Here is a 57,057-nt window from a genome sequence, read left to right on the forward strand (position 1 = left end):
TAAGGAAGTGGACTAGAGTTTAGCCAGGTAACTTACTTTATTTCACCAAACCAACAATGAAAATAATCCAGATGTTGGAATTGTGATGATAGGGAGACAACGTCTGGCAGGTAGGTTTTGATCATATATAATCCAACTGCTCAATTAAATAGCTAGTAGTCAACTGAAGTTATTTAACTTTGGATTAATTACAATTTTAAAAATTAAATATTTAGCAGCTCGAGCATACTCGGTGCTCAACACGTGAGCAGTGGCCATACATGCCTGGGTCGATCAGATTAGCACTAACACGGACTGCTTCTGCTCTCTGGACAGTCAGCTCCACTCCAGAGAAAAGCAAAAGCACTCTTGAGAGTGTCGCAAAATCTTGTATTTAAAATGGTAAAAAAGAAATAAGCGTTCTCCTCAGCTCCTTGGCTGCTTCCATTTCTGTATCTTTCTTTACTCTCTCCTCAGAACGTATTACTAAATTTCGACTTCCTCAGCTCCTCACATTCTTCCCCAACCTGTTACTCATACCCAACTTCTCCTCTCAGTACCCCTTCCAGCAACAAACACATAGGTCACCTGCACAGACACGATGTACTTACTAAAGGGTTATTATTATTATTATTATTTCAGTAATAAAATTGACGTTGGTAGATTGTTTGCCCGGTATGCATGAAGCCACAGCCTTGAGTTTGCCCTCCAGAATGTGGTGGTGGCATCTAGGACTGTAATTCCAGCAACCCAGGAGGATGAGAAACTCAGGGACATCTTGAGTTTGAGGGTCAGCCTGGGCTACATGAAACTATGACTCAAAAAAAAAAAAAGGGAAAGAAATGAAATTCATGGCGTTGAATAAGCATTGCTTTTATTGTGCCTTTAAAAAAATACCATAAATTACAGTGGCGATACTTTAAATTTTTCTTCTAGATGTTATGCCTGCATGCATCTGTGCACTGTGGGTGTGTGATGCCTACTGAGGCCAGAAGATGGCACAGCCAAAGGATCCCCTGGAACTGGAGTTACGGCCGGTTGTAAGACACACTCGGGGAGCTGGGAAGTGAACCCCAGTCCTCTGAAAGAACAAATGTCCTTAGCAGCTGAGCCATCTCTCCAGCCCCTATCATGGTACTTTGTTTTTGTATTAAGGATCACCATCTCACTCTGTAGCCCAGGCTGACCTAAATAAAACTCGTCATCCTGCTTGAGTCTCGAGAGTAACGAGCATGATCCGGCACTCGGTTTCCCGGCATGTTTAAAGGATGTGACTTCCGAAGTGTTTTTCTTTCTTACATCATGGCCCTTCCACAGAAAGTGCCTCTTCTTACCTTGGGAAACTGGATCAAAAGAGCCTTGTAATTCCAGTGCCTGCCTCTGGGTCTTCTTTTCAGAGGTAACTACACTCGACTCCTCCAGGTCCGCATAGGGCACCGACATGACACCAGCCGCCACCTAGCGGCGGGAAGGGGCAAGGGCGCCTGCGCCGGGATGGTGTCCAGCGGTTGCCAGGTGACGGGAGCCACGCGCCGCTAAGGAGGCGGGCACAGCACTAGGATACGCAGGGTCTCAACAACACGGCCTTCCATTGGCTGAAGGGCACTCAACAACCGACTGAGCCAATGTGCAGATAGAAGCTGATGGCGTCATGGGACTCCTCCTCCCTGTGCTCCTAGGACGCATCTGGCGATCTAGGGTCCTGTCGCACCCCTCTGCAGCCCGGCTGCCCTATGTGTACTCCGCAGCTGCTCCTGCTGACGGTGGTGGTCCTGATGCTTCCTGATGCAGCCAGACCTCAGCCCTCCTCCCCAGCCCAGGCTCTGCCCACCTCCTCGGCCCTGGGGCCAGTGACGCCCGAAGTGGCGACTGCAGCTACTCCGGACTGGTCTGAGGACCCTACTCCTGGGACCCCATCGGTGCCCGAGAACGCAACTTCAGACTCCTTCCCAGGTGATGCGGCGGGATATGGGATGGAAATACTGCTCCCAGAACTAAATTCTGTAGAGGCTGTTCGCGCGGGAAAACTTTGGGGAACTTAATCTCACTTTGTTTTAACTTGCACTTATAGCCTTGCCGATCTGTATTTGTGACTTGACTCCTGATACTTGCGATTTAAACTGCTGCTGTGACAAGGACTGCGATCTTCTCCATCCCAGGACAGTCTTTTCCTTCTGCCTTCCTGGTAGTGTAAGGTGAGCGGCCGTGCTCTTGGGGTCTAGACGTAAGAGTGAGCCTCCTACCCCTATTTCCTCCCCTAGGATGTTCCCTTGGGTTTTCCTGGGAGTGATCTTCCCGTTTCTATAGAGCTGAGCCTTTAGACATCCGAGGGGCTCCTCTCCAAAGCCTCCCCTTGCCACTCCTCAGTATCTTCATCTTTGCTTACAGATCCTCCAGCTGGGTATGTGTCGACCACTCTCTTATCTTCAGGAGCAACTCCCCATTTCCTTCCAGAGTTCTCACGGATTCCAGTGGAATTGCACAGTTTTGTGTCCGTGTGAACAACTGTGAGTAGAAATAAGTTTGGCTGTTCTTGTCATTTAAGACGTGGCTTTGTCTTTGGACTTGCCCTGTCTGTTTCATGCTTTGAATCCCCATCTCTTACCGTCTCCGCCCCTTACCACTACCCCCCTTCCTTTCAGTTGGTAGGGGACATTAATAATTTCAGAAACCTCCGGTGATTCTCCTTTACCTTGAGAACACTGCCCAGCTCCATTAGTCTGGCGGTCTGAGCTATCTCTTTTTTCTGTCCAAGCTTTTCTTTGATGATTGTACACTGATCTTTTATTTTGGCCAGCCTACTGTTCGTTGTCCTCAAGGTATGCCTTGACTTTTACTTTTCTCCGTGACTCATGTGGTCCTATTTTTCCTTGCATTTTGAAAACCTTAGCTCTCCTAAGACTCTTCTGTCACTTGTCCAAGTTGGAAAAAATCCATATCTTTATTTATTCATAAGAGATAATACCTCCTGGTAATGATCAGTGAAGGCTAGTCTCACCAGGGTCTCTACTTCATGTGGGTTTGGAAAACTGCAGACCAGGAACTGGGAGATTGGTGTTCTACTCCTGGTTTGGCTCTTGCAATTCATTTGTCTCTGAGGATCCAAATTTTCTAGTGGGATTTGATGAGATGGTCTCCAGGCTTCTTTTTGAATTCACAGTTATATCAGAGTCTACCTTTAAACTGTTGGGTGTTGGTATCGTGTGCAAGGTGGACATATATATGTAATATAGCCTTAGCTTGTATGTATCGTGTGCAAGGTGGACATATACATGTAATATAGCCTTAGCTTCTATGTATCGTGTGCAAGGTGGACATATACATGTAATATAGCCTTAGCTTGTATGTATCGTGTGCAAGGTGGACACATACATGTAATATAGCCTTAGCTTGTATGTATCGTGTGCAAGGTGGACACATACATGTAATATAGCCTTAGCTTCTATGTATCGTGTGCAAGGTGGACACATACATGTAATATAGCCTTAGCTTCTATGTATCGTGTGCAAGGTGGACACATACATGTAATATAGCCTTAGCTTGTATGTCTTACCTGTGTCATCTCCTTATCACCACTTCCACCGATACACCTGTACTGAAGTGAGGGGCAAGCGGTAACTTGCTCTTACTGATAAAAGCAACAGGAAGAATTGATGGATATTGGCTGTCTGACCTAATCTTCTCTCCCCACTTCACTTTAACTTTTTCTTACAAAGGCAGCAATAGCTGGACTTGCTATGAAGTAAACAGCCTTTCTGTGCAGTTTCTGGAGGAAATGTTAACCTGTTCCTGGAAGCTGCAGAGCTGGCAGCCTCAGCTCCTAGAGACGCAGGGCATGCATGAAGGTGGTGCACAGACCAGGTGTCAGCACACCTGTACTAGGAGTTGGTGCACAGACCAGGTGTCAGCACATCTGTGCTAGGAGGTGGCGCACAGACCAGGTGTCAGCACATCTGTGCTAGAAGGTGGTGCACAGACCAGGTGTCAGTGCACCTGTGTCTGAGAAGCACTTTGTTTTGTTAAAATTACATTAATTTACTTTGTGTTGTGGATAGGGTGGGCACACACATGCTTGTAGACCTTTCTTAAACTCTTGATGTTCATTTGCATGTGATGTGTGTTTGTTGTGCTTCAAATGTTGTTTATTATGTCAGATACTTAAAAAGAAATGCTTTTATCTAAGTATCCGTTCTTTTTAAAAATTATTTTAGCAAAATTAAACTATTTCCAGAAGCTCCAAACAGTCAATGCAACCAACTTTGAGGCCCTCGCTGCAGAGTTCGGAGGCCAGTCCCTTGCTTCGACATCGGAAACCCAGCCACCGTCACCGTTTTACAGGGTGAGCCTAGGTAAAGGGGCAGAACAGTCTGGTTCTCCTGACAGAGTACAGTTGGCAGTGTAACTTTGTAATTTCCTTCTACAATGAGATTAGCCATTGTCAGCTCCATCAAGCTAACTTGTTTCCTTACTGTGACTGAGTCTGTCCTATGTTTATTTATTCAGGCTGGGGATCCCATCCTGATTTACTACCCCAGCTGGTCTGTAGTGAGTTCGCTGAGGCAGCCTGCAGCAGTGGGAGCTGGCGGACTTTGTACTGAGAGCAGTCCTGCAGGTGGGTCTGGGACAGGAGTCCACCAGTCTTTTGCTTTTTTGGAAACAGGCTTTCTCACGTGCCACTTACCCCTGTCTTTATTGTTTTTGTTGCAAGGCTTCCTAGAGAGTAAAAGCACAACATGCACCCGTTTCTTCAGGGACCTGGCCAGTAGCTGCACCTCGGAGCCAGCCCTGGATGCTGCCACTTACTATAACTTCATGGTCTTGAAGGTAGGTGTTCCTTTGTCCCCACTCCACAGACCCTCCTCCCTCAAATCACTCAGCTTCATCGTGACGTTCACATGTTACCCACAACATGGGTTAGAAAATCCCTAAGCTGGAAGTCATAACTCCTAAGATCTACATATATGATAGAGGGTATGGAAACTATTGTCTAAAGAAAGATGGAAGAATCAGAGGCAGTAGATCCAAGGTCACCTTGTCACCTTCCTGGCTAATGGGTTTACTTGAGAGAGTGAAGGAGTGGGTGACAGTTCCCGGTTTTCACCAAAGTTGTTCTTGCTTTTGGAACTCTGCCTGGGTAGGTAGGCATTGCAGCCCAGCCTGGCCTCCAGCCCCCACTCTCTGGAGAGCCAGATGGCAGAGGAGAGGCCACTCCAGTGTTTTGATCTTCTTCCCCTCCCCCACCAAAGTCTGGGTGGGGTCAGGTGAAGTGGAAACTCCTGGTGGTTTTATGAAAGGCGTAAGCTTATGTCTCCGTTCTTCACGTTTCCTAGGTCCCAAGAGGAATGACTGACCTTCAGAATGCACAGGTATGATGTCATTTATCAGGAAAAAAGAACATCTGGCCTCTGTGTATCCGAGGCCAATTCATTCCAGATTATAATAATGAAAGAGAATGTAGGCACTTTGAACCGCAGTCAAGCCTAGCTCTAGACATAACTTCATGGGATAAAGATCAATGAGATGTTGATAAGTCTAGAGAACGCCTGAGTTAAATCTAACTAAAATGCTACATTTGGAGTGGGCGTTTCAGTCTTCTCATGTACTGTCAGGCACTGTCAGTGTCTGGAGGTGGAGTACAGAATTCTTTACATCTGATTGGCTGTGGGCCCTTGTTTCATGTGTACTAGGACTGGTGTCCCAGGAAGCTTGTGTTGGGATGTGCTGATTGAGAATGACTCGGATTTAAGTCGTCCAGCACTGGAAGGAGAGAAAATCTGAATGGTCGAGGGGAGAGAATGTATTCATTTTAGCATGATATAGAGCCAGAGGAGAAAAGGCCACTTTCAGTTTCTCTTGTCAGCTCCAGGTTCCGGTAACACTTGCCTCAGAAATCAGTCCTCCTCTGCTGGCTGGAAACACGTGTCAGAATATAGTTTCCCAGGTATGGATTCTAAATGGTGCCTGTTGGTCAGTGTCACCAGAGGGACCTCATCTTCCCACAAGAGGGTGGGGACCGACTCACTGAACCCCATCACCTCCTTCCCGCCATGTTTCCGTCATGGCCGTCGCTACTGTCGTCCAGTGTTGTAGGTTCATCCTCTTACATCGCACACACAGTCTTGTGCCGGCTCTTACTGACTTTTAATATTTCCGTCCACCACCACAGTATCATCCCCGAGTCTGAGAGGAGTCAGCTTTAGTGGTCTCTTATAGTCAGTGAAACGGGTAAAGGAGTAAAACTTATCTGAAAGTAGCATTTTTAAGGACTGTGTTCCCTTCTGTCCCCAGCTGCTATTCTTATTTCCCTTCTGACACTGCGAGGCTCTAATAACCCACGTTTCCATTCCGTGCTTACCTTTGCCCAGTACCTTACCTGTCCGTCTTCGCCCACTCTAAACGCTTGTCTTAATCACACCTCTCCCGTGAACTTTTCCTAACATGCAAATGCAATATCAAGTCATCTTTATCTTTTCATGCTATTATTGTTGGTGTGTTTCTGATTACTCTCTAAGTCTCTCGCATGTAGTTGAAGTACAGACAGAAGAGGCTTCTGTGCTCGACACGGTATTTATTTTTGTTTATTAATTGACTCTTCTGCTTTTCAGGTCCTCTATGACATAGAGACCAATGGGACCTTCGGGATCCAGAAAGTCTCTGTCAGCTTTCGACAGACCAACCTGACTGTCAGGCCAGGCGTTTCCTTACAACAAGACTTCACCATTCACTTTAGGGTCAGTGACCTTCTCTCACAGGGGGTTTAGGGGCTGAGTCTTAGAAATAGCACTTTGAAGATCCAGGATTCATAATGAGTCTGTCTGTCTGCCTTTCTGAGCACCTTTCTTTCTCCTACTAAAATGTTGTTAATAAAATCTCCCACTCTACTTCATAGAAAGAAATAATAGCACTCTTTCTGTAATACTTGCAAAGTAGAAGCAGAATATTAAGGCCTGCTTTGGTCTTATGTGAGGTCTCAACATTTACTGTTCCTTAATTTGGCTAGAGTGGCAGGTATTCAATACGTGTGTGTGGGTAACATTTTCTCTGCTGCTCTGTTTGGGCCCAACCAAAGTGGTATTCAAACAGACTCGCTAAAGATGCTCACCGTGAGTCTTAAGTTCAGCAGCACACAGAAATTCCTTTCCTTTTTTTTTCTCTTTTTCAGACATTCATAATTTTATTCCTCACTGAATCTCTGGTTTGCAGCCTTCACTGCTCTCACCCGTCTGCCTTTCTCCCACCTCTTTCCTCCTTTTGAGCCGAGCAGAGTTCTTTCCAAGTCTGTGATCAGCCAAGCCCTGTGTCCTCACAGCCCTGTTTCTGGTTCAAATTAAATATGCATTTAAATTCCCCTGGATTCAGCCAGGCCAGACATTGCATGAAATCATTATCAACGTGTGAGAAGTAGTGTCAAGGGATCCTGACTAGGTCCCTGGCTTAATCCTTGGCAGAATTAGTAAGTAGTGAATTTCAGTTCAAATTGCCTAGCACATAGAGGACCCTCAGTTCAGTCCTCAGTATTCTCCAAAACGAAACAGCGAACAGATCAGTCCAGATTTACTTTAGAGGGGGCGGAAAGGGAAGAGTGGGGATAAGGCTGTAGTGTGGCTGAGAGAAGACTGCTCAATGCAGTTCCTAGATTGCCTGCGGGGAGGGAAGGTGTGAAGACAGGAGGCCGGCAGGGAAGAATGTTTGCACAGTAATTGTCATCTTCCTTCTGCAGGCATTAGGACAACACATGGCTGCTCTTCCTGCTGGTCCCAGAAGTGGGAATCCTGGCTACCTCATCGGGAAGCCACTTTTGGCGCTGACTGGTGACTTGGGTCACTCGGTATCTTTTTTGGAGCTGGGTGGACTGTCACAGCTGACAAAAAATGCTGCTGAAGTTTCGACTTGTTCAGTTCTCAAGGTTCCCTGGGACTTTGGTATTCAGCACGTTCTTTACCAAAGTGTTTTATGTTCTCAGATGGTGATGCCACCAAAGGCTTTATAGACTAACTGCAAGGGAGGTTGTACTGACTTTTGCTTATTTTAATGAGATACTCATATGCTAATATATATACATACACATATTTTATGTAATATATATATGGCTAATCATTTTTAGAAAAACTTAATTGCAGATAGCACTTAGGGAAACATCAATTTCTCAGCCCTGCCCACTTCCTATTTCTGTTACAATCACCTTGACCGTCACTTTTGCACCTCAGATGACCCTGTTGCAGAGCGAGGGTAGTGGAATTTGCTCTGTTAAGAGACAAGAAGTACAGTTTGGGGTGAACACAGTATCTGGATGCAAGTTCAGGTAATTATTTGCTTCAGAGCCCTTCCCACAATTTTGTTTGTTTTATAGGGACAACGTTGATATAGTAACTATTAACACTCTAAATACCACTTTAAAAATGATAGTCTTTGTATCTATTGCTGTATGTCAAGTGTTTTCTGATGGTATGAAGTACCTATTAAGTTATTTCCTCCAGTCTGTCCTAATATTAATTTTAATGTTTGAATGCTAAGATGGCCGCTACCATGGTAGTATTGTACTCCAGCTTCTATGGTGTTTACTTCCAGACCCAATGAGGTGAACTGCAGCCATTTGCAGGAGGAGATTTATCAGGCTCTTCATGGAAGGCCCAGACCAGAGCACGTTGCCATCTTTGGTAACGCTGACCCAGCCCAGAAAGGAGGGTGGACCAGGATCCTCAGCAGGAACTGCAGTGTTACAGTAAGGAAGCCACTGCTGGCTGGCAGCTCATGTCCCACCTTTGACCTTATGGGCAGCAAGGCAAAAACCAGCCCTCCTGTTTGTATTTATCATATAACGGGGAATGAAAGGAATCAGGACTGCTTGAGGGCACTATTGCAGGTTGCACATGCATCTAATCTATTTTCCTGACTTTAAAGAAACTTGCTAATCTAGAGTAGTAGTTCTTGACATGTGGGTTGCATCCCCTTTGGGGTTTGAACAACCCTTTCCCAGGGTAAAACCATCCAGCATATCAGGTATTTGAATTGCGATTCATAACCATAGCAAATTACAGTTATGAAGTAGCCACGAACGTAATGTGGTGGTTGGGGGTCAGCACGACATGAGGAAGGTTGAGAACCACTGAAGGTTGCTTATGGTTTAAAGCCATGCCATATATTTCAAATATTCCCTTATATTCATTTTCCCACTATATTTATCCTGTGTGTGCATATGTGTGGAAGTCAGAGGACAGCTTGGAGAGGTGGTCCTCACCTACCATGTGTGTCCTGGGGGTGGTCAAACTCAAGCTACCGGGCTTGGCAGCAAGCAAGCTTTACCTGCTGAGCCATGTTTTCAGCTACCCTTATAGACAGTCTTAAATTCTTGGTCAATATAGGTTTGTTTATGAGGCTGACAGCAGGCACATTCTCTTGTAATTGCCACAGGTTAGATTTTTAGGACAGGTATGTGACTCAGTGTAGAACTCCTGCCAGCTCACTCAATTGGGTTCGGTTTTCAGCGCCACCAATTAAAGATCACACTTTTCACATTTGCCTAAAGTGTATTAATGGCTTAAAAGATGAAGTCAAAGAAGATGTATCTTCCTACATCTTAAAATTATTTCTCCTGTGAGTTCGAGACCAGCCTGGTCTACAGAGCTAGTTCCAGGACAGGCTCCAAAACCACAGAGAAACCCTGTTTCGAAAAAACCAAAAACCAAAAAAAAAAAAAAAAAATTATTTCTCTTAGGGTACTGCTCTAAATATGTCATGTTTCTGTTCTGAAAATGTAAGTGGCTCCCTGATGCCTTCAAAACCGACTGTTTGGATGGCTTCCGAATCTAACCCTGATGTGTCTTATCTAACTTGTCACTGCTTTCCAAGTTGTCTGCTCGAGGCTACGACCTTTCATATCCTTGGTCCCTAGGAGACACTTTGTAGCTCTCACTTAGTGAGTGTTTCTCCTTGGCAACATGTGCTCTTCTTAGTTGTATGCCTTTTTGGAAGTTTTATTTTTAATTAACATAATCTGTATATATTTATGAGCTGTGGGTAAACCTTCAGTATATTCATGCAATATTTACTGATCATTTTCTCCTCTTTATTGTTACCTTCAGAGTCTGTTAGTTCCTCTTTTTCAAGTTCCTTTTTCCTTTAGTGCTGGGAATTAAACCTTCAAATTCAGCATAAAATGCACAGCCAGTGATTTGAAGCTGCCGTTGCCCCGCTGTTCTGTGGTACTGATCATCCCACCTTCCTCTCTGTGCACCCCACCCCCAACTTTAACTAGTGTCCCGTAATCACTGTAGAAGTCTGCTCTTCTGTGTTAAGGTCAACATTGTCAGTTCCCACTCATGTGACAGTGTACCCATGTGTGACTTCACAGAGGGTAGTGTTCTCCATGTCCACCCATTTTACTGCTAATGACAAGGTTTCGTTCTTTCTTTTACGGATGAATGAATCTTACTCCAATATATGAATACTACATTTTCTTCATCCTTTCGCCCATTGATGGGAACCTCAGTTGAGATCCTGTCTTGGTTGCTGTGAACAGTGCTGCAGCAAACTATCTCCTTAACATGATGGTTTTCTTTTCATTGAGTGTGTACACCCGAGAGTAGAGTAGCCAGACCATCTGATAGATTCGTCTTTAGCTTTCAGAAGAATCTTCAACCTGTTGATTACTTTTAGATGCAACTTTTTGTAAGATTAAGAACATTACTACGGTCTAGTTTTGTGCTTCCTCTAAGCCAGGTGGGCCTTCTGTATTACTACATAAAGTTTTAAAAACAGTAGCTGCTCAAGAGATACTGAGAGGTGGCTCGGCAGCTAAGAGCACCCAATGGTAGCTCACAACTGCCTATAATTCCATCCGCAGGGAACCTGACACCCTCTCTCGCCTCCATGCACATCTGTACACATGTGCAAAAGCACAGAGAGACACATACACATAAATAAAAATCTTTAAGAAAACAAAAGTGATGGCAACTGAGTGCCTGCGTCTTTACCTTCTGCAGGCTGCTAACGGCTCTTCCTGCTGTCTCATACCAGTTTCCCTGGAGATCCAGGTGTTGTGGGCACATATAGGACTTCAGTCCAACCCACAAGCGCATGTGGCAGGAGCCCGGTTCCTGTACCAATGCAAGTCTGTACAGGTAAGTCAAGTTCCTAGCAGCCCTTTGCTGACCACAGCATGGTTAAGCTTCTGAGAGGCAGGATATATTACCACTCAGTGTTTCTTTAGAGCGAGTCCCCAAAATGCTTTTCAAGTCTATCTTTCCAAGGTGGTTACAAAAATTCATATTTTGTCACAGTGGATGCAACTATATTATCTACCCCCAATTTTAGCAGTATAGGTGAATTTCTTTTCAATAACCCTGCTGTTACTACTCATCTGACCACGGAAAGCATTTTCCGTGTTTGTGTGTTCACTGTGACAGTCAGTCAGTTAATGGTGTTTGGGAAATGTTAATTGTGACTAAAGTTATTGGTGTAGTTATCAGTTCTTCTATACGCTCCATTAAATAAATTCTTTCATCTCTAGTAAACATACATCTGCTGTTTGTAATGTACTATAGGATACACTTACCATCTGCCTTGGTTTTAGAGTGTAATCTTTAGCGTTACAGGTTCAAAACTACGTAAACTTTTAAATCTAGAAATACTGAAGTGAAATGATTTGTGTATGAACTGGCATGATATTATTTTTTAGTGAAAATTACAACATTGGAATTTCTGTTTGTTGCAATATATTTACTTTCCCGAGAAGAAACTGGGAGCTGCATTTAGGTCTGGCTTCACGTACTTTTAGTCTTTCAAGCAGCAGAGTTGGGGAGCTTGGTTGTCTGCCTATCAGTGGTGTTAACACTCAGGTTATCGGAACGTTTCCCCGAGAGCTTCCTGTTCTTTGTCTAGATGGACCTGCTTCTGCCACAGAGCCTGCACTGAATCTTCTGATAAATCCTTCTCACCTGTAACCTGCGTTCTGTTGTCGCAGGACTGGTTCCGTGCATGTTTTTTTCCAAAGTCTCCGACTCTCTAGGGCATCACAGCCACCCAGTGCCTCTTTCCTTACCTATGTATCTTACCCCATGTCTTTTTCTGGTAGTTTGCAGTTAGCTTTTCAAGTTCGTTTACATTGCCTGCAGTGCTATTGAGTTCACCCGACGGAATCGGATAATAGTTAGAATTTCAGCTGTGTTTTGATCCTGAGCCATTAACTGGGCCAGTGATAAGACTGAAACGGGATCACTTATCTCAGACACACCTTCTGGCTCTTGTTTTGGCTTTGGCTGGATTACACACAGTTATCAGTCAGAACTCTGACCTAAACACTAATGCACATCAATTTTATTGTTTATAAATTAGTCATCAGATAAAACATTAAAACCAAACAGAATGACATTTAAGAAAAAAAAATGAAAGAAAAACCAGGCCAAAGGGAAAGACTCGCAATATATTACCCAATGGTGTTCTTTGGTGTAGGATAAAGAACTTGTGTATCTCAGTCATGAGTTACATTCTGGCCAAAGATGTCTGTTCTTGTTCATAGACATTAAGTGTAGCTGCAAAACAGAATGTCAGAGAGGAATCCCCAGCCTTTTAATAAGAGTTTTCATTTGTAATGATTGGGTGGAGAACATGGTGGTTTAAGAATTGACTAAGATGCAATATAATACTTAAGGTGGACATCCTGTTAGAAAAGCCAAACAAACCTAACCCAAACCTTTCACCTTGTTGGCTACTAAAACTTATATTGAAGAAAGGATTTTGCTGTATTTAGATTGAAGTGAAGCAAGCCTTAAACTTCAGGAAGTATTGGCAATGATTTCTAAAGCAGACATCATAAAATATTCCCAATTAAAGTGGAAATACGTGAAATCAACCACCCAGAGCAGAGCTGGAGCCGCAGTGAAGAGAAATGTGCTGCCACGGCCCTGTCATTGTTCGTCCCAACAAAAGAAACAGCGAGCAGAGTTGGAGGGGATTGTTTGAGTGGCTCACACACCCGACGCTTTTTGCCTGGACATAACTTTAGACTTCAAAGTCCCAACTTAATGCGTTGAACATACCTGAAAATCCTTGTTCTCTGGTGGTAATAAACTGCACTCTCCAGTGGGTCAGCCACATGTGGTGGTACTCAGTGCCTGACGAGTACAGTTCCATCCCTCTAACTGGGGAGTCTGCTGGACTGCATTTCCTCTAACCTCATACAACCGCAGAGACTTTCTTGCTTTTAATTGGAGTATAATAAACATATGTGTTTCTGGGATACGGGATGGGCTTTTGATCACGGTGTAATGATCCAATGAGAATAATGAGCATTTCTGTCTCCTCATAAGTGGCCATCATTTCCTTTGTAAACCCTGCCTCCACCCACGTTTTCCTTAGGTGACCATCTTCCCAAATCGGGGAAAGGGCCATTTCTGTACCCGTTTCATGGATGCGTTGTTTTGAAGACATCGTGAAAGTCTAGTCAAGAAGGAGCTCTGAGTGCGTGTCCTGTGTGAGCTCAGAGGACATTGTTCAGACAGCTTCTTGTATGCAGCTTCTTAGTCATCAAAATGCCACTCGAAACTATACTTTTGAGTAGACACAGGTGTCACAGTTACCTTCGTGGGCTCATGGGCGTCTGGGAAATCAGATGTAGATGTATGATGACCTTAAGTCCCTAGGTTGAAGTATTTTCTCTGCCTTGGAAACCAATGAGAAGGAGCCAGACTTTCTCCTGGGATCGTCCCTTCTACTTGACTTGAACTGGTGGGTGGTAGGGAGTTCCTTTACACCCAAGAATCTGTGAATCTGATCATTTGAGGTCAGGTTTTGTTTGTTTTGTTTTGTTTTTCCCTGAAATTTCAGCCGTCTTCACTGCCTCCACTGTGTGTTGCTTCAGGGCTGCAGTTCACGGGCCCACAAAGGAGAGCTGCTAAGAGTATAATGGCAGTGGTTTGGCCGTCTGGCCTTTCTGCCATCAGTCAGCCTCGCTAGTTAGAGACAGTGAAAGTCTCTTTTGAGATAGGGTCTTCTATAGCCCAGACTGACCTCCAATTTGCTGTAGTTAAGGATGCCCTTAACCTGATCCTCCTGTCTCTACCCTCCAAGGACGTGTGTGCCAGGCTCTGAGACTGAATCCTTAGGTGTACCTGTTCACAGTTCTGGGGCCATGGGCTGTTAGAAATGTGTTTACTTATATCTCACACAGAGAACTACACGGGACTATTCCAGGAGAAGATGTATATGCTTAGAGCATGTTTATTTTCAGTCCAAAGAAAATAATTCTGGTGGAGATTCTGTGTAATATACTAAGAATTGACTTATCCTTGCCTCTCTTCCTGTAGGAGCACCAGAGAGGAATAGAAGTACCTTTGACAACTCTTGTGAACTTTGTGGACATTACTCAGAAGCCAGAACCACCAAGGGATCAACCTCAAACAGACTGGAAGCTGCCGTTTGATTTCTTCTTTCCTTTCAAAGTGGCATTCAGCAGAGGGGTCAGGGCTCAGGACTCAGCCTCCCCTGTGCTCGTCCTGTGCATCTTTCTACTCGGGGTTCTCAGCTCACAGACTAGGTGAAGAGAGAGCGATCAGGTTTCATTTTTCCCTATGGGAAATTCTAAGGCAGCCTGCTTGTCTTGGCTAAAGAGGTCCTTGCTTTCTCATGATTACAGGAGGGCATTTAGGGAAGCAGAACCTAACTAAAGGAAAAATTTCCCTCATTTTCTCACTGTGTAACCTTGACTGGCCTGGAACTCCCAATGTGGACCAAGGCTGGACTCAAACTCATAGAGATCCCCTGCCTCTGCCTCCCAAGTGCTGGGATTAAAGGCACACGCCACCACCATGCCCAGCCAGGAATCTTTATAAGTTGAAGATGTATTCTAAAAATTCAATTAAAAATACTCCATCATCGTAACACTCTGCTTAGGGCTCCATAGGCCTCCAGGTAGACACTGGGTTCTCTGATTCTCAAGCCTGGCAGTCCCCAGTCTCCGTCTCTTCACGCCGTGTTCTGTCTGAATGTGTGCAGCATCTCCGCTGCTCTCAGACCCATGTTCCTGCTGTTACCCAGAGTCACCTCAGCAGGGCTGACCGTTCAAGCCAGGAAACTGCTGGCTCTATATCTTGTCTGGCTCTTTTGCCAAAGTGCGGCCACACCCCTTGCCCAGACCTGAGGTAGGAAAATCCTTCTTTCTATTCATTTTCCAAAATGGATGGAATCCCATCTTCTCACTAGCAAATGGCCGCACCGTTCCGTTCTGTCTTGGTGGTGTGGAGAAATACAAGCGGCTGAGACTCTGTTCTGCTAAGTGGCATCGTGGCAGAAGTTGACATTCTGTGATACACCGTGTATGAGGTTTAAAGGGGAGTTAGGACTCTAAACTGTACAGTAGTATTCAAATCAGGGGTCTTGTGTTTTTCCTAGGGAGATACTCCCCTTCACTCCAAGTTTATGCCCATGGCATCTATTACAAATATGTTTAAGGGTAAGTCTTTGGTGGTTTGCACAGAGTCCTCACTGCCTGGCCAGTTCACAGATAGTAACATGCAGAGAGCTTTCTTGAAGACATAGTTTCTTATTCTTCTTGAGTGAAGACAAATTGGTTGAGAATTAATAGTAAAATATTTGAAACTTAAAGACTCATACTGTCCTTTTAATTAAGAAAAGTTTTGAGGGAATAAATGCCATTATATATAATTATCTTAAACATCAAGCATTTGACATTAAACATTAACATGAAGAGTAACTCCAGTGAAACATGCAGTCCTCACCATCTGCCTCTGCGTGGTGTGTGCCCCTGGATACACGTTTGTCTGGAGAGAGACAGTCAACATGGCTTTCGCCTCATAATGAGGTTGGCAGAAACATCAAAATCTACGGGCCTGGGAAAGTGAATGGGAGCGGGGAAGTGACCCGGGAGGCCCAGGTGTTTCCAGGGACTAAACTTACCGGAGGAAAATTACAGAACGGATGAAACAGATGGAGGCTCCCCTGTGGGAATCTGAAAGCCAGGCAGAGAGGATTCAAAGTTTTCTGTTCTACCATGTATTAGTGCTTTGAAACCCAAATTGTCTTTTAATAAAACTGTTTCGTCCCTGCTTCAGGAGAGAAAATCAGGTTATTATACCCCATCTCAACTGTCATAGTAAATAACCAGTTTCTCTGAAGGAGGCCAAAGTCTCACAGCAGTTACTGCTAAGGGCAGGCAGGAACTTGGGGCGCTGGCAGCACAGTCCCCCACAGAGTCTGGTACATAGGGGTTATCTACCTAAGCAGCCTTGGCTCCCAGACATGGTCACTCTGACCACTATGTATTAGAGAACTTAAAAGTTAATAATCCTAAATTGTGGGCTAGCCGATACTTGGAGCTAGCTACTGATTCTTTCCGGAATCAGTCCCCCATTCTGTTCTCCTTTCTGCAGGTGTTTATTCCTATGCCCAAGTGTCACTGGAAGTTTCTTTTCTTCAGGCTCATTACTAACTAGCTCTTACAACTTAACCCATTTCTATTATTCTACATTTTACCACAAGGTTTGTGGCTTGTTACCTCACATCTTGCTTCTCTGGTGGCTGCTGATATCTCCCTCACTCTGCCGTCTTTCTCCCTATCTCTCTGCTTGGATTTCCTGCCTGGCTCTATTCTGCCTGGCATTGGCCAAATCAGCTTATTTATTAACCAGTGATAATAAAACATATTCACAGCTTATAGAGAGACATCCCACATCACCCAAGACTATGAAACTAGTCTGTTCTTAAAATGCCTAACTAAAATGGAACCTTCTAAAATTTCTTTTAGGTTTATTTTATGTGTTTGAGTTTTTGCTTGCATGTATTCTCTATACCACACACATGCCTGAGGATGATGGTTGTGAACGCCATGTGGCATTTAGCCACTGAGCCTCTCATGACCTATTTTTAAGTGACCAAAACAAATTCCAAAATATCACAGATACTCTATAGTTCTATTTTTTAAAATAGAAATGTTCATATATGTGTGAATGGGAAACAAAACTTAAATGACTACATGTCAAAAATAAAGTTTTTTAAAATGACATCTTGTTTTATAATTAGAAAATACTATATTTTGAAGAAACTTGCTATCTTCTAAAAAAAAAACCCTCAGTTTATTATGTGCAGGAATATTGTGTGCAATGACCAACTTCCCTTTTCTGTTGATGTAGTCAATATCCCAGGCCTGTCTAGAATCATTCCCATGTGTCTGTCACTTTGTGATCTGCTGGGGTTCTTTTTTTTTTTTTTTTTCCCTTTCTTTCTAAACAGGGTTTCTCTGTGTAGCTTTGAAGCCTGGAACCTGTCCTGGAACTCGCTGTGTAGATCAGACTGACCTTGAACTCCCAGAGATCTACCTGCCTCTGCCTCCCAAGTGCTGTGTTTAAAAGCATATGCCACCACTGCCTGGCCTTTTTTTTTCTTTCTTTTTATTAATTTTTTTTTTCATTTATTTTACATCCCAACCATACTTTTCCCTCCCTCCTCTCGCTCCCTCCCCCAGTCTCCCCTTTTCCTTCTCCCCCACCCACTCCTACAGCTGGGTTCTGAAAGGAACTGGCCTCCCATTGGAGTCAAAGCATAGTGCAACAAGTTGATGCAGAACCAAGCCCCTCCCCCTGCATCAAGGCTGTGCAAGGCAAACCAGCATGGGAAATAGGTTCCCAAAAACCTGCTGGGGTTCTTTAAGATAAAACACAGACTGAGCCCTGCCTCTGGAGATTCTGGTTCACCTGTGGGAAAGAAGCAGGAAACAGGGACTTTAAGACTCTTTTCTAATAGATTGGCGGTTAGGAAATGGGAAACTGACCTCTGCCTCTGGAATGCTGGGATTGCAGGAACTGCATCCAGCTAAACAAGGATGCTGTCAACAGTCAAGTTTCTTTTTGGCACGGGGGGAGGGGGAGGGTCAATTCTGGGGGCGACTGAAGCGGCCGTAAGCCCCCTTTAGTGAATGAGAAAATGAATGAATGGGTTCAGCAGACTTGTCAGGACCACAAAAGCACAAAGCACCAACTTCCAACCACAGTGTGCCTATGTGCGATGTGAGGAGAACAGCCAGCTGGGAAGAAGACAGCTTGTGCTCTTGACACATTCAGCTTTGGAATAATCAGTTATTAGAGATTAAACACACTTTTAAAATGCAGTATTCTTACCACTGCCTTTGCGGAAAACACTTGGGCTGTTATTTCCGGATAACTAGGTGCCAACTTATTTTATTATGGTGCCATTTGTTTTCAACCGCCAGTTTTTGTTTGTTCTTTTTTGGGGGGGCCGAGGGTCTTAATTGATCCAATCTATTTTTCAGGCGAGCCTGCCAAACATTTTTTACCAACTCCATCAGCAACTGGGAGCCAACCCCCTTCTCCACCTGGCTGGGAAGCTGCCTGGGCCGGCTCCTGTCTGGGTGCCGGAGCCCCGCCCCTATACTCTTTGGGCGCTTGGGGGTGGGAGGGGGCCGCCACGTGGAGCGTGGGCGCGATTCTCAGAAGCGCCTGCGCCGTCGCCGCGGCGTAGCTCGGGTCGGACCCGTCGCCTAACGTCAACGGCGCTGGCGCCGCGGCCGGGGTTCACTGTAACGCGGCTGACGCAACGCCGGAGAGCGGGGACGTAGACGGAAGAAAAGGCGGAGGCCAGGGCACCCGGCGCGGAGAGTGGGCCGGGACTGGGGTCGGCTGCTAGCAGGTAGGCGAGCGGGTGACACTGGGCCAGGGTGCACTCGGGGCGTGGAGGAGACGCGTGGCGCATCCACGGGGGAGGGGATGGGAGCGGGTCGCGGGTGGTGGCGGCTTGGGGGCACCCAGGTGCTCTGAGATGCTGGTGCACGGCTCCCAGTGCGGGGCATAGGAGGCCCCGGGTATCTGGCGATCTTTTGGGTACGCGACCAGGTGGAGGCCTGAAGACCCTGCAGCCCCTTCTCACCCAGATCCCGAACCGGCTTCCAGTGCCCCAGCGCTGCGAGTAGTGATACGCCTGGTATGTTATGAGCCGCCGGCACACCCCCACGGCCTGGGTCTGCAGTTGTCTGTGCTCACGCCCTGACATATGGGGCCTGTGCTTGGTTGATACTCCCTGCAGCCAGGGTTACCCCAAGAGCCCCTGCGTGCGGTAAATTATCTCATGGCACAAACAGGGTGCCCTCAGAATTTTCACTCATCACTCCTCACCCCAGCTTTATTCCCCCACCCTCTGAAGCAGGGGCATTTATCTTTGGGCTTTTGTCTTTTTGTTAAGTACTGAACCATGAACTCAGCATGTGTTTTTTTCTGGGTGGTTTGTTGAGACTGAAGTTCACTTCTCTAAGTGAGATAAGAGCTTTCAGTGTAGTTGTGGATAGGTACTTGAGAGATGTTCTGAGTTAAAATGTAAAAACGTCTCGGTCACACTTTGGGCCTTTATATCTCTTGTCTGGTTTTTGCTGGCACAGTAAACTGCCAGGTTGAACCAGTCCATTGCACTGAAAGAACAGGCTACCTGCAGGGGACAGAGACGAGACAAGGTACAAGGGAAGACCCGATGACTTAATGGATCTCAGACATTCAGAGCTTTCTGTACTTAGACAAGACGGGGGAAACAATCTAGAAACATGTATGTGATTAGATCAGGTTCTGTTCTGAGCCAGGGTGCTATAGAGCTCAGGCTGGCCTCGAACTGGCTACGTGCTGAGAATGACCTTGACTTTCTGATCTTTTTGCCTCTCCTTACCCCCAACTGCTGGGATTACAGGAGTATGGTGCCATGCTCAGCTGCCCACCAGTGGCTCTTTTGACCTTTTTGTGTCGCTGAAGGGAATAAAAAGTGGGAAGCTGAAGACGTGTCTGTGCCTTTTAAAAGGCAGAGGAGGGAGACAGACGTGAGCCTTACCCGTGTACCCAGGCGCTTTCCATGCATTGCCTGGTCTAATTCCCATAGTGATCTCATGCTGTCCTAACCGTTATTATCCCTCATTTACAGACGAGGAAATTGAGGCTTACAAAGTTCCAAGTAAACCTCCAAAAGTCATACCCCTGGCCAGGATAGAGCTAACACCCAAGTCTGCACAGCTCTAAAGCCGTGTTCCCCATCCTGTGTTCCCTGCACCAAAGGGAAGTTGATAACTCATTGGTGGAGAGCAACAGTGCCTGAACCGGCTCACCTAGAGGATTCTGTTCAGCTTTGACTGCTAGAACTGCAGAGGACGGTGCAAAGGGGCTGCCACCAGGAGTATGTCACTATTAGCCGTCCCTCACCGCGTGCACTCATCAGCCTGCCGCCATCTCCTCTTCACGTCTGCGCTTCCGTGCAGAATAACTGTAGAACGGTGCATTGCTGTGGATTCGGGGGCCCGAGGAAATGGTTGAGTGGGGAAAGTGCTTGCCGTGCCAGCGTGAGGACCTGAGTTCGGATCCCGAGCACCCGTGTAAACTCTGGGTGTGGTGATACACCAGAGCTAGGGGAAGGAGACAAGCAGGGGTTCACTGGCTCACCAGCCCGACCAAAACAGCAAGCTCTGGGTTCATTCAGAGATTTGATCTCAAAAACAAACAAAAAACAGGTGGACCGAGATAGAACAAGACACTTGAATTGACCTCCATGTTTGCAGGTACCCTAACCACCACCACACACATATACACACATAGGATTTGGAATATATCCCCCAGTCTATGAAGCACAACTTAAAGGAAATGCAGTTATTTTTCTTATCTTGTGAAACCCCAGTGGCCTTATAGCATAAGAGCTCAGTAACAATGGACTTGTCGATGTGCTTACAAGAATGAGTGAGTCCTCTACTGGGTTTTTGTGTGTCTATGTGTGGGACATTCGTTGTCTAAAACCTTAGGTTTGACCCAGGATAAGAAAATTTTTTCATGGCCACTACATCCTCACTGTTGAGATCACACACTTACATTCATAATAATAAGTGCAATAATAAGATGCTAGCCATTTACAAACATTACACCCCTGACCTCCAGAGTTTACCTTAGATTCCTGCCGCAACCAGGACCCCTCCCCTGCACCCTGCCCCCCACCTTTCCTCTTGTGCTGGCAAGAACCAAGCTGACATTTCAGTTCTGCGAGTCTCCACATTCAGTTGGGAGACAGTGGCGGGCTGCTGTTGAGGATGGATTTGTTAATCATTAGAGAACCCTTACCAGGAAAGGAAATATAACGAAGATTTAATACTGACATCCAAACATTATATCTTAAAAATATTTTATCATTCAAAATATTCATTGTATCTAATTACTGTTTGGTATATAAAAAGTAAAGCAGTTCTTTAAAAAAACGGGGGGAGGGAGGGAAGGAAGCTCTTTGTTCTTTTTTCTATTCCTGTAACACTGAGGAGGTGGTCGTTTCTCTAATATAACAAAGTTTAAATCACGTGAGTCACAGTTTTACGCTAAGAGAAGGAGAAACAGAGGAGAATGTAATGTGTTGTCTAGCATTTTTCCTGACTCCCCTCCCCCTTTAAAAAATTCTTCCCGCAGGTGTTTGGATCTGTGACCTCGTCTTGCCATGCTGAGATACTTACACCGCTCTGGGTTCCAGCCCTTCAGCCAGCGTCTGCTGCCTTGGGTCCAGTCTGTAGCTGTGCCCAGATTGCGTATGTACCGCTGATGAGTATGTGGGGAGTGAGGTGGTCAGAATGGATTGCAGGCCAGCAGAAGTATACAGGACGCTGCCTGCTGCTGGATGCTCCCAATATTTGTTTTTGTCAATAATGTGGGTTTTGGAGGTTTTTTGGTAGTCTTTCCTCTTGACTCTTTTTTTTTTTAATCAGTACACTTACAATACTGAGCCCTTATATCCTTTACCCAATTTCAAGCAGTATTTCTAGCAGGATGCTAGGATTAATACAGTGAAGATAAACCATCGGACCTTTGTGTCCATTTCTTTGTTATGACTGCCACCTCTCCCTTAGCCCTAACCCTTGCCCACCACTAATCTCTTCTATGACTTATTTTTTTTTTTCATTTGTAGAATACTATAGAAATGAAATCATCTGAAGTGCGGCTTGAATTTTCTGGGTTGCTTTACTCTGTTTTTTTGGCAGGAGTGTGTGTGTGTGTGTTTTTGTTTGTTTGTTGTTTTGTTTTGGGTTCTGTTGTTGTTTTTCCATTATTTCAACATGGTTCTCCAGAGCCTGATCTGAGTAGTAGCTAATGGTGAAGGCAACCATCTTAAAATGGTAGCGAGAATGACCACTCTCACTAAGGATATCTGGGCTTTGCCCTCTCAAGGATGCAGAGAGGCTATGCATAACGCCACATTGAACACGCATGTACAGGTTTTATATGAACATAGTTTTCATGTCTCAGAGATGAATGCTCAAGCATGCAGTCCTGACTTGTAGGTGCCCATCCTTGGTGAGGTACGAGGTGCAGGCATGTCCCTGCAGTTTATTGACGTGTCCATTGACTCTTCAACAGGGTCTTTCACAGAGGAAAGCTTTGTATTTCGATGTGGTTCCACTTACTGGGATTTTTCTATGAATTTTACTTTAGAGACACGTCCCAAAACTCTCAGTAGATAGCCCTAGATTCTAAACTTTTCTCCTGTGTTTTTTCTCCCCCTAAATTTTAAAGTTTTACATTTAAGTTCATAAGCTAGTTTGAGTTCATTTTTGCACAGGGTATGAGAGTCTGTCAAAGTTCCTTTTTTTGCATATGGGTGGATACCAGGTACTCTGGCATCATTTATTGAAAGACTGGTATCTTTAGCTAGCTATCACCTCAAGTTATATCAAATCTAAATCTTTCCAGCTTCTTTGGAAGATGGCTTGCTTCCCACTGTCAGAGAATCCCTGTTCTTTCGTATACAGAAGAGTGTTAAGTGTGGAAAATAGGATATGGAACCAGCTCCCTGAGTTTGAAAGCTAGCTCTGCTGCTCACAAATGAAATAATTACAGTGGTTGTGTCTGTCTGCTTGCACACTGGCTCAGGGATTGCTGTGGTCAGGGCTTCCTGCTGGGACGCTAGCTCATCTGTGTTCCGGGTGGTCTCCCACCATCCAGTAGATGGCCGCACTTGTTGATGGAAGAAGCTGCAAAGTACTGTGGTCATTTTTTTTTTCAATCTGGTAAATTACTGCTTTTCCTGGCCTAGGTTTCTCTGTTTATAAAATAGGGTTAATAACTAAAGGAGAATTTATCAGCCCTAACTCATAAAAAACGATAAAACCATGGTCATGATAACTGTCAGTCTGTTTCCCGTTGCTGTGGCGGTGCCGGAGGAAATCTCTACAGGGTCATCACGTGGTGCGTGTGACTAGTGCGCTCAGTTCCACTGTATATTAAATAGTGACTTACTTACTGACAGGAAGGATCTCACTGGGTAGCCCAGGCTGGACTCAAACTTTCCGAGTAGTTCAGGCTAGTTTCAGATTTGCTCTGTAGCCCAGGCTGATCGTGAGCTCATCATCCCCCTTCCTCAATCCTCTGAGGACTATTGCAGGTGTGTATCACCTGGCCCAGTTTTTGGTGTCTTTATATTTGATATTATTTATTCACACTTATAAAAAGAGGCTCTTCTGACTTTTGACATTTTCTTTGGGTACTAGAGCCCTGGGTTAACTGGACATGGAGAGCAAAGAACAGACAAGAAATCAGAAAGGCAGCGTGACGAGGTGTGTGCCTTGCCACTGCTGTGGTAAACATCAGGACCAAAAGCACCTTTCAGGATAAAAGCGTTACTTTGGCTTATGTTTCCGGAATCTCCAGTCCATAATGGCAGGGAAGGCCTGTCTTGTTGGCAGCAGCAGGAGACGGGCTGATTACATTTTATCCACGCACAGGACACAGAGGAGGAGGACAGGAAGTGGCATGAGGTTCTAAGCCCTCAAAGTTCACCTCCAGTGATGTACTTCCAGCAGAGCTGCCCCTCTGAAAGGCTCCATAGCCTCCCCCAAACCACCTGGAGCCCAACTATTCAAATACGGTAGCCTATGGGGAACATTTTTCATTCAAACCACCTCACAGGGTTTTCAGAGAAAAACAGAAGAAAGCGAAAGGCCAGAGAGAGAGACGATATCAAGATCCTTCTTGAAGCCTGCTGCGGTCTCATTAATCACTGAACTTCTCGGACTCAGAGGAGGGTGCAAAGTTGTGACAAAGGGCATTGTATCCTTTGGTGTATAACCCATGGCACGCTTTGAACATGACCGGCCCTCTCACACACCCACCCTACCACACGAGCGTGCACATATAACTTCCTCTAGAGACACAGATTTTCTTTGGTGCCCAGGAGGTAAAGATTTCTTAGAAATTGAGGAAGAACTACCCGGATGCTTTTGGTTTTCCTATTAATCAAAATCTTTTTAGTCCATGTGTTGGCCTGCTTTTTGTCACTGTGGCAGAATACTTGGGAAAAATCAGCTTGTAATGAGGAAAGAATTATTTGAGTTCATGGTTTCCGAGGTTCCGGTGCATGATCGCTGCAGTGCATGGTCACCACAATGCATGGTCCCTGCAGTGCATGGTCACCACAATGCATGGTCCCTGCAGTGCATGGTCACCACAATGCATGGTCCCTGCAATGCATGGTCGCTGTCCCATCACCCTTTGGCCTGAGGTAAGGCAGTGCCTCACTCAGAGGCAAATGACAGAAGACTGCTTACCTTGTGGCAGCTGGAAAGCAGGAGAGGGACAAGGGTCGCCTAGGTCCTTTAAGGACACACCACCAGAAACCATACCTTCTGCTAGGTCCTACCCTAAAGACTGCACCACCTTCCAAGAGCTCTATAGGCTGGGTACCAAGGCTTGCTTACATGACCATTAAGGTGATTTAAGGTCCAGTCATAGCAGTCCTCAGCGTAAACCTAAAAAGTAAAATCAATTATAGAGTGTAAAAAATACCCCCAAAAGCCAGTATGATAGTACACTCTTATGTTCCCAGCTCTTGACATGCAAAAGCAGGGAGACTGGGAATTCAAAGCTAGCTCTGGCGACCTGGTAAATTTGAGGCTAACCTGGGCTACATGATACCCTAACTCAAAAAAAAAAAAAAAGAATGGTAGGGTCATTCGAGGGGAAGATAAAATGGTTTTTGTTCAACAGGAAACTCCTAAAACTTGAATCACATGAAACTGCCCTTGAATGCCCCATTGAACTCCATTAAGTTCTTATCTGCTTGAAGCCTTGCTGATATTTATGGCCCCTCTTCAACTTTATTAGCCCTCGTCTGGGCCCCATTGCCTACAAGTCTCTTGACTGCCTGACTCTAGGGCAGACCATGCTGCTCTGCTGATAGAGACTGTGGATCACACGCCTTCTTCACGCTAGCCCAGCTGCTGGGCTCTGATTGGCTTTTGCCATTTCACCACCTGGACTGCATACTGTTTCTTTCTGCCCCCGAGGTACTCTTATCAGGTTGCCATACCCACGTGCCCAAGACAAGGAAGGCCCTGTAATAGATAAGAGAGACAGAGAGCCCTCAGGCGTGGTCCTGACAGCTGCCAAAGGGACACATGATACTTGGTGGAACACAGGGCTCTGTAAACGCCATTGGTGATCCAGGTCTGAACCCCAAGGGTGTAAGTCTGCCTCCCCACCACCCTTCTCTCTGTCAGGTCACAGTTAGACATAGATACACATGTCATTTAGAATAATACCCTCAAGACTGAGGTAGGGCAGCTGTATTGGAGAAGGCAGGCAGCTCCAACAACAAATACACTAGTGTTTCAGAACCTGGGATCTCCACAGGAGGAAAAACCAGTGTACCTGTGGGTCCAGTCAGGATGCTACAGCTCCCCCGTCCCAGATCTTGCCTCAGTGAGCATCTCTGTGAGGTGCCAGACTGCAAGCCCACTGTAAAAAAGCCAGACTATCTTCTTTGCCTTTCATAACCTGAAATGTGGTCCCTTGAAAGAATAGCTGTTTAACGAAGGAAAGGGCTCTTTGGTGTTATTGTGTAAGACAATCTTTCTAGGATTTGTGTGTGCTGGGGCATGGTGGCACATGCCTGAAATCCTAACACTGGGAGACCAAGGCAGGAGGATTGTGAGTTTGAGGCCAGCCTGGGCTACATATTGAGACCCTGACTCAAAAGCAAAACAACAAAGGGACTGTATTTAAGAACTAGCGATACAGTGCAATAGCTCAGCCGGTTAATATGCATGCACCTTTTCATTGCAGAGTTTATTGCATCTCTCTCTCTCTCTTTCTTCCCTGACTTTGGGATATACAGATCCAGTCCAGCCTCCAGCTGTCAGACATGTTCGTTCTTGGAGCAACATCCCTTTTATCACGGTACCCCTCAGTCGTGCCCATGGCAAGCCGTTTGCCCACCGAAGCGAGCTGAAGCATGCCAAGAGAATTGTGGTTAAACTCGGCAGTGCCGTGGTGACCAGAGGAGATGAGTGCGGCCTGGCATTAGGGCGCCTGGCATCTATTGTTGAACAGGTAATTATCAAGGTGGAAAATTCTGCTAAACTAAAACAGGGTCTCCGAGTCGATGCCGGAGGATCAACTTGTTGAGAACAGTGTGTGTGAGAATAGACGGCCAGGGAGAAGGCAAGCTTGAGAGCAGCTATGGGACCGCCAGGGAGGCTGGGAAGCAGAGTGAGCATCACAGCGGGTTGCGTTCTAGACCCTCCTCTAGATGAGTGCTTCAGCCTCCCAGGGGATGAAAGATGCTGATTGGAGGAGAGACTTGATGAAATGGCTGGAAGAACCTGGCAGAGACATTCTCCAGTCACCTGCTCACAGGGGCCTTATACACAGTCTTATCTAGACAGCTGGTCATTTTAGGTGGGTTCAGAAGGCGGCATCAGGTGCCATCAGTGGCCGTAGGTAGGAAAGTCTGCATGAGGACAGCAACTGCTCAGGTGCAGTAAGATGTCTGAACCCGTGAGTTCATGGTAACTTCAGGCACTCATTGATGGCAAGGCTCGGGGATGCAGCTCCGTGGCCCTGGGTTTGATCAGCACATGTCTAGGTTAGAATATCAGCATATTGCAAACCCCAAGGGAAGAGTGAATCAGTGGTGGTCAACAGTCGCTGCCAACATCACAGAAAGGAAGAGAACCGGGCATTAAGCTGACAACCTGAAGAAAATCCTTGGCACACGCCCCAGCCAAAGCCTCCGTACCTGAAGCGGACAGAGTCAGAAGAATGAGGGCTGGGAAATCATGAAGGGAGAGGAGCTCAGATGAGCAGAAAAATGTGAAACAGAAAATGGTGGAGAGGAAAATGTATGGATTAAAAGACTAATATTTTAACTGCTTGTGCTTGGTAGGCTTAACTTGCTTCACAGGCTAAGCAAGCTAAAAGGCAGCTGGGCGGGAATGTGAGCTCTGGCTTTTTGATCCGGAGGAGGCCTTTCACATGTTTGGGGTGATAATGGTTTTGCATACATGCATATTCCCGGGTTTTAAGAATTGCTGCTGAGATACCTACATAATGCATGAGGGCTGGGACTGAAGGTAAACCAGGGTGGAGCTGTGGAGGCTTCACTGGAGAGGAAAATTAGCTCTAGGAGTTAAAACTGGGTATGATTTATAAAATCATCCTCACCACTTTGATTAAATACTGATTTAAAAAAAAAATCTCCAGCCAGGCAGGGGTGGCGCACACCTTTAATCCAGGCACTTGAGAGTCAGAGGCAGGCAGATCTATGTGAGTTTGAAACCAACCTGGTCTACAAACCTAGTTCCAGGACAGCCAGGACTGTTACACAGAAAAACCCTGTATCCAGTAACCAAGGGGAAAAAGAAAAAAAAATCAAATGACCAATGCATCTTTAAAAAAGATTTATTTAATTCTGTATGCATGTCTCTGTGTGGGTATGTACACATACATGCAGGTGCCCATGGATCCAGAGGCATTGGGTCACCCAGGAGCCAGGTTTGCAGGTGATTGTGAAATGCCCATCGTGGGTGCGAGGAACTAAACTCAGGTCCTCTGCAAGAGCAGAATGTACCCATAACCACTGAGCAATCTATCCAGCCAATTCTGAAATTTTCTTTTATTTATTTATTTATTTATTTTTTATTTCAACGGCATTGTTGTTTTTGCCTGCGTGTATGTCCGTGTGAGGGTGTTGGATCCCCTGGAACTGGGATTACAGACAGTTGTGAGCTTTCATGTTGGTGCTGGGGATTGAACCTAGCTAGCTCCTCTGGGAGAGCAGCCAGTGCTCTTAACCACTGAGCCATCTCCCCAGGCCTCAGCTACTGAAATTTTCTAAGATAAGAATGGACTGTTTTAAGCTGGGCATTTGAGACCCACACCTTTAATCCTGGCATTCAGGAGGCAGAGACAGAGGCAGGCCTCTCTGTCTGTGTTAAGGGCCAGCCTGGTCTACAGAATTGACTGTTGTAGATTACACTTCTTAGCAGCCACTGTGAGTTCCACAGGTCGCAGGGTTCAGTCATTAGGGGAATGGACAGTTAGGAGCACTGACTGTTGCATTGTGAGCCTTCGATTTTTTTTCAGATAATCTATCCAAGGTATCACAAGTGACCATAGCTGGTCCTGGGCAGGGTAGAGCAGGGTCAGCATCTGTCCCTGGTGAGGGTGACCCACAGGAATCAAGAGTCTTCCTAGACTGCTTCTGTTTATAGGTGGTATCAAGTTTCCAACATTGTTAGCATCACCTACATCATCTCTTTTCTACCTGCCACCTGTTAAACAGACACTTGAAGCCGTGTAAGAATGTTTCACCCAAACAGTCCGAGCAGTTCTTCCTGAGCTGACCACTGTCCCCTAGAACAGTATTGGAATCCACTCACGTCCACCCTGCCTGGGTCTCTTGTGAGGAGAGAAGAGGGCGGTACCATGACTTGTGCGTTTTTCTTTTTCCATGCCAGGTCTCAGTGCTGCAGAATCAGGGCCGAGAGATGATGCTGGTCACCAGTGGAGCCGTTGCCTTCGGCAAGCAGCGCCTGCGCCATGAGATCCTTCTGTCTCAGAGTGTGCGGCAGGCCCTGCACTCAGGGCAGAACCAGCTGAAGGAGTTGGTAAGTGCTGCTTCCCTAACCCTGTCCCCAAAGTCCTCAAGTCTCCCCTCCTTCCCCACCACATACTGTCTGATTGGTGTGTTGCAGGCGATTCCAGTCTTAGAGGCCCGAGCCTGTGCAGCTGCTGGACAGAGTGGGCTGATGGCCTTGTACGAGGCCATGTTTACACAGTACAGCATCTGTGCTGCCCAGGTGAGAGACCGGGCCTCCCTGGGGGTGTGGGACCTGTGAGGGTGGTTCTTGTGGAGTGAGAAGCCTGCAAGAAAAGGCCCTGCAGCCAGGTGCTGCCAGCATGAAGGCCCTGCAGCCAGGTGCCAGCGTGTGGTCTTTTAAGTGTCTGTCTGAGTTTCCCCATCTGAAAAATGAAGTAATATCAGAACCTACTTCAGAGAGTTTTAGGAAAGGCTCAAGGAGAAAATGCATGAAAAGTACTTAAGATAGCATCTGGTGTCTGTACACCTCAAGTCCATAAGTTACTGAGGTAGTAACTCTAGAGCAGTGGTTCTCAGCCTTCCTAATGCAGCAATCCTTCAATACCCTCAGGCTGTGGTGGCCCCCAATTTTAAATTTATTTCGTTGCTAATTCATAACTATAATTTTGCTACTGTTATGAATCGTAATATAAATATCTGATATGCAGGATATTTGATGCATGATCCCCCTCCCAGGTATTCCCCAGTGCTCTAGAGACTGCTACTCAGGCAGATGCTCTTGAACCAGGCAAATTAGACTTCACTTTCATTGCTTTCTGTGACTCCAAGTAGCTTACTTCTCTGCGTGCCTGGTTGTCATATATAGTAAATACATAATCTGTTGATGGGAAATAAGAAATGCTGGTGAATGGCTTGTTTTACATTTATCCAGTGAATACTGGTCACTTTTGATGTACAAAGAAGTTTGCTTGGCTTTGGGGTTCTCTGGTACAAGGTTCCAATCCTCATGGGACTTACTGTTGAGTACTTACCTCTAAATGTTGTCTTTTTTCTACATTATTTCATTTTTACCTAAATGTCTTGACTTTCTTTAAACTGTGATTTTAATTACCTGTTGGGTGTGAATACATTGTATGAGGCCGCTTGTTTGTTCCTGGCTGCTCAGACCCAAAATAACCACTCAGAAACTATATTATTTGCAATACTGTTTGGCCAATAGCTTAAGCGTATTTCTGGCTAACTCCTATATCCTAAACTAACCCATCTCCATTAATCTGTGTATCACCACGAGGCTGTGGCTTACCGGGTAAAGTTCCGGTGTCTGTCTCCAGCAGGGCTACATGGCTTCTCCCTCTGGTGGCTGCATGGTGTCTTACTACTCCATCTTCTTTCTCCCAGCATTCAGTTTAGTTTTCCCAGCCTAGCTCTATTCTACCCTGCACAGACCTAAGACAGTTTCTTTATTAACCAATGCTATTCACAGCATACACACATATCCTCCCCTTTTCTGTTTAAATAAAAAAGGAGGTTTTAACTTTAACATAGTAAAATTACATATAGCAAGACAAGTATCAAGCAAGAATTATAGTTAAAATATTTATATCTAGTTTATCTTTTATAACTAACTAAGGAAAACTGTATCTATTCTTCAACTCCATCAAAGACTTCAGAAGAATATATTACCTAAGTAAACAGGAAGTGCATTGTAAACAACTTCCAAAACTCTAGAATTGACAGATACATCTTGCTGCCTGGACAGTCACCCAAAGGTCATCTTAATGTTGCAGGCACCGTTCTTTAGCCTATAGGCCCATACTGTCCAGCAGACTTTTCTGTGAAGCAGGAAATTTAAAGATTTATTCTGCCTTGTAATGGAAAAGTTTAGCAGTTGCTTTCTTCTGTGTCCTGCAGAATGTCTTGCAGACTCTTTCATGAAGCAGGAACCGTTTCACCTTTAAGCAAGTTCAGCAGTCATCTTTCTGTGGGTCCTGCATGTCCAATTCACACAGCATAACATCAAGCAGTCCAGGCAAGAGCAGTTTCTTCCTCAAATGGCTAGCAAACTCCATAAGGAACCTCTTCGATGCCCATCTTCCTCTTGAATTAATTGGTGCTGTCAGGAGCATGTCTCATTGCCATGAAAAGTCCTAAGTTCTTAAAACACTTTAAATGCCATATTCTGTGGTCTTTAAAAAGTTTGAAGAATACCTATCTAACTGAATTATATCTCTATATATCTAGAAAACCTAACTAACATGACTACAAGCTTGACTATTATAGATGATTATCTTTTAACCTATTTCTTAACTATATGTTACATTTTTAAATGAGTTGCACAAACATAATACCTTAATCAAAAGCAGAAATATATATACACAGTATAACAAAATTGACTTTAGATTTGTATAAATAAACCAAAATCTATACCAATGCAAAGTGTCCATCTCTGTAGCAACCTTTACAGCTGTGCAATAAATAAAAACACCTAAAATACAGTCACATAACTGGTAAAAAGCCTGATGTTATTATTTGCTGACTCCCCTGGTACCTTTGACCCTGCTAGTTATGTGTCAGTTATTTTAGATGGGAGATGTTTTGGGTTTTGTGTTCTCAGTTCTAATGCTTTTTCTGATTCTCTGTCTTCTTTGTGGTTGCCACCCACAGTCGTGTTCTTGTGTTGTGTAAGTGTTCTCAAGTGTGCAGAAGCAGAAGGTCCTGGAGTTCTTCCCTTATGGCCTGTGGCTGTCACCTGAGATTTAGTTTTCAGTTAGTATGGGGGTTCTTGACCTGTGGGTCTCGACCCCTTTGACAAACTTGTATCTCTAAAGATATTTACACTACAAGTCATTACAGTAGCAAAATTATATTCATGAAGTAGCAACAAAAATCATTTTATGGTTGGGGGTCACCACAACATGAGGAACTATATTAAAAGGTTGCAGCATTAGGAAGGTTGAGAACCACGAGTTAGTGTAAACACAATAGAAATCTCCTAATCTTTCTTCTCTAATCCATCAGCAGTGTTAGTTGTCAGTGCCTGGAGCCAGGTGAGCACACTATGGTCCAGGGACAGCACTTTTGGGTTTTTGTTCTTGTTGCTATTTTTTCCCTTGAGGTTGATGCTCTTGGACAGCTTTTGTTTAGCTTCCTGTGTAGTCACAGTTCATTAGAAGTCACTGCCACTGTTTGCATTGATAGTGAGGTAAAAGCTCTGCCCATCCTGTTCCCAGGAAGCTCCAGTCCAGGGCCTCTTCTGCTCTGGTCCCTCCCCAACAGGGGGTTATCATGTGTGCTCTTTGTACCTTGTACTGTGGTTCCTTCTTCTCTGCAGGAACCCTGTGTAGATGACCGTTATCAGCGGGCTTGAGACCCCACTGCACGGGCCTCAGGTTAAAGACTCACCCAAGCGCAGCAGTGGCTCGTATTTCCTTCACAGAGATGAGTCTGCCGTCTGCTCTCAGCCAATTCCCTCTTCCCAGGCACCTGCTTCCCCACCTGGGAGGCCCCGGCCCGGCCTTCCCAGCCAGAGATGCAGCCTTTGTGTAGCTACAGGTGTTTCCCTGGACCTTTAGACTTCCTGCTCACCCCTCCCACACCCCTCCTGGACCCATCTGCTTCTGTTCATCCTGCAGTTTCACAGGGGGCCAGAGCCAGTGGCTTCAGCTTTAACCCTGTGGAGTGCCTGCAGAACAAACACTCTCTAGAAATGCTTCCTCACCATACACTGTGGCAGGGGCGGGGCCATGTTTCCTAGCCAGACCCTGGTGCAGGCCTTACCGCTGTCTGTCAGCGCCTTCCTCCCACGTCGTGGCAGGGATTGCAGGGAACTTTTTCTCCCTGAGTATGCTATCGTTAGTTTCTCGCTGTCGTTCTCATTCACGTTCCTCCCTTGTTACCTTCTGCCTGATACTCTAATTCTTTAATGAAGGCAGACCCGTGGATGACTTTCACTCCAGCTGTCCACCCGTGAGCACCTTATTCTGATCTTTAAGTTCTGCCTAGCCCTTCTTCTTGCTCCAACTCCTGTTCCCACATACTCACACAGTCTTAACTCTGGTAGTGCTTGGCGTCAGAGCAAACTAGAGACAGCCTAGCCCCAGTGTCTGATATACTTTTCCAGACAGGTAACCAGTGGCCTCCCACCTCGCACAGAAGTCCTACTGTGGCCAGGCCCTGATTCAGATGCTAGAGTACAAAGATAGTTTTTCCATCAAGTCTTGGATCACTCTAATGTAGGTACATCAGTTTCCCAACTTTGTATGCAGATGAGATCTTAGCATAATTAAATAAATCATCCAGACAATTGTAATTCTTTCAGGGGTCTCTCAGACAGTTGGTTAAACATGCTAGCAGTATAGTTCAGTGCGAGTTTGCCTAACTAGAAAGCTAGACCCCAGTGTTGATCTCCAGTGTGGCCAAAAAAAAAAATTTGTTTCATTAAGATAGGAAAATCAAACAAGGAATTGGATCAGTATCCAAAGGCGTGTTTTAGTCCAGAAGTTCAATGCCGTTCCAAGGAAGTTATGGTTTTCCTCCCTGATGCATGTCCTGTTGAATCTCTCTAGATTTTGGTGACCAACTTGGATTTCCACGATGAGCAGAAGCGCCGGAATCTGAACGGCACACTGCATGAGCTGCTTCGGATGAACATCGTGCCCATTGTCAACACCAATGACGCTGTCGTCCCCCCAGCTGAGCCCAACAGTGATCTCCAGGGGGTAAATGTGGGTAACGTAGTGCTAAGAGTCGAGCATGCTGGCGACACTAACACGTGCTGTGCTGCATGTACTAACACTGGACGTTGAGCATGAGCCAAAGGAAGATTTGGGAGACCTGGCATTGCAGAACCACGGCAGCGGTGGCACCTCTGAAATGGGTTTCAGGCAGTGGGTGAGGTGCTGCAGTGGCTTAGAGGGTTCTGTGTGTGAGCATGGCTTGGAGAGTTGGGCATGCATGTTTGTGTGGGGCAGGCAGTGGGGCCTGAGCTCTGAGCTCTCATTTGCATATTTGAACCTTCCATATCGCCTGCCAGAGCCCAGCTGGCATCTCCTGGGCATTTCTTCTGAAACTGCACAGCTAATTCACTACTTTTCCCTGCCTTGTAGGTTATTAGTGTCAAGGATAACGATAGCCTGGCTGCCCGGCTGGCCGTGGAAATGAAGACTGACCTGTTGATTGTCCTCTCAGATGTAGAAGGTACACAGCAATGCCTTTTCTTTTGTTCACACATAGTTTGCCTTCCGAATGTTTTCACTGTGGACTTCTTTCCTGAGCCACGTGAGCTGAAGATTCTGTGACTCGGGTGGGTGTTTCTGGGAAATGCAGCTTGAATGCAGAAATTGTGCTTTCATTTTTGTTTGTTTTTAAAACATCTTTAAGGAAATAATCACACGCCACATAATTCACCTATTTAAAGTTTTCAGTTCAGGGATCTTTGCACTCGCTCGCGCACCTGTACAGCCATTGTCATTTATAAGCTGTTTCCCTCGCCCTGACAAGAAACATCACCCCTGTTAGCAGTTCCCAGCCATAGACAACCCCCAGTCTGCTCTCAGTCTCTGGGTTTATGTGAGTGGATCATATATTATGTGGTCCTTTGTTACGGACTCCTTCCACTTAGTGTAGTTCAAGGCTCATGCACATTGTAGCATGCACCAATGCTCTTTTTCTTTATATTCCAAATAATTTGCCACTCTGGACATACTGCATTTTATTTATTCAGTCATTAGCTGGTAGGCATCTCTGCTGTTACTAATAATGCTTTTATGAACCTACTTTGTATGAGTATTTTATTTTCACCTAAGAGTATAATTGTTGTCAAGTGGTGGTGGCATATGTCTTTAATCCCAGCACTAGGGAGGCAGAGGCAGGCGGATCTCTGTGAGTTCAAGGCCAGCCTGGTCTACAGAGTGAGTTCCAGTATAGTCAAGGCTACATAAAGAAACCCTGTCTCGGAAAAAAAAAAAAAAAAAGAGTGTAATTGTTGGGCTCCATGGTAAAATGCTTACCTACCAAGAACAAGACCCTAGAGCCAATCCCCCAGCTCTGTAATTAAGAGAGATGTGAGGAAGAGGGGGCAGGAGAGAGAAAACTTGTTGCTTCTTGTGCTAACTTGGTATTGAAAAGCCACCTTAGTGGTTTTCGCAGCCACTGTGCCATTTGATTTTGCCACCCTCAGAGTACGAGGGTTCTAATTTGTCTGAGGTACCTATTTGTTATTGTATGTTTTTCTGTGTTACAATCACAGAATGTCCTAATGAGAAATTCTTAGGCTGAAGTCAGAGGACAAGTTGTGAGAGTCATGTGACTCAGACTCGGGCTTTAGTGATAAGCGGCTTTGCCATCAAGTGTTCATTCTTAGAACAGTGTCCTGTGTTAAAGATCCTGAAGGTGGGGTTGAAAGGCAGCGGGGAGGGGGAGACGTAGGAAGAATTACTGCATACTGGGAGGGCCTCAGGAAAATGTCTCCCACAGTGCTACCTGAAACTGAGCGGCCCCTCAGTCTGCACCCGTCCCCTTCTAGGGAGAACCCTGCCCGAAATCCTGGAGCTGTGGGACTGCCTGAGCCTTGCAGGTCGGCCGGGCACTTACTGCTGCCCGTGCTTTAGCCTTGCTCCGTCCTAGGTAGCACCCTGATTTCCCAGTCCCAGAGAGGTTTCTCACAGACCGGGATTGTCCTGGAGATCTGGGACGATCTGGGTGTCCTGTGCAGGAAAAGCAGTGATTTAAAGCCAAAACCAGCTTGGGGTGGGGGTGGGGGTGCAGGTGGCTCTGGGCAAAGCCCCTGCCTTGCAAGCATGAGGACCTGAGTTTGACCCACAGAACAAACATTAACAAGAAAAAGCCAAGCCGAGTGGTGTAGGCCGTCATCTGAGAGCTGAGAAGGTAGAACAGCTTGGTGCCAACCAGCCTGGTCCACTTGCTAAGTTCCAGTGAGACTCTTGTCTTTAAAAAGTCAAATAAAGGTGGATAGTGACTGAGAAATGGCACCTGAACTTGTTCTTTGCCTCCCACACACCTGTGCATGTGTTTATACCTATGCACTCCTGTGTGCCAGCACGCACATGTGCACATAAACACAAAACCAAATGCTTTCCCACCTAAAATGTCCTGTAGGCTGTTCCCAGCCGTGGGCAGTGTCCCCCTAATGTGTGTCTCCCTTTGGTCTTGATTTAGCACTGTTTTCTCAGGCCCCTTTTACCCTCCTCCTTTCCCCTTCCTGGTCTCTGTGCTTTCAAAGTAAAACTGTGAGGGTTGTTTTAACCTCATGGTGTACGCTCATTACATTTCACTTCCCTGTGGTGCCCACCCCCTGCTCAGATGCATGCGGGTTGTATGTTCGTAGTAATGGATCCAGTCCGAATGCTGACAGCCGTAATCCTCCTGCTGACTTCGTCCACCCTCCAAGACACTCACTCATAAGCAGGAGGAATCAGTCAGAGGGTCCAGAGAGAGTTAATGAGTACCCAGTTCACATCTCATCCCGCCCAAATGCTCTGTGGCCACTGTGCTGTTCCTGCGCTTGTCTCTCTGACTTGTATCTTTGGGGCGCAGCAAGATAAGCAGTGATAGCAGAGGGAAGGATCCCACAGTGCTCTGGGCACTGTGCCGAGGATGTGACCTCGCTCAGAGGTCAGGAGACATTTGTTTAAGGCTGGTTAAGAGAGCACAAAGGTGCTGGAGCTGTTGCTTAGTGGGGTCGGCTCACTGTCCCTCACTGTCTTTCCCGGTGAGGCAGGTGTTCAGTACGTTCATTACTTTTGTTTGTTTTGTTTGTGTACAGTGACAAGTGCCTGGGGAGGCCTGTGGGGGACACACTTGGATCAGTGTATTAATGCCGACTCTCTTCCGCTCTTTAGGCCTCTTTGACAGTCCCCCAGGCACAGATGACGCAAAGCTCATTGACATATTCTACCCTGGAGACCAGCAGTCGGTGACGTTTGGAACCAAATCTAGAGTGGGATTAGGGGGCATGGAAGCCAAGGTGAGCTGCTACTGAACTATTTCAGTCTTCAAGCCCAAATGGTATTTTATCATTTTCTACTGCTAAACTTGCCTGAGAGCGTATGGTTCAGATACCACACACATGCACTTAAATATGTACATACCTAAGTATGTTTCATGACTGTCGTATACGTACGTTAAATCATGTGTTTCCATGTATTTTTATTAACATAAGCAGTACATTTTGTGCGTATGGTCATTACCTTTGGTTGCTATGACAGAATAGCGGACAAAGGCTTTTCTGGCTCACAGTTAGAGAATGAGTCCTTTGAGGCAGGGCCGTCATGGCAGTGGCTGACATGGCAGCTGGTCACGCTGTATCCACGGGGAGGAGATAAAGATGAGCGGGTACCCAGCTCACTTTCTCCGCACTCAGCCTGCGACCCCTGCTCACATTTAGGGTCCTACTTCTCCACTTACACATTTCTGGAAATGCTCTCACAGACATTCTGAAGTGGATCTCCGTGATAAATGCAAATCCAGTCAAGTAGACGATGAAAATTAACTATCCACAGTGTTGTAAGCCCATAGCGGACAGGGACTGTGAAATTTTCACACAATACATCTTTTATCATCTCAGCTATTTCTGGAAGTTTTTCAAGACTCCTTTCCCTCCCACCAATTGTTCCGTTAATTGTTCTGTGTACCCTGAGGCAGAGCATCAGACAGCAGCAGCAGCAGCAGGAAAGAGCAGCGTTGTTCGCACAAACTTGTTCCCGCCGCGTCTCTAACTGCTCAGGTGTTGCTAGGTTCAGGCATGACAAATCAAAATGCTCAGGTATAACTAATCAAAATGTGCTAATTTTGAGTCAGTTCTAGTGGCTCTCAGGGAAAACAGGGCACATTGGTTACCCTTCAGGCAGTGCATGCTGAGACTGGACTGGAAAGTGATGGGGGGGCTCTATGTGTTTTCCCAGATCTGAGCTGTTAGACACGTCCCTCCGTTTATTTCACTTGCTAGATAGCAAATTGTATCTTTTGTCATTGTGCAGGTTCAGATTATGTGTGTCTAGGTCTGAATTTCATCTCTGGGTCTAACTTAATCCCTTAGGTGAAGGCAGCCCTCTGGGCTTTGCAAGGTGGTACTTCTGTCGTCATTGCCAATGGAACCCACCCAAAGGTGTCCGGGCACGTCATCACAGACATAGTGGAGGGGAAAAAAGTAGGCACCTTCTTTTCAGAAGTGAAGCCTGCGGGTGAGTCATTCTGCCTCAAGTCCCAGGGCCTGTGGGTGACAGCCAGTGCCACCCCAGCCTAGATGGAACTGAAGCCTGAGCTCTCGTCCTGCACTGCAGATTCAGATTATAAAATCAGTGTGGCCACATCACAAACTCCAGGGTTTTCAACAGTTTACAGAACTGGATTGTGTTATAGTCTTAATCTACCTGCCTAGTTAGTCCTCCTGTTCTCCAAAATCAGGAAACAATTGCTAAGCCTGCACTAGATGCTAGGGACTAATGAGCAGTAGAGATGCAGAGGTGCTTAAGACGCGGTGTGTGCTCTGAAGCACACACGAAGATGTGCACATGAGAAATGTGCATGCCCAAATGAAGTTGAACTCTGGAAGGCACAGACTCCCGTTACGTCAGACACGGGAAGTTTCTGTTTATCCCTGAGTTATTCTGTCATGGATTAGTTTGTTTGTGGTTTTTCATTTTGTTGGTTGCAGCGGGGGGAGGGGGACTGGGGACACCATTCTGTGGCCCTGGTGATCTCCTGGTATCAGCCACGCATACCAAGATAACAGGCATTCTTATGCGGTCGTGGGCTGGGAAGGTGAGAGTGTGAAGCTGACCGTGGTCTGATGCTTGCATGTGCTCTTGCAGGCCCTACAGTGGAGCAGCAGGGAGAGATGGCTCGGTCCGGAGGGAGGATGCTGGCCACATTAGAGCCTGAGCAGGTGAGGCACTCACTCACGGTTTGGTAGGTTTTCAGTTAATGGTCAAGTCTGCTGGCCCCATTTATTCCTAGTGTTAGCAGAATTATCAGAATTAATTTTATCTCCCCTTTGAAGTCAGTGTTTCTGTCACCATGGTTTGATCAAAGACAAGATTAGGAAAGTGTGGATCTGACACTTGGCAGACACGGACACATGGGCGAGTTACCTCCTCCTGTCCTTTCTGAATCTCTGTAACACCTGGCAGGGAAGCTTCAAAGCCTCTGTGGTCCTCCCCTCCTTGTCCACGGGGAATAAGTCACCTACAGAGGGACGCTTGCGAGCCTGCTCTGTGGTCCTCCCCTCCTTGTCCACGGGGAATCAGTGTAAGCAGCAATGCCATAGAGCTGGAGATCACAGTGAGGCCAGGTGAAGGGGACTGGCTGCCTGGGGCTGTGCTGCTGTGGCTGGAGTGGTACAGGTTTCTTCTGTGGTGCACTCTGGTCTGAGAAGGGAGGTGAGAATAACTACAAGTAAGGAAAGGTAAAGCAAAGGAGGAGCCTGGCTCCTCTCAGGCCACTCAGCTCAACTTCAGTGATTGTCACACCTATGACCACATTTCCCAAAATGATATCATTTCCCAAAATGATAGCCAGTAATTGACCAAAAAGGAAAGCCAGAGGGCTGGAGAGGTAGCTCAGCAGTTAAGAGCACTGACTGCTCTTTCAGAGGACCAGGGTTTGATTCCCAGCACCCACATGGTAGATGTGTCATTTGTAACTCCAGGTTCAAGGTGATCTGGTGCCCTCCTCTGGACTTCTGAGACACTGCGTGCTTGCGGTGTGTAGATAAACATACAGGCAAAACTCTTATACACATAAAATAAAAGAAAAATTTTAAAGAAAAGCCAGATGTAAAACCTTACCTGGGAAATAAAATGTCTATGGATACAAAATCTGTAAAGTTGTGCCATGTGTCATTCCTACTTCATTCCAGCTTATCTCATGGACACATGTATCCTGTCCCCAGTGCTGAGCAGTGAGTCCCTAATGAGTCTGACAATGTCGGCTCCAGGGACAAGCCTGGCACCATGAGGGTAGACGAAGAAGCACGTGCATTCTGGGACCTACCTGGTGTCTTTATGATTTGCTTTTCTTGCAGAGAGCAGAAATTATCCATCATCTGGCTGACCTGCTGACGGACCAGCGGGAAGAGATCCTGCTAGCCAATAAAAAAGACTTGGAGGAGGCGGAGGGTAGGGAGCTGTGCACGCATTTATCATTGTCCTTCTTTCTTTTATGGCAATTCTTACGTCTGTCCAAAGGAGAGATTGTGAGAAGAAATCGCATTATGAATTACGTGTAGTTTTTATCGAGTGATACTTAAGCTTTTGCAAACTGTTCGTGGTCCTTACTCCTGCCCCATTTCCAGATGTTTTAGTCCAGCCCTCCAAGGCGCTTTCCCTGTTTGCAGTAGTCATGTGAGCTCTGGCTGCTGTGGCCGCTCAGCTGCTGATAGCTGAGACCATCGTATTGACAGGCTCTCCCAATAGGGTCACCTTTAAACAGCACAGCCTAGTGTGGCCGAGGGAGCTACTGCTCATTAGTCCACTCAGCAAGGCTGTCATTCACCCAATGTCACATGATCAACGGCGGGCTCAGGATTCCAGTTCAGATGAACTCTCTATATAAAAGAGCCACACAAGTGGTTTGTGTTGCCTGCAGTGAAAGATGAGCTATCTCCTGGGCCCTTAAACCAGTGTGCTATCTTTATGGTCATCACCAGGCGCTGTCCAGAGTGCTCTGTGTGGCACTCATGGTAGAGTAGGAGATATGGCTAATGTCGTATCCCAGATAACCAGTTACAGTCAGCTAGGCTAGGCCATTTTTCTTCCTTTTCTGTCTGTGCCAATTTAAGACTGTGGAGGCTAGCTGGGTGTGGTGGTCACAGAGTGAGACCCTGTCACAAATAATAATAAAAACAACAACAATAACAGAAAGAAAAAGAAGACAAATCATCATTGTTCTTGATGCCATAAGACCTGATATTTCACAGTTAGCATGTGATACCCCAGATAGCTGGCTTGTCGGTAGCCGTGGTGGATTATGTGTAACAACTACATCACAGCTTCTTGTCTAAACTGTCAGACAAGCATCCCTGTTTTGAAATGCTCTGACGTACTTGCTGCACACTGAAAGTGATGATTTTTGGGACACGAGATACAGTTTCAAGCCGTCCCTCCCGTCCCCCAGGAAGAGCTATGTGGACTGCATGTCGCTGCATCACCCAGACCCTCAGTTCCGTCTGTCCCTGCTACAGTAAAGCTGGTGGCCGAAGCCTGCCCACATTGCCGCTTTATCATGTCCTGCTGCCTTTTCAGGAAGGCTTGCGAGCCCTCTACTGAAGCGCCTGAGCCTCTCCACGTCGAAACTGAACAGCCTGGCCATCGGACTGCGGCAGATCGCAGCTTCCTCCCAGGACAGCGTGGGCCGTGTTCTGCGCCGGACTCGGGTTGCAAAGAACCTGGAGCTAGAGCAAGTGACTGTCCCAATAGGCGTTTTACTGGTGATCTTTGAGTCTCGCCCTGACTGCCTTCCGCAGGTGTGTGTGACCATGGCCCTGCCAGTGGGAATGGGTTGGAAGAAGCAGATATTATCAGGATTTAGAGAGAAGTCACCACAAGATGTGTGTGTGTGTGTGTGTGTCTGTGTGTCTGTGTGTATGAACGTGTGGATGTGTAAGAGAGAAAAAGATCTTTTTCTTCAACCCCAGAGATAACTATTTCCATGGCATTGTCAGTTTGTTATTGGGTGGGTTATGTTCTGCAACCTTCCAGGCATCCTAGCGCAGAGATGCAACCGGGCATTATAAAGTCAGTATTGTCACACTCATAAGTGTAGAGCTGTCACCTGAGCCCAAGTCATCCTGCAGGACGGGTAAAGCACTTTCCCGGCTCTCCTGGCTCACGGTGCACTGTGTTCTGAGACTGCACACCCTGTAGCCTGCTGCCGTCACTCACCTGACACCTGCCTACCCACACACACAGACTCCGTTATCAGCATCACGGAATGCTTCCTGTAGGAACGTTATTAGAAAAAGCGCTTCTGTTGTTAGTGGAAGTAGCATGCAGCCCTGATTCTGTGTGGCTCTTTATGAAATGACACCTCTCAGCTGCCTCACAAGGAATAGGCTTCCCACTGTGGCCAGGGCTCCTCACCTGAAGTGTAAGCCCTGGACAACAACACACAAATCCTAAAAATTGTGTGTGTGTGGGGGGGGGGGAGTTTGCATTACCTTCCTAAGGGGCGCAAGAGCAACTCAAGCAAATAGAAAGGAGTAAGAACCCCTAATCTGGAGATTTAGATGGCCAGGCAAAAAGTTTTGGTAGCCTTTTTCTCTCCCTTGCCAAACCTGGGTGATTTTCATTCATCTGGAAGGTATTCAGAAAATGCAGCTTCAGGCTTAGGATGACTGGACTGGCGTCTCTCACCGCTTTAATGGGGTAGCTCGTCCTTTCCCTGCCCTGGGCAGTGTGCTCCTCCTGGCGGGCTGCTGTCTCCGTCCAGGGCTGACTCGAGTTCATGTTCTCCAGGTTCTTAGCACCGGGCAGGTAGAACGCCCAGGTCAGTTCCACAGTGAGCTGTGGCCACAGGTGCCTCCCGGCCTCTGCTGACTCAGTGGAACTTGTTCTTTACCGTGAAGGGAGTTGAGCATCCCATTCCCCCCGTGACCAGAGTGGGGAGGGATTGTGTGTGACCCTGGCCTCTGAACTCAGGTCGCATTGTTGGTGCTTCTGTGGAAGCCATATGGGTTAGTTCCCCAGAGTCAGACATCTCACAGGTTTTCTGCCAGTCCTACGTGTATAAGCTGTGTGACCTGGGGGGTCACCACCCTTCCTGGGCTTCAGTATAGAGTAGGATAAACTGAGTTTGTAATGTACTTGGATGCAGGTAAAGATGATGTGGACACTGTATTAATAATGCACACCGGCACACAGAAAGGTGAACTTTACCCTCACTTGGCCTGTCTTCCCTTTGATCTGCAGGTGGCAGCCTTGGCTATTGCAAGTGGCAACGGCTTGTTGCTCAAAGGAGGGAAGGAGGCCGCACACAGCAACCGCATCCTTCACCTCCTGACCCAGGAGGCCCTGTCCATCCATGGAGTCAAGGATGCCATCCAGCTGGTAAGTCATAGGGCCAGGTGACGTCTATGGAAATGTGTAGCAAGTATTAGGAAAATTGTAGCCAAGATGCTTCTACAGGCAAGCTTGATTAGAGAGGCCACAGGCTCTGTGAACCCAGCCGTTCTGCAGAGCCAGGTGGGTTTTCATTGACTTGGGACAGCTACCACCATGCAGACATATCCTGGCACTGCTGGTAACTCAGTGTCAACCAGACCTTCACTCTTTGTAAAAATTTAATTTTCTTTATTCCTGTTGGAGTGTGTGTGTGTGTGTGTGTGTGTGTGTGTGTGTGTGTGAGAGAGAGAGAGAGAGAGAGAGAGAGAGAGAGAGAACAACTTGATGGAGCCCCTTTTCCCCTCCCACCTTTACATGGGTCCCAGGAATTTTGGGCTCAGATCTCCGGGCTTGCATGGCAAGCATCTTTACCTGCTGAGCCATACATCACTGGTCACCAGACCCTCTCTAGGGCTGGGTTCCTCTCATTGGTGGAGTTTATTAGGGTAATCATTTCGAGGTAAAGAATTCACCAGTCTTTGATAGTTTAGATTTGACTTAGGTCACTTTAAGGAAGTTTGTCATCGTGTGGTATGGACAAATGAAACCTTGTTGCTGCCACTTTTTCTGTGGACACTGGCCTGGCCTGAGCTGCCAGATGAGTGTGATGGGAACAGCTGGAAGTCGTGCAAGCCACTCTCATCCTCTCATGTTCCCCGCTAGAACCCCGCAGGGAAGTGCTGTTCATTCCTAGGCCCCGTTCTAGACCGGGTAAAACCAGGTTCTGGTACAGAAATGCACCAGTCTGTGGTAGGGCTTAGATTTGATTTAAGCCATTTTTAGATCTTTCTTTTCCCATGGAAGGCCCCTCCCTCCAACATCTCGGGATTCCTCTCTCCCTGCTGGGAGGGCCTGCCTCATTGCTTGCTCAGGGAAGATTCCAGGCTTAGGAACTCAGCCAGCTCTAGCACAACCTGGCTGAAAGAGTTCCCTTCTTTCCTCCTTCCCTCCCTGCCAATGTGTACCATACTTACAGTAGTACACAGATCACACACAGACTTCTCTCTGACTCTGTCTGTGTGCATACACATGGCCTCGTGTCCCCAGCCCACCACAGGGCCCCTCCTGCCCTTCCTGTCCACTGTGCCCACCACACCGTAGGGTAACCACTTTCTTTGACTGTCACCGCATTCGGTTGCTCTGTCTGTCCCTGAACTCCAGTGGAGGATCCATAACGTGCTATTCTGTTCCGTGACTTTTGTTTATTATTAGGTTGTGTATTTTTGCATCCAGCAGTTCTTTCTGCTTTTTCATTACCATGTAGTAGTCCGTTTATAGCCACATACTCAGTTCATCTTTTTTGTTGGTAGGTATTTGGTCTTGTCAAGGTGTTAATTTCATGAAATAAAGAAGCTATGAATATTCTGGCACATGTACCTTTATATTTCTGTTGTAACATGACTAGATGGAAGACAGTGATAAGTTCAGAAAAGAAAATGCCTGGCATCTCTCTGTCCAACCCAGGTACTTGTGAGAGTACAGTCTGCCTCCCAGGATAGGTTTTCAGTGATGTCTTGGGAAGTGGAACCTCCTAATGAGACCCAGCATTTCCTGGGTTTGGTGACCCACCCACAACTCTGCCCCTCCCGAGCATCCTCTGCCCTGTGCTGGGGTGAGCTGCCCCACCATCCCTCTTCTGGGACTGAGCTCTCTGAAATGCAGAGCATGGGTCCCAGCACAGCCCACAGTCCTGTCGCTGTGGCCAGCGTTTGCTGGAAAGCGCTTCAGTTCCCACAGTCAGGAACTTGCTTTCAGAGTAAGTTTTCCCAGGGCTGGAGTGCAGACATTGGTCTGTAAAGAGGAAGCTGCTGTTTCTATATTTTGTGCAGCCAGAAAATGCCGTCTTCCTCTTTGGTTTTCTCCCTCTTCAGGTGAATACCAGAGAAGAAGTTGAGGATCTCTGCCGCCTTGACAAAATAATAGATCTGATCATTCCTCGTGGCTCCTCCCAGCTAGTCAGAGACATCCAGAAAGCTGCCAAGGGGATCCCAGTGATGGGCCACAGCGAAGGGATCTGCCACATGTATGTGGATTCCGAGGCCAGTGTGGACAAGGTCACCAGGCTCGGTGAGCTGGCCCGGGGCTCCTGGGGAGTGAGCGGGTCTGGTGATCGTGTGTTCAGGACTCACTCTTTGCTCTCCGTTCTCTTCAGTCAGGGACTCCAAGTGTGAGTATCCGGCTGCCTGTAATGCTTTGGAGACGTTGCTCATCCACCGCGATCTGCTGAGAACACCATTATTTGACCAGATCATTGATATGCTGAGAGTGGAACAGGTACAGTAGACCCGCAGCAAAGTGTAGAGCAGCTTCCGGGCCACTTAGGGACGGTGTGTGACCCTTGCACTGTGCGTGCTGTGCTGTGCTGGGCACAGAGGTGGCAGTCTGCTGGGTGGATGGAACCCATGTCCAGATGGCCACGTGGATCTCTGCTGCAAGGATACAAAGGTAACAGACCTTATACCACCCTACAGAGTGGATCTTTACAGCGGGGTTTCCTTTGGGTGGCAAAACTGTATATCCATCTAGGCTTTACCTTTATGTAACATTTTTTAAAAAATTGTGCAGAAATGGCTTTGGCTTTGTGGTGAGGGCTTTTTTTTAAAAAGGGCGGGGTATGATTTATTCTAGGTGCATGAGTGTTATGCTTGTATGTCTGTATACCACATGTGCCTGGCACCTCAAAAGGCCAGAAGAGGACATCAGAACCACTAGAGCTAGAGTTACAGACAGTTATGAGCTGCCATATAGTTGCTGGAAATTGAACCTGGGTCTTCTGGAAGAGTAACCAGTGCTCTTAACTGCTGAGCCATTTCTCTAGCCCCACAAGTGTTTTCAAGAGTAAAATTTATATGCATTCACATAAAAATTACACATATAACCACATTCATGTTGCAGATACACACACATGTGCATGCACACACATGTGCATGCATGCACATGTAAAAATTTTAAAACTTACACAAACCCACAAGAGGAAAGCAGATGCCTGGAATCTCTGTGTGAGCACAGCATTGTGTATCAGTCTAGTCTAGAGGAGAATAGGCTGTCGGTAGATCTGAGCACAGCACTGTGCATCAGTCTAGTCTAGAGTAGAATAGGCTGTCAGTAGAAGTGGGAAAATGTGACTTCCTCGTGGGACTCAGCGTTTTCCTCAAGGCTGTAACTAAAGAACCTGAAAACTGGCAAAGCAGCCGCTTCCTTAGTCACCCCATAGCCTGCTGCCATCTGGAACTCTTTGGCTTGGCTCACAGAAGGTTCATTCTGTCATGGTCGGGGAGTGGCTCATCACGGGAGCCAAGAAGCGGAGGAAAGAGGAACACAGCCTTCAAGGACATGTCTCCGGTGGTCTCCTTCCTCATGTAGGCCCACCTTCTGCCTTCCACCCCCTACCAATAATGCTATCCTACTACAGATCCATCAAGTTTAATCCAGTAGGCCAGAGTCCTCAGGATCTGGGTGTCTCTAAAAAGCCCATCACAGACACAGGCACAGGTGTACCTCACGAATCCCAATCATGATTGATTAGCAGCCAGAACTACCTAGCACCAGAAGTCACTGCACCCCACAGAGTAAACGGGAATCAGAACACTTGACTACTCGTGTTCAAACCCATCCACTAGAGACCATTTGATTGACACCTGCAGGTGCCAAATATCACAGTCACTGCCCAGGAGGAAAGCCATCCTTGGCTAGAACTGAGCGTCCTCCTTTTACTGTGGGCGAACCCTCAGCACCCCCGGCATCAGGATAAAGATTGCCTTCAGAGGCTTCAAACCAAGATGAGGCAATGTGTGTCCTGCACACAGCACATTTGTATGTCGGAACCAAATCCTCGGGGTGACCTGATCACAGATGGGGTTCTCCCGTCCTGCAGAAAGTACAGTTCCAATAAAGTCAAGCCACAGGCAAGACAGATAGAGCTTGTCATAGCTGGAGTCAAGACCTGAAGAAGTCAGGGCATATACCTAGTCTGTGTGGTCTCAGAGAACAAGGCCTGTGTGTAAGCAGACTGATGAAGTCCCTCAGGTCAGCCCAGGATCCTTATGTCCGTCTAACAGGAAGAGGATCAGTTTGAGAGCCTGGAGCTGGCTATGACAGGCCAAAATCACACAGGTAACTAGTTTGAGGTAGTCTTAAATACCAAGCCAGGGCTTCCCTGGGGTGTAGGGAATAAAGATACATCTGTGGAGCCTTCTTTCTTGTCATGAGTCCAGCGCAAGTTCCACTTTCATAGAGAATGGGAATTTCCTTTACTCAAAAGCCAGAAGTCAAGGGCTTCCGTGCCTCATACATTCAAAGGCTTTTCGTTGGAATCCCTGCCTCAGGTTGCTCAGGGCCCTGTTGCTGTAAAAGTGGCCAGCAAGCCCTGGCCTACCACGGAGCAGAGCGTGCTGGTGTGAGGAGAGGGAGGTCACTCTCCAGGCCCACGAGTAGCTCATCACGCAGGCCCTGCTGTTGGTTCCTACTGCTGCTGTAGTCTTTTGTTTCTGTACTGGATCTTTCTCTCTGACAGGTAAAAATTCACGCAGGCCCCAAGTTTGCCTCCTACCTGACCTTCAGCCCCTCAGAAGTGAAGTCACTCCGAATAGAGTATGGTGACCTGGAAGTGTGCATTGAAGTGGTGGACAGTGTCCAGGAAGCCATTGATCACATCCACAAATACGGCAGCTCCCACACAGATGTCATCGTCACAGAGAATGGTCAGTATGCAGGACTTCAGGCCAGCGGGGCAAGGTTTCTCTATGGTTGGTGCTGCTCTATTCATGCAGGAAAGCACACTCCAGACTGACCAAGAACAGTCCTGGCACTGGAGTGCTCTCTGATCTACCTGTGGTCCATCTCAGGGCCCCCATTGGCAAGACAGAGATGATTGGTACCACTTTAAAGATGGCTTCCCCGGGCTTCAGAAGCCTTGTCATTACCTGTGCAGCTGCCTACCAAGTAGTTCAACGCCAGACATTCTGTAATCTCAGAACCCAGATCTCAGGCAGGAGGATTGCCACAAGTTGGAGACCTGCCCGGATTACATAGTAAGACCTTGAGTACAAAACAGAAAAACAAGTTTACAGCTGAGGGAACTAGTACTAGGAGGCTAAGAGCAGAGCAGGACAGACATATACTCATTCATTTACTGCCCAAACAGTGTATCAGTGACATGCCAGGGTGTCTGGCTCCGAGGCCTTGTGGTGCAGGAAGCCATATGACCTATGACCCCTGAGAAGTTCATAGCACCAAGCAGCAGCCATCATTAACTGATCACTTACCATGAGGCACTGGGGTCAGGGCTCTCAGGCCAACTGGCTTCATCCTCCATACTCTGAGAGGCAGGTACTGTCCCCTTCTCCTGGGTTCAGAGATGGTCATACACCTTCTCAAGGCCACAGAGCTAATGTGTGTGGTCTTGGAGGTCAGACCTATGCAGTCTGTTCCAGCATGGAGGCATAACTACCTAGAGACCCTTTTCCAGTGGTCCCCAACCAGCTCGGACCATGGGATCTGGTATCCATATTTCCCTTCAGAGCTCTCCTGAGCCTGTGTGTTTAACATGTGAGGACAACATGTGCAGTCAGATCTGTCACCAGGGAGTGGCCAGAAGCGGGCGTGTTCTCCAGGGGTCGTCCTCACTTGGTTCCTCTTTCTTCCCCCCTGTAGAAAAAACAGCAGAGTTCTTCCTCCAGCACGTGGACAGCGCCTGCGTGTTCTGGAACGCTAGCACTCGCTTCTCTGACGGCTACCGCTTTGGACTGGGTAAGAAAGACAGGGAAAAGGGGCCCCCTGTGGCTCTCCCACCACAGGCTCTAATGGCACCTCCTCCAGTCGTGTGTGATCTAGATAAAGAACAGAGAATTAAGAATAGGCCCATTTACCCGCCTGCGTTGGCAGACCGTTCACCTGCTCCTGATTCCTTTTCCATAAATGGGGACATCTAGAGACAAGTCAGATAACTTGCCCAGAGTCACACAGCCAGTGTCAGACCGAATATGCACAAGCCCCGGGGCCCCCATTGCAATGCAGGCAGGAGCAACTTATCTTGGTTTACAAGCTATTGTGGTCCCTGGATAGCATGCCGTTGCAAATTTGAGAGATAGGAACTACACATAGAACCGAAGGGGCTGGTCTTGGCATCTACACAGAGCCTAAGCACCAACGTTCGGAACCAGCAAGGAGGTGGGAGGTGGGGGATTTAGCCCAAAGCATGTACTTAGAATGCACAGGACTCTGAGTTCACCGCTGGCACCAGCACACATGTGGTCATAGAAATAGACACCTGGTCCTTTCATCACTTAAAAGGCTATTCCGGGGGCCTGAGTTTCAAAGCACATCCTGCTTTCACAGAGGATGCGGGTTCTTTTCTCAGTACCCACATCAGATGACTTCCAACTGAAACTCCAATTCTGGGAGATCTGACGTTCTCTTCTGGCCTCCATAGGCACTGGCCCACATGTGGTGCACATATATATACATGCAAATTTACACATACAAAATAAAAATAAATGGATCTTTTAAAAATAAATACTACTTTGGCATAATGGCTCATACCCAAAGTCCTACCACCCAGGAGGCTGAGGCAGGATGATGAAAAATTCAAGACTTGCCTGGGCTATACCATAAGACTATATCTCAAAAGAGAGAGGGGGTGGGGAGAGAGAGTAAGGACTGTTTGGGGAGATGAACTCTATACTAGACATTGTTTTTGTTCACTTCAAAACATACCAGGGTAACAATTGAGATACTTAAACTGATGCAGATAGATCTTCTAAAACTGTCAGAATCCACCTGGATGAAGGGCAGTGGGAGAAGGGGCATTGTGATCTGTAGTGACAGAACACACTCACTTGGGTGAGGAACACCAGCTTGCTGGCCAGGGAGGATGGCCAGAAGGTAGCAAGGAGAGAAGATACTCGTTGTGGGCTCACGGGCAAGCAGGCAGCAGTGGCTGGGAAAGCTACACCTTTCTCCATGATTTTTTTTGTTTTGTTTTGCTTTTTAATAGGAGCTGAAGTAGGAATTAGTACATCACGAATCCATGCCCGGGGACCCGTAGGACTGGAAGGATTGCTAACTACTAAGTGGCTGCTTCGTGGACAAGACCACGTGGTCTCAGACTTCTCGGAGCACGGCAGCTTAAAGTATCTTCACGAGAACCTCCCTGTTCCCCAGAGAAACTTCAGCTGAGAGGAGCCAGGCCATCAGGACTGCTGTGCAGACTGTCACAGTTGGGCTCCTCAAGGATCTGCAGAGAGAACCTCATCCCCACCTCTTAGAAGGGTCTGCCTTCCGGAAAGTTCTCCTATGCTTCTGGCTCAACTCAGCATTTCCTGTCTTAGCTAATGTTCACATTCCATCCCAGCTTCTCGTATGTGTCTGTTTCTGTTACTGAGGTTGACCGTAGGGTCTCGAACGTGCTAGGCAAAGGCTCTACCACCAGCCTGGCTCTCTAGACACACAGTCCAGTCTTTAGGAAGAGAACCATTCTTGCAGGTGGAGACTGGGCTTTCCCCCATCCCATCCCCCCAGAAACTAAGGGAGAGCCATAGCTTAGCATCTCACATCAATGACAAGGAAGTCCTGGCTGCTTGTATTACCTCAGTGAGGTAAGATCTCCTAGCATTAGACCAGGACCAACCCCGCCATCCTCAGAATCTCCACGTGTAATTTTATTTCTTTTATACATGCTCATCTTCGGAAGGGGAGATTGGGAATCTTTAAGGAGAGGCAACTCTTTAAAACCTTAAACATTTTCACCGGAAACGGTGCCTAAAATGGACTAACCTACATCCCTGGGAAGGTTGGCCTTCATGAATTTAAGGGTGCGCATCCCAGACAGCTGCAGTCTGTGTCTGGCCAGGGACACGTGATACCTTTGATGTAGTTGGAATCTGAGCATCACACTGGAGGTTTGAATCTCAAGATGTTCCTGCAAGTGGGAGGAAGAGCTACAATTATGCCTGACCTTTTTATATGAATTATTTTGTCATCCTGTTCTTGACCTCCAGAACAAAGATTAGAGGATTATTTTAATACTTTGGATTCTTTCCCCTTTTTTGAGAAATTAAATTCTTATAAAAGCCCGTGCGCACGTTTCAAACTTTTCTCCCTTATTTGTCCTCACCCTCGCCTGTCCTCTCCCTGCGTGGTGACCCTCCTCCCCTGCCTGCTCTCAGTATGCTGTTCTCTGGAAGTTAGCTGGGGCCGGTGTGTGTGTGTGTGTGTGTGTGTGTGTGTGTGTGCAGTTTCCACGGAAGTGGTGGCAGGAAGCCCTCCAGGGAGGGACTCGGGCCTCGAGAGGAGAAGAAAACAGGATAGAGGGCATGAAGAACTTAGAGGCTACTTAAATGATGATCTGATGTCTGGGGTGTGCACGACATGTCGTCCCCACAGCATCCACCCCACCATGACACTGCCCACGTCCTTGGTTCACGGTAGCTGTAACTAAGTTTATGCTCCTGACCTGTGAATTTATAATCTCCTCACTCCCTCCCCTTTAGCCTTGCACTTAGTCTCTGGTATTCTATAGTCTGCATTTCAAAGACATCTTGTTTCTCGAGAGCCCCCAAAAGAAGCCATTATTCACTGACATGCTGCTTCTGACCCTCAGAGTAGTTTTATGGGCATAAGAATCACAGTCGTAGAGATCATATTCCCAGTCTGGCTCCAAGCTCTACCTCTCAGCCAGACCCTTACATGGTCTGGCAAGTCACCCAGCCTGCCCTGCCCCATGAAGGGGGAGTTCTGACATAGCTTGCCTGAAAAGGCAATAAGCAAGGTCCAGCTGGAAAGACAACCAGCTCCCACCAGACAGCAGATGCCCCAGGAGTCTGAAGTAGCAGCCCCAAAAGAGATGAGCCCTGGGGGAGTCACTGATAACAAAGGCCGGGACATGGGCTCTGGGGGAGATGGGCTCTGGGAGTGATTAGTGGCAGAGCTCCAGCATGGGGATGAAACCAGCAAGTCTGAGAGCAGTGACTGCTGACTTAGGGCAGGTTATAACACTTGAAGAAAACAAGTCCTAGCCGTGGTGTTGGTATCATCTCTCCTGAAGATGCCATTTTTACAGCATGGGACAGGGATGGGGTATGATCTAGAAAAGGCAGGTGAGCTTAGTCAACAAGGTCATTTCCCGTAAACTTGCCAATTTCCACAGACACTGGGTCACCAGCACCCTCTCCTCCATCCAAAGTGAAGAAACCTAAAGGGGACTAGGAGGCGGCCATGGTCTTGAAAAACACTTGGGTGACCAAGTGTTTACTAGGTTGACCTATGGGAAGGAATCTCTTATTCTGAGGCTACTCCTGAGGTCCTGCCTCCTACCAACTCCTAACCACACATGCCACAAAATGACAAGCCAGCCCCGAGTCTCCCAGTTTCCACTAAGAGCAAAAGAAAAAAAGTCCCTCTGGCATATATAAGTGCATGATCTTACTCAAGCGGCAGTTGTAGGTTCTCTGTGATTACATCCCGTGGCAACAGTATGGGACATACCAACTTACTGGATACGCACAAGGACTGCGTGGGGAGAGGAATATCTGCCCTCCATCCATTACTTGACAAACCTGTCTCTCCCTGGCCCTGTCACGAGCCTGTCAGTTGGCATGGTTCAAAGTGGGGCACTACTTCCCTTCGTCTACAACTGGCATTCACATGATTCAGGGCTCATTAATCCCAACACTCTGCTGGGCATGTGGTTTAAATTTGACCAAATAGCATGTTGGTGGAATTTTTATGCAGTTATTAGGAAAAGCAAGCGCTAGTCTCCTGGGGCCATAAAGTCTATTAAAGCTGATTGTGTCCAGTCTGCCTACTGTGTGGGGAGAAGATGTGTAAAAGTCATACAAGAAAAAGGAGGAGGAGCCAGAGGCTGTGTAGTTAGCCTGGCTCCTCCCACCTGGGTCTGAAACGTACCACCAGACCCAACTCAGTAATTCAGTTTTCTGCTTAAACCAGTTTGAGCTGTGCAAAAGGACTGGTCCCCTGGAACAATACCTGCAGGATCTCCATGACTCTGGTGGCCATGGGATATCCCAGAGGAGTTCCGGTGAGGATCCAGTGATGATGGTGTGCCAGAAACCAGAGGCCTTGAACCAGAGCAGCGACTCATGGCAATGAATGTTTGCTAGTAAAGCTGATTGGACACACGGCTCCCAGTGCCACCAGGACAAATGAAGAGGTGTTACAAAGGCGGGAAAGAGGAAAAGTGAAGAAGGTTTTTTTGTTTGGGTGTTTTGTTTGTTTGTTTAGTTTTGTTCTTAGTTTTGTTTGTTTCTTTGCTTGCTTTATTTTGATTAAGTTAGATTTTTTTAATTTTCTTTTGGGGGAGTGCTGCAAGGGTAATGGATGGGAGGATATGGGGGACTGGGAGATGAGCTGAATTAGGGTGCATGATGTGAAATTCCCAAAGAATCAATAAAGAAATTTTGTTTAATAAAAAAGTTTTAGTTGGCTTCTTATTTCTTTCGAATTGGAAGACTGGATGATATAAACTGGATTCAGATCTCTGCTCTGCCACTTGGAAAATGAGTGGCCTGGTCAACACGTATTGCTTCTCTCTTCTCGGACTATTGCTGTGTCTGCTGCATAGATAATAAGGTCTGTAGTTGGCACAGCTGAGGAGGGAGAGATGGTCACTTGCTGTGAGTCCTCATGGGCTCAGTGTTGTTCACAAACTCCAGAAGCTTCTCGTTACTGATGAGGCTATGTTCAAGAGTCAGGTTTTCCTATCCTTGCTACATCTGCTCCCCGGAAGGCCAGACTTGTCCTCCCCAGGAACAGTGAGGTGCAGAGCCCAGTCTGACCAGCCATTTAAGCACCTGGCCAATGTGAGCACCTGTCATCAAGAAGGGCATGAAGCGACAGAGATTTGATTTTGAACCTGAAGTGTCCAGGAGACACACACTGGAGTCTCTAGTCATCACTGAATTTATGGGCTTCAAATACCTTTAAACTGCCCCAAAGATGGACCAGCTAAAACCGCAGTGAAACCAGGAACCAAGCCCTCCCCAAGAGCTGATTCCTGAACCTTGCACTTCCCCAGCTCCAGACTATTAGAAATAAATTGCTGTTCGTCCAGCCACCTAGTCTCTAGTGGTCTGTTATGGCAGTCTAAACAGTGTGGGGAAAGGGAATTGTCTTGGAGGCCTTGGGTTTAGAAAGGACTCCTATGGGGTCCGTGGGTAAGAATGTTTGCTGTGCTACATGAATGGCTGAGTTTGGGCCACCAGAATCACCTTTAAGACCCGGATGTACCCACATATGCCTGTATTCCTGGCGCTATGTGGGCACAGGCAGAGCTTGCTGGGGGCGGGATGGGGGCAGGTGGGGAGGAGGTTGCAATTAACCTCAGAGGAAAAGCTCTCACTGCCTCTGAGCCACCTGGCCCCGGGATGTTGCTCACACTAGGGGGCAGTCTAGCCCCATGGGTCTGAGCAAGTCTGCGTTACTTCAGCCAACCGATCAGCTCTCATTCCCATTCTGTTCTCCTAGGAACCACTAAACTGCACCTGGAGGCCCACTCTCCTATAGAGTAAGGACATGGACTTTTTAAAACTTTTATCCTTACTTGCTGTTTAACCAAGGGAAAGTCTATAACATTTCTGAACTCCTGAAATACTGATCCAATTTTTGAGATCAATACTGATCTCAAAAAAAACTGATAAATGAGTTTTTTGAGATCCTCTATGAGGCACGCAACATCATGTTCAGCACATGGAAGACCGGTTTCATGTTAACTTCTAAATGTGTACTTCTAAAGAATAGATTTTCCGCCGGGCGACGGTGGCGCACGCCTTTAATCCCAGCACTCGGGAGGCAGAGGCAGGAGGATCTCTGTGAGTTCGAGACCAGCCTGGTCTACAGAGCTAGTGCCAGGACAGGCTCCAAAGCCACAGAGAAACCCTGTCTTGAAAAACCAAAAAAAAAAAAAAAAAAAAAAAAGAATAGATTTTCCTTAGCCCTGGACATAACCTCCGAGCATCCCTTCCTAAGAGGTAATACCGTTCTTTGGACATAGCTACTGTGTTTTAGGTGGACATGGCTACTATGTTTCAACAGGACCCTTATAGATGATACTGCAATAATCTGAGAGAATTGCTATCTTTGTTTTATAAACATAGAAAGTGAGGGTTGGAAAGGTTGATAAGCATCTCAAGGTCACTTGGGAACCAATTGTTGAACCTGGATCTAAACAAGGGACAGTAGGCTTCAGAGCTCTCAACCTCCACTGAACTGCAGCTAAGAGTTTCCCCAGAAGTTTCTTGTGCCCTAGCTTCGAGGTGCATCCTAAGGCTGAAGGAGGTCACCATAGCCACTAACTGGACCCCCTTTCAAGTAACCAGATCCTCATTTCTGCTCCAGCTTTGCAAGAGGAGCTGCTGGTCTGGAAACTCTTCCACACCTGTCCTGGGAGGGCGCCAACTGCGTCTCAATTATTTAGGGAGTCTCTGGACACTTGATACAGACAGCAGGTGTGGATGCTTTGCTGACTTTCTGCAACATGCCTTTACTTACCCCTGATGAAGCGGGTGGCGTTCTTCCACAATCTGTGGGTGTGTCTGGCTCTTCCTTCATGCTTCCATTTTGGAAGACCTGGACCAATTTCCCCGCAAACATCAAGTTGCACCTGCTGGCACAGATAAGGACCCTAACTAGCAAATGGAAGACTCATTTTTTTTTTCTGTTAACACTTTTCTTTTCCCTGAGCCTAAATTACACAAGTCAAACCCAAAGATTGAATTTACACAAATGAAAAAAAAGTTAGATTTCCATACTGTAGATTTCAACTAGGAGAATGCTGAGGTGGGGGTCATATGCTTAGAAAAGGGACTGGAAGGAAATATGAATAGAAAGGTGGCAAATGGCCCATAGTTCTTAGGCCCCTACACATGATGGATTAGATGCAGTCACCAGGGTCATGCACGGCCCTCATCTGGGCACTCACATACCCCCAGACCTGAATCCTTCATTCTCACTTCCTTTCAGGTTTATTATTGTGTGTGCGTGTGTGTATGTGTGTGTGTGTGTGTGCGTGTGTGTATGCATGTGTGTGTGTGTGCATGTGTGGGGGGGGGGTCATTGTGCTGCTTGAGGTTGATCCCTCAGAAAGATCCGTCTTCAGATTTCTTCTTGATCCTCACTCTCAGCCTGTGACTGAACTGTCACCACTACCTTTCCTTGCTCCCCAGCCGCTTTTTAAAGCACAACCAAATGAATCCACTGAGTTCTAATCACAGACCTCCTTACAATGTAATAAGTAATCATTAAGCATCTTGTTTTGGAAGAATACCACACAGCTGAGTTTTGTCAACTTGTCAAAAACTAGAGTTACTCAGGAAAGGGGAATCGCAGTTGAGGAATCGCCTCCATCAGACGAGTCTATGGGGACATTTTTTGCTTGCTGGTAGATGTGGTAGTACCATTCCCAGGTAAATGGGCCTGGGCTGTATAAGAAAGTAGGTGAGCAAGCCAGTAAGCAGCATCCCTGTGATCTCTGGCTCAGTTCCTGCCTCGAGTCCCTGCCCTGACTTCCCTCAGTGACGGAGTGTGACCCGAGAGTTATAACATGACATAACCCTTTCCTTCCCAAGTTGGCTTTGATCATGGTGTTTATGACAGCAACCAAGAGCAAACTAGAATAAGTATGTATTGGCACTGGGAAGAAGCTTATTATAAAATGTCCATGGGAAACTAGACTAGAAATGACACTTCTCAGGTCAGCAAGATGGCTCAACAAGTAAAGGCACTTGCCAGTCAACCAAGCCTGACGATCTGCGTTTGCTCCCCAGAACCCACACCATAGCAGGAGAGAACTGACTCCCACACATTATCCTCTGACTTCATTCGTGAAGTAGCACGAGCCCCACTGCCCCACACAAAGAAACATTTAAAAACTTATAGTATTTCTCAAGTGTATATAGTTGTCTAGAAATGCTGAAAGAAAATATATCAAAATGTTCCTGAGAGCCGGGCGATGGTGGCGCACGCCTTTAATCCCAGCACTAGGGAGGCAGAGGCAGGCGGATCTCTGTGAGTTCGAGACCAGCCTGGTCTACAGAGCTAGTTCCAGGACAGGCTCCAAAGCCACAGAGAAACCCTGTCTCGAAAAACCAAAAAAAAAAAAAAAAGT

The 57,057-nt window shown here is 46.7% G+C and overlaps 2 protein-coding genes across 4 annotated transcripts; both read left to right on the top strand.

Annotated features, from left to right (window-relative positions):
• The first annotated feature begins 1,638 nt into the window (after positions 1-1,638).
• Tctn3 (tectonic family member 3) lies at positions 1,639-16,994 on the top strand. Of its 2 annotated transcripts, XM_050148654.1 has the most exons (14): positions 1,639-1,932; positions 2,051-2,174; positions 2,368-2,486; positions 4,191-4,318; positions 4,483-4,591; positions 4,688-4,803; positions 5,310-5,345; positions 5,840-5,920; positions 6,585-6,710; positions 7,700-7,807; positions 8,187-8,281; positions 8,548-8,701; positions 10,962-11,099; positions 14,283-16,994. In XM_050148654.1, the coding sequence occupies exons 1-14, from the start codon at positions 1,713-1,715 to the stop codon at positions 14,514-14,516; spliced, it is 1,788 nt and encodes a 595-aa protein (XP_050004611.1). In that variant the 5' UTR covers positions 1,639-1,712; the 3' UTR covers positions 14,517-16,994. The 2 variants fall into 2 exon arrangements, with proteins under 2 accessions (XP_050004611.1, XP_050004616.1); XM_050148659.1 differs by lacking the exon at positions 6,585-6,710.
• Positions 16,995-18,451: 1,457 nt separating this feature from the next.
• On the top strand, positions 18,452-51,010 carry Aldh18a1 (aldehyde dehydrogenase 18 family member A1). Of its 2 annotated transcripts, none has more exons than XM_050148437.1 (18): positions 18,452-18,636; positions 21,420-21,535; positions 26,116-26,330; positions 28,739-28,888; positions 28,976-29,080; positions 33,387-33,539; positions 33,927-34,017; positions 36,681-36,805; positions 37,877-38,021; positions 38,652-38,725; positions 39,863-39,956; positions 41,082-41,302; positions 42,747-42,884; positions 44,810-45,005; positions 45,091-45,212; positions 47,452-47,638; positions 48,591-48,686; positions 49,933-51,010. In XM_050148437.1, exons 2-18 carry the CDS (start codon positions 21,448-21,450, stop codon positions 50,112-50,114), a joined length of 2,382 nt encoding a protein of 793 aa, XP_050004394.1. In that variant the 5' UTR covers positions 18,452-18,636; positions 21,420-21,447; the 3' UTR covers positions 50,115-51,010. The 2 variants fall into 2 exon arrangements, with proteins under 2 accessions (XP_050004394.1, XP_050004385.1); XM_050148428.1 differs by having other exon boundaries at positions 18,453-18,636; positions 33,387-33,545.
• The last annotated feature ends 6,047 nt before the right edge of the window (positions 51,011-57,057 follow it).

This window comes from Alexandromys fortis, unplaced genomic scaffold (assembly GCF_014885135.2).
Source record: "Alexandromys fortis isolate MF-2015 unplaced genomic scaffold, M_Fortis_MF-2015_v1.1 scaffold_16, whole genome shotgun sequence".
NCBI classification, from domain to species: Eukaryota; Metazoa; Chordata; class Mammalia; order Rodentia; family Cricetidae; genus Alexandromys; species Alexandromys fortis.

Coding starts and splice junctions, on each gene's coding strand:
- Aldh18a1 (XM_050148428.1), top strand. CDS start 21,448: ATGCTGAGATACTTACACCGCTCTGGGTTCCAGCCCTTCAGCCAGCGT. Junction 29,081..33,386: donor ACAGCATCTGTGCTGCCCAG/GTGAGAGACCGG, acceptor GAATCTCTCTAG/ATTTTGGTGACCAACTTGGA. Junction 33,546..33,926: donor GTGATCTCCAGGGGGTAAAT/GTGGGTAACGTA, acceptor CCTGCCTTGTAG/GTTATTAGTGTCAAGGATAA.
- Tctn3 (XM_050148654.1), top strand. CDS start 1,713: ATGTGTACTCCGCAGCTGCTCCTGCTGACGGTGGTGGTCCTGATGCTT. Junction 1,933..2,050: donor AACTTCAGACTCCTTCCCAG/GTGATGCGGCGG, acceptor TTGCACTTATAG/CCTTGCCGATCTGTATTTGT. Junction 6,711..7,699: donor ACTTCACCATTCACTTTAGG/GTCAGTGACCTT, acceptor TTCCTTCTGCAG/GCATTAGGACAACACATGGC.